Source organism: Lathyrus oleraceus, chromosome 2, assembly GCF_024323335.1.
Source record: "Lathyrus oleraceus cultivar Zhongwan6 chromosome 2, CAAS_Psat_ZW6_1.0, whole genome shotgun sequence".
NCBI classification, from domain to species: domain Eukaryota; kingdom Viridiplantae; phylum Streptophyta; class Magnoliopsida; order Fabales; family Fabaceae; genus Lathyrus; species Lathyrus oleraceus.
Window position 1 is genome coordinate 232,205,453 of NC_066580.1, and position 72,089 is coordinate 232,277,541.

General features: G+C 36.0%; 4 protein-coding genes across 4 annotated transcripts; all 4 read left to right on the forward strand.

Annotated features, from left to right (window-relative positions):
* Positions 1-25,923: 25,923 nt before the first annotated feature.
* LOC127122708 (uncharacterized) lies at positions 25,924-26,502 on the forward strand. Its single transcript, XM_051053004.1, has one exon. It carries the CDS (start codon positions 25,924-25,926, stop codon positions 26,500-26,502), a length of 579 nt encoding a protein of 192 aa, XP_050908961.1.
* Positions 26,503-26,730: 228 nt separating this feature from the next.
* Positions 26,731-28,257, forward strand: LOC127122710 (uncharacterized). The gene has a single exon (XM_051053005.1). The coding sequence runs from the start codon at positions 26,731-26,733 to the stop codon at positions 28,255-28,257; it is 1,527 nt and encodes a 508-aa protein (XP_050908962.1).
* A 6,964-nt stretch (positions 28,258-35,221) lies between these two features.
* Positions 35,222-36,603, forward strand: LOC127118982 (protein BIG GRAIN 1-like E). Its single transcript, XM_051049202.1, has one exon. The coding sequence runs from the start codon at positions 35,399-35,401 to the stop codon at positions 36,290-36,292; it is 894 nt and encodes a 297-aa protein (XP_050905159.1). The 5' UTR covers positions 35,222-35,398; the 3' UTR covers positions 36,293-36,603.
* A 4,574-nt stretch (positions 36,604-41,177) lies between these two features.
* LOC127122711 (uncharacterized) lies at positions 41,178-42,599 on the forward strand. Its single transcript, XM_051053006.1, has 4 exons — positions 41,178-41,402; positions 41,505-41,795; positions 41,872-41,973; positions 42,141-42,599. Exons 1-4 carry the CDS (start codon positions 41,328-41,330, stop codon positions 42,597-42,599), a joined length of 927 nt encoding a protein of 308 aa, XP_050908963.1. The 5' UTR covers positions 41,178-41,327.
* The last annotated feature ends 29,490 nt before the right edge of the window (positions 42,600-72,089 follow it).

Sequence of the window (72,089 nt, forward strand, 5' to 3'; positions counted from 1 at the left end):
TGATATGGCTGACATATCTGACCTTGTACTTGCCAGGGCAACCCTGAACCATATTAACAGCAGATTTCTCATGCTCGGGCAATGGGTTCTTCTTCACATTAGGACCTACGTCCTCGAAAAACAAGATACCACTTCTAACAAGGTCTTGAACCTTGTTCTTGATAGGGTAACAGTTCTCCATATCATATCCGGGCGCACCAGAATGATAAACACAGTGAAGCTCGGGCTTGTACCACCACTGAGGGTTGGTCGGTACATCAGGTGGGTCACGTGGAGTGATCAACTTCCTTTCAATCAGTGAAGGATATAATTCAGCGTAGGTCATTGAAATAGGATCAAAAGTGACCCTCTTCCTATCATAGCTAATGTTGGTTTGATTGTTGTTTCGAGGCTGGTAGGCCTGCTGTTGCGGACGATGTTGTTGTTGCTGATACTGTTGATGTTGTTGTTACTAGTTCTGATGCTGATAATGTTGATTCTCTCTGAAAGCAGGTGCTATATGAGCCACCTGGTGCTGGTTACTGGTCGGGCGCACAGTCTTCCTCTTCGTAGAGGGTCTTCTTTGTTTGACATGGGAAGACACATCATGTGCCTCTCCATCTTTCTTCTTGGAAAACGCCCCATAACGTTTGGCAGAAGAGCCTTCTTCTCTGGTCGGGCGTCCTTCCCTGACTCCCTCCTCTAGTCGCATCCCCATGTTCACCATCTCGGTGAAGTCAGAGGGAGCGCTAGCGATCATCCGCTCGTAGTAGAAAGAGCTTAAGGTCTTGAGAAAGATCTTCGTCATTTCTTTCTCTTCGAGTGGGGGCACAATCTGTGCAGCCAATTCACGCCACCTCTGGGCGTACTCCTTAAATGTTTCTTTCTCCTTCTGGGACATAGCCCTCAGTTGGTCCCTATCGGGAGCCATATCAACGTTGTACTTGTACTGCTTGACGAAATCTTCGCCAAGGTCGTTGAAGGAGTGAATATTCACACTATCTAAGCCCATATACCATCTCAATGCGGCACCAGACAGGCTGTCCTGGAAGTAGTGGATGAGGAGTTGATCATTGCCGGTCTGAGTTGACATCTTATGTGCGTACATCACAAGATGGTTGAGCGGGCAAGTGTTTCCATTGTACTTTTCAAAGTCAGGCACTTTGAACTTGATAGGAATCTTAACATTTGGCATGAGGCATAGCTCAGCAGCAGATTTGCTGAAGAGGTCCTTTCCTCTTAGAGTTTTAAGTTCCTTGCGCAGCTCAAGGAATTGATCATTCATATCATCCATTTTCTCGTACACATCTGGGCCCTCAGATAGCTCAGAGTGATAAATGGTATCATCAACTCTCGGTAAAGTATGCACAACTGGAGATGGCACAGCAAGGACCGGGCTAGATGCCGGCAAAGAAGCAAATGTAGGGGCGAGACCCTCGGGAACAAAATTAGCGGGCATCCCCCAGGGAAACCCGGCTGGCATAGCAGATGGAGCAAAGTGAGCACTGGCAGCAGGCACGGTGGAGGAAGCAACCTCTGAATGACCGTCCTCTAGGGAGGAGTTGAAGGCGTCGGAGAAGAATGGCTTTGGGCGGCCAAGAATGACTCCATCAGGGCAGTCAATCTTGCCACTTCCTCCTTGAGTTCTCTGTTTTCTTGCTCGAGGTGATCCATTAGTTTTGATGAGTTGGCTCTGGTGTAGTACCGCTGCGTCAGCTTATCTTCAAAATAAATGAAGAACACAGAGTTAGACCACTGAACTAGAAGCCCTGAACAAAACTTGCTTATGCATATGATGCATGCAATGCTTGTGCATATGATTTATTTTTAATCAGAGGAACTTTAGAGATCTATTTGTAAATATTTGGAAAATATTAATCATTTAGACATATAATGGAATATTCATATCAATAATATCTGGAAAAAAATTTATACCAAAGAAGTACAGTCTTGGTAACCAAAATACAATACATGAGAGAAGGAAAATGAACATCCTATAGAACCCTAGAAACAATCGTCCAAAGCTCTCGAGACCGGAAGATAAGTTGCACGAAGCCTCTTCACCTCTCTCTCATAGGCTGCCTCTATATATGCCTTCTCCTTGGCGAGTCGGTCATACTTCCTCTTCCAAAACCTGGATGACTGAGGAAGAAGAGAAGTAACCACATCATCAGGCTCGTCGATAACCTGATGCTCCAGAAATTCGATCAACGCATCCTTATCTCTAAGTTGCTGAAGTAGCTCCTCTCGCTCACGGACCCAAGCACGCGAACGGTCTTCGTCTCTCAACTCCTCTACTCCTTGGTTAGTGAGGGTTGAAGGCCCAGCCACAACCATATGTGTAGGTCTCGGGTAATCATAGGGCATGCGGTACTCAAAAGCTCTCTTCCTAACCCACGAGGTATAGGGTTCCGAAGCAACACAATTCTTTAGACCAAGCTCTTTCCTTCCCCTCTTATGAATCTTGCGCCAAGCGTGGACCATCCTGCCCTTCAAGTTTTGGGGATCTTTACCCTCTTGAAAGAACACACCCTCTAACAACATGTTATTAGGTTTATCCTTTAAGGGGAACCCAAGCTGACGACGTTCCAAAATAGGGTTGTAGTTAATCCCACCACATGTACCAAGAAGAGGCACATTGGAGAATTCACCATAAGAGTCAATAATCTGCACACCATCATATACACGGTTGTACCAAAAGATATCATCATTAGTGAGAGACATAAGTCTCGTAGACCACCGTAGACATCCTTTGTTCTCCTTGAAGGCGAGCGTCTGTGGCAAGTGCGAAATAAACCACTTGTACAACAAAGGCAAACAACACACAATGATACCACCATCCTTTGCATTCCTCATATGCAAAGAGAAATAAGTGTCGCCCAACAGAGTAGGAACGAGATTAAGAGTAGAGAAAATCCTAATGCCGTTCACATCCACAAAATTGTCGATGTTGGGGAATAACACTAGCCCATAGATGAGAAGTACAAATATGGCCTCAAAGGTGTCCTCACTCATGGCCTTCCCAAATATAGTAGCTTGAGCAATGAGGAAATCAGACGGGAGACCTTGAATTCCATCTTTGGTAGTCATATGAGCACCAATAATAGATTCATCTATATGCAACAGATCAACAATCTCCTGGGAAGAAGGAACTCTCTCCAAGCCACTGAACGACAACTGATCTAGAATAGGTATACCCAAAAGATAGGCATTCTCCTCAAGCGTAGACAAAAGCTGGAAATCCGGAAAAGTGAAGCAACGGTACAAGGGATCATAGAACTGCTCCAACACACTCATCAGACCTTCATCCACCTGAGTAGCAAGAATAGACAGAAGCTTCCCATGGCGAGCTTTGAACTCCAAGGGATCTAATACATAGGATGTCAAACTCCTTAACTCTTTCAAGTCGGATTGTCTGAAATTGTACTTCTTCGTATTCCTTCTTTTGTTATCCATGTCTGAAAATTTACAAATAGACCTCTTAAGTTCCTTGAAAATTTTCTCATTGATGATATGGATGTGTATGAATGCATGAATGCATGGATGCACAATCACACTCAAGGATCAAGCAAATCACACCACACAAAGGTCACGGGATGGATCAAGTCATCCTTAATATCAATCATCCGTTTTGGTGGATTATGGTTTACACCTTATCAACACCCAAGTTCCATTGATATTAAGGATATACGAGAATGGATCAACCACGAATCAAGGGTTTGTTGCAAGTCACGAGCATGGAGTCTCAGTTAAGAACCACCCAAAGGGAGTGTACTATGGTTAAACCTGACGATCATGTTCTAAAAGAGGTTCCCATAGTCATCATCCCATCTTTCGGATATTATCGGATAAACGACTACTCGTATTCCAAAAATATTCTCAAGAGAGACTCTTATGAGTGTAGTATCGCGTAACAATCGTATCAAATCTTACACTTGAACGACCTTCGCACTACGCCCTAGAATAGGCCAAGATGGGCTAGGTAATCTAAGGTCCTTGGTTTCTAAGGCATATATTGGAAAGAGTAATGCCTAACCACGACTACTCGTGTGACATTATTGATCCCAACATAACCTCCACCAAGTGAATGGGCTTGCAAGTTAACTTGCTAAGGAATAACTCCACACAAGTCAACAAGACTATGTCATTCTCCTATCATAGGTGCACTCGAGTTCGGGTATAGAACTCATCTCCCAAGAGACCACCAAGCACACAAGCAATTGATATATCAAGCAATTCATACATTACAAACAATACAATTATCCCAAATTTGCACAAAAATATGTCACAAAGAAATATAAACATACAATACAACAAAAGTAAAAAGTAGGCTAAACCCACTAGGAAACATAATTCCCCAGCAGAGTCGCCACTTTTCTGTAGCGGGGTATTCGTTACCTTTAGATTTATTGACTAAATAAAAAGTAAATCATACAATTCGAGTCGTCACCGCACTTTTATTTGTCCAAAGGAAAGGTTAGAAAGCGAACAAAAACCGAGAAGTTTTATCAAATCAAAAACTAATAAAAATGTCAGAGATCTGGGTAAGGGGGTTGGTTATACAATGGGAAGGTTTTAAGCACCCAAAACATCCTTAGTACTCTAAGGGAGCCCTTTTTACAAATGTTGCATGGTAGGTTGGTATTTGTGAAAATATATTTGTGCAAACATGATTGGGGGAAATGAGAAAAGAATATACAATTTATTTACAATTTTTGTGTTTGAATGGATAAACCCATTGCCTACGTACCATCTTAAAAAGGTAGGATCAAAACCTCGTAGTTCGGGGTAAAAATCTCAAAAGAAGTTGGTGAATTGATTGGTCAAAATCCTTAAGGTCTTTTGTTATCAAAGGGAGAAAACTCAACCCAAAACCACAAATCCACCATGTGAGGAGAGATTCAACATGCTAGTGAGGGGTTAACCCTATAATACGCATGGAAGGCTTATAATCCAACACTAAGGATACAGGTGAGTATTATATCAACCTCTAGGATAACTCAACCCTAATAGCTAATGTTTATGAAAAGCTTTAACACAAATGGTCATTGGAACCATAAAAGAAAATTTGGGTGAGTTGTATTTACAAATCAAAAGTATTCACAAAATAAAGTCAAAGTTGACTTAAGATTCAATTCAAAATAAGTGTTATGAAAAGAGTTTGAAAAATCAAAGGCATAGTGCCTAGGTTTCTAATTTTGAAAGCAATGTCAATGTTTGCATAAAAGTTTGGCTTGGGTTAGAGTGAAGAGAAGAAGAGAAGGGCTAGGTCCTAAACATGCAAAGATGAGGGAAGAGAAATAAAACCACTTGGAGTTCCCTTCTTGAGATCATAAAGATGATCGAAGTTGCTCCATTCCTTTGGACTTAGCAAGCAATAAGCAATTAACTCAAGCAATCAAGCAAGTATTCAATCAAGCTCCTAGGAATCTTTCAATTGGACTTGTCTCTCTTATCTTGGATGCTCATGACAATGGTGTTTCTAAGTATCTCAAGTTTGGGATCCCTATCACAAGAACACACAAACCAAAAAGTTCCACAATGCAATAAAAAAGAATGGACAAGAGTGAGTTTAGAATTAGGGGTCTTTTCAATGTCATTCTTCAAGATTACGCATTCTAAAGGCATGAGGCCTAGTTTCTCTTCAACATATTTAGCATTCTAAAGGCATGAGGCCTAGTTGCTCTTGAAACTCCATTTAGCATAAGTAAGGTCCTAAATCTAAGTCCTTTCTCCATATGCATTGGGTTCACACAAACAAAACAAAACAAGCACAAGGCAATAGTATATACACAATAATATGCTCAAGTGAGCAAAAGGAAAATGGCATAAACATAATCATGAGCTCAAGTGAGCAAAGGGCAAAGGCAAATGAATTAATGAGCAAGAAATTAAATTGCATTAAAGTAAATTGCAAGAATTAAATGCTTGAATTAAAAGTTAGTAATTAGTAGTTAGTGTGAGTGTGCCATAAGGTAATTAGCGCTATGTTAAGCAATCGTAAGTGGACTAATGTAGTAGTCACACCTATCTGAGGTTGGCCAATAAAACTATAGCTTAATTGTGAGGTCGGCCAATGAAACGACAAGTTTCAACTAAGCTTGAGCCCAAATCTGACAAATGCTTATTTGTGGGGTATCCTAAAGAAACAAGAGGGTATTACTTCTACAATCCTTCTAGGGGCAAAGTGTTTATCGCTCGAACTGGAGTTTTCCTAGAAAAGGATTTTATTTCCAAAGGAATCAGTGGGAGGAAAGTAGAGCTTGAAGAAATTCAAGAATCACAAAGCATTGATACACCTATGGAGGAATTAGAGCAGGAAACACAAGTAGTTGTGGAAGAGCAACCTGCTCAAGTAGAACAAGACCAGCGTAGGTCAAGCAGGATATGTCACCTACCTGAGAGATATGGATATCTCATAACTAATCAAGGTGATGTATTACTCATGGATCAAGATGAGCCTGTGGCCTACCAAGAGGCCATAACTGGTCTCGAGTCTAAGAAGTGGCTAGAAGCCATGAAATCTGAAATGGATTCCATGTACACAAACCAAGTTTGGACCTTGGTAGAGCCTCCTGTAGGAGTTAACCCTATAGGATGCAAGTGGGTCTTCAAAAAGAAGACTGACATGGATGGTAAGGTACATACCTATAAGGCAAGACTGGTTGCAAAAGGATATAAACAAATTCATGGGGTTGACTATGATGAAACCTTTTCACCAGTTGCAATGCTTAAATCTGTTCGGATTTTACTTGTTATCGCTGCATATCATGATTATGAAATATGGAAAATGAATGTCAAAACTGCTTTCCTTAATGGGAATATTCTTGAGGATGTGTACATGACACAACCTGAAGGATTTGACATACTAGAAGAAGCCCAAAAGATATGTAAGTTACAAAGATCAATCTATGGATTGAAGCAAGCTTCCAGAAGCTGGAATCTTCATTTTGATGAAACAGTAAAACAATATGGATTCATCAAGAAAGAAGATGAGCCTTGTGTCTACAAGAAGCTTAGTGGGAGCATGATCGTTTTCCTGGTATTATATGTAGATGACATATTACTCATTGGAAACGATGTCCCTACCCTACAACAAGTAAAGTCTTGGTTGGGGAAATGCTTTTCTATGAAGGACCTAGGTGAAGCAGCCTATATATTAGGAATCAGAATCTATAGAGATAGATCACAAAAACTGCTTGGCCCAAGTCAGAGTACGTACATAGACAAAGTGCTGAGATGCTTTAATATGAATGATTCCAAGAAAGGATTTATACCTATGCAACATGGTTTGTGTCTATCAAAAACACAATCCCCTTCAACTAAGGAAGAAAGGGATCGCATGAATAAGATTCCATATGCATCTGCAATAGGATCTATCATGTATGCCATGTTATGCACTCGACCAAATGTCTCGTATGCTTTGAGTGCAACGAGTAGGTACCAATCTGATCCTGGTGATGCTCATTGGGTAGCTATCAAGAATATCCTTAAGTATTTGAGAAGGACTAAGGACTCATTCTTGATATATGGAGGTCAGGAAGAGATGGCTGTAATTGGATAAACCTATGCTATCTTCCAGACAGATAAGGATGACTTTAGATCGCAATCTGGTTATGTGTTTTGCTTAAACGGTGGAGCTGTGAGTTGGAAAAGTTCAAAGCAAGATACCGTTGCTGATTCTACAACCGAGGCCGAGTATATTGTTGCCTCAAGTGCAGCAAAGGAAGCTGTTTGGATCAAAAAGTTCATTAGTGAACTTGGCATAGTTCCTAGCATTGTGGATCCCATTGGTCTCTGTTGTGATAACAATGGTGCTATCGCACAAGCTAAGGAACCTAGATCTCACCAACGATCCAAACGCATACTTAGGCGTTATCACCTCATTCGAGAGATAATAGATAGAGGAGATGTGAAAATATGCAGAGTACTTACACTTGATAATATTGTTGACCCACTGACAAAGCCTCTTGCGCAGCAGAAGCATGATGGCCATACTAGATCTATGGGCATTAGGGGTATGCCTGATTGGGTCTAGTGCTAGTGGGAGATTATTGGTGTAAGCCCTAGAGGCCAATAACTTTGGTACTTGTATTGAATTATTTATTAATAATAAAAGGCTTTTTCTTTATTATGTTTGTCTAGTAAAGTCCCTAGAATAGATAGTTCGTTTAATGTATCAAGTGTGACTTAATCATGAGATCACATTAAACATAAAGACACTATTCTTAAAGTATCCATAGTCGAGCTTTATTGTGAAGTGGGATAACATTAAAGCATTAAGACTATTATGTATATAGACTAATGACCACATCTCATGGATCATGGATAAGGAGTTATCAAGTCTTAAACATAGGTATGAATATTAAGAGTAATATTTATACTGGATTGACCCGCTATGAGAATACTATATAGAATGTTATGCAAAGTGTCATAAGTTATTCTCATGGTGATAATGGTGTATACCACCCTTTGACCTGAAACCACTATGGACCCTAGATGTAGAATCGAGTGCCTTCTTGCTGATCAAACATTATCCGTAACTGGATGACCATAAAGACAATTGATGGTTACTCCACGAAGCATGCTAAGGTACATGAGTGACCTAGATGGAATTTTCCCATCCTGCATAACAGGATAAATGTCTATGGGCCCAATATTGAACTGGACAAGGATGAACAGTTTATGCCTTGTGTTCAATATAGACATAAAGACAAAAGGGTGATTGTACACATAAGTATTATCACAAAAGGATTTGTCAGATCACATGACAATTTTGTGTCTTGGGTAGCAGTGATGGGTTGCTAGATACCGTTCACTGTTTATCATGTTAAATACGTGATTTAATATAATTGCCAATGCCGCAAAAATCTACAGGGTCACACACAAAAGGACAGATTGATGAGAGATAGAGTAACTAAGGAACACCATAAGGTACGGTGCACTTAAGTGAATTGTAGAACATCGTAAGGTACGGTGTACTTAAGTAGAATACGAAATATGGTAAGGTACCACACGCTTAAGTGATTTTGGCATATTATAATATATGGGCCACATACACTTAAGTGGTCTTTTTAGCTTGCAGCCCACACAAGTGGTTCTATAAATAGAACCCTTGTGCAGAAGCATTTGTGTAGTTACAATTTCGTTTCTCTCTCTCTCTCTCTCTCTCACACACACACACACACACACACACACACAACACACTCAAAGCCTTCATTCGTAGCAGCTAGCACTGAGATTGAAGGAATCTGTTCGTGTGGACTGAGTAGAGGCGTTGTCATCGTTCAAAGTTCGTGATCGCTCCGTAGATCTGCATCAAAGGTTTCAATCTCCACAAGAGGTAATGATTCTATCACTGATCATGGCCATTCGTAAGGATCACTAAAAGAGAAAATTTTAAATTCCGCTGCATTATGGATCGCTCATCTCCTTCAGTCGCCGCTATGGAAAGGTGATTTATTCGAGAGACAAACCTCTGATGTTGATGCTTTTCTAGAACATCACTAGTTTTGATCAACTGAAGAGGGAGATGGTTCATTGGTTAGATGGAAAAATACCAGAAGGGGAAAAAATTAGAAGTATTGAGAGACTCAATAGTATATTTGGCTGGATGTGAGTCAAAATTGATAAGGATGCTAGGGAGATGATGTTTGGACGAGATGACATCAGTTTTATTGTTGTAATCAGTTAGAAATGTTCTGTTTTAAGTTTGGTTATGTTGTAGTGATGTTTGTTGTGAACCTTGTTGTAACAAAAAGATAATGATATATAAAAATCCAAGGTTACAAAAATTAAAAGGAGATACTATCTTATGATGCAGATGTTGCTCCTCGATTGGGACAATTGTTCTTATTGTGTCCTGGTTGACAACATATACTACATAGTCTTATCATTTTATCAGTCGTATCTATTTCTGTTCTAATACGTGTGCTATTTGGCCGTCTTTTTTTATTTCTTCGCATCTCGTCGTTGTGCCAAACTATGTTACCTTCATATGGAGGTAAGTATTTCTCCATTGGTAGCACTGAGAAGCTTTTTCTATACACATTCATGACAATAATGGCCTTATAAACATCAGATAGATGGTTGTAAGCATCCTGGCGAGTATGTGTGCATGCCGCAATGACATGGGAACAAGGAATACGGAAGGCCTGAAACTTTCCACAGTCGCACCAACTTCTGTTTAGTTTGACAACGTAGGATAAATTTGGTCTCGACTCATTGTGGTCCATTGTTTCCTATACGCTGAAATTTTCCCTATGACGATCAAAGACTGTTACCGCGTGTGTGCTAGATTTGATACTCTCCTCTTTCATCACTTTCATACAACATTCACTGAATATTTGACCCGACATTAGCATTGCACTCCATCTTTCACCTCTGGTTACGAAGGTAGAAGCCAACCTATAATAGGTTGTTATGACCAAAGCGGTTATTGGTAGATTTCTAATGCCTTTGAATACACCGTTCATGCATTCCACAAGGTTTCTTGTCATGTAGCATCATCGATAACCTCCGTCAAATGCCCTTGTCCACTGCTCTACTGGTATGTTATCCACCCATCTTCCTGCATCTGCATTAGACAGTCTAATTTCATCACGGTAATATTGAAATGACGGCTGAGTTAGAGCATATCCAACGTTCACCACTTTTTTACGAAGGTTCTTATCTTTGATTGCAAGTTTTATGCAATATGTCTAATGCAATAGACATAAGTAGAAGGAGGATCATGCCATCCGTTGTCATGGTTATTGTAAGCACTTTCAATGGCATCATGTCTATCAGAATTTAAACAGAGATTGGCTTGTGGAGTCACATGTGTTTTGAGATGTCAAAGAAAGAAACCCCAACCACTAGCGGTTTCACCTTTAACCAGAGCAAAGGCAATGCGAAAGACATTGTTGTTGCCGTCTTGTGCAACCGCCATAAGCAAAGTACCCTTGTATTTGCCGTATAACCATGTTCCATCAATTTGAATAATAGGTTTGAAGAATGCAAAACCTTTTATGCACGGATCAAACGCCCAAAAGAGGCGGTGAAAGATTTTATTTCCAGCAACACAGGTTTCGTCTGGCATAAATGCTAGCAATGTCTCCATCATTGCAACAGTTCCTGGTACGTATGTTTTTAGGACCCATAAAAACCGTGGCAATTCTTTGTATGAATCCTCCCAGTTGTTGAATACCTGTTCAACAGCCTTTGTCCTTGCAATCCACACTTTATTGTAAGATGAAGTATAATGATATCTTGTTCTGATATGAGATATTATTATACTCACCTTCACTGATGGGTCTTTGTTAACAAGCGGCAAAATGTCTTGACATATCAATGCAACGCTTAATTTACGGTGATCTTGTTCAATGTTAGTTGCAATGCAACTGTGAGGTGGGTCTATTGAAGCTATCTCCCAAGAGTCATTTTTCTTTTTATGAGACGCAGCCAACCAAAACTTACAAAGGATGTTACGACATTCGATGACATACCTTCTCGAATCAGTGCGTTTCACTATGAAATCATCAGAGTTATTCATGTGAAATTTTTTGATAGCTCGCACACATTCTTCTTTAGTGCAGAACATGTGTCCCACCTTTAACCCGCCTTCTGATCATGGATACGGGTTATAAAAAACATTGTTGGATGCTTCATCATCATGCAAATCCATGTTTGTCATATGTTGAGGCGGATTATATACATGACTTGGAGGTAATGGTGTTGGTTGATCATCATCTTCAATGTTGTTGTTTAGCATATGATTGACCCGTGTCTCGGTCTCTTCTTCTTCTTCATCAACGACGTTGACTTCTGCTTCTGCTTCTAGGTCGGCGTCATCTGAGTTTTCTGAATCAAATTCATCAGATTCAACTTGATTAGTTATTTGAGATTGTTGAGATAGTATACTTGGTTGAAGAGTAATATACAACTCAATACAGTTGCAACCAGAATGTTCGTGACTAACAAACATATATTCAACATCTTCATCATCCCGTGCCTTCAGCGGGAAAAATTTGCATTGACTGTTCTAAAAAAAATTGGATTTTGATACGTGATCTTTGACACAATATCGGATCCTATGCAGGATTAAATTTGTTTTTTCAAATGCAAGAAATTTTAATTTCTCTTGATCGTAAGTCGGATGGTATCGGTGTTTCGAAAACAAAACCCGTATAACTCAGACTCATATGTCTCACCATTGCAGTAAACATTGATACTATATTTTGGTGAATATGACATTGTAATATTTCTTGTGCAGATGAAAATTAATTTCTTGGTGCAGATGAATTTGTGTTGGTTGTTGGATGTAGATAGTAAGACACTTAAATAGGTAAGTGATATGTCAAAGATGCAAAGCTAGACGAAAGTGATATGTCAAACATGCAAGCAAGTCAAAAGTGATGTGTCAAACATGCAAGCAAGACAAAAGTGATGTGTCGAGCATGCAAGTCAGAGGGAAGCCACGTGTCAAACATGCAAGCCCTAGCGCCAGTTCAATTAGCGCTAGCTTGTAATGCTTGTACATGGCCACCAGTCCAATTGGCGACACTATGTCTTGCTTGCACAGCAACCTCTTTCATCTCGACAAGATGTCTCTCCTCACAATGGGCGAATCGCACAGAGGAACAGTTGCAAACATAGCAACTTATGTAAGCGTTTAATTCTTCTGTTATTTGTCTATAATACCTTTTAATAACGATTCTTAATTTGTTTTTTATCTTTTATAAAGTAACATGTTTTGTTGTTTCTTTTATAGGATGTTTCAATGTTTCGAATTCGGGTCCACGAATATGTACACATGGACCCGATGATTCAATAGTATGTCGAACTCGCCGGTTTTGGATATATAAGCAAAATAATGTCTTGGTTGGTGGCTAATAAATTCATTCTTGCGTTATGTGAAAGATGGCGTCCCGAGACACACACATTCTGGTTTCCAACCGATGAGTGTACTATGACGTTAGAATACGTCTACATGCTATTGGGACCGCCTACCGAAGGTAAAACGGTAAATGGTAAAACCATGCATGCGAATTCAATTTTCATGGACCTCTTGGATTATGATTTGTTAGATGATAATTCGAGAGATCAAGGTATACTCCTTTCACACCTTAAGGCATACTATAACAACTTACAGTTAGATGAGCATTCTACCGAAGAGGCTCGAATAATAAAAACTAGGTGTTACATTATGCTTTTAATTGGTTCTTTTTTATTTCCCGAAGGTAGTGATTCTAGTATGCATGTTATGTATTTACCTTTACTAAGACATGTAGATAGAATAGGAAGTTACAGTTGGGGATCCAGTTGTCTGGCTTATCTTTATAGCTCTTTGTGTAAAAATTCACACAAAGACACATCTACCTTTTCTGAATGTGTTGTTTTGCTCCAAGCATGGGGTTGGTCCAGACTACCGTCCCTAGAGCCCGTAAACAACAACCCTTTCACATTCCCGTATGCACAAAAGTAAGTTCTTTAAAATAGACTATATTTACTTACTTTACCGATTATTATCTCTAAATAATATTTTTACCTTTATGGTGCAGATGGTCGACACGTGGTATGAGTTATAACAGATATCCTAGACACTGTCTTACCCAGTATCGCAATCTCTTGGATCACCTTCGACCGACAGATGTATGAATAATAACCTAATCATTTCGTAATAATTTATTAATTTCTTCTACCAAATTTATAATCTAACATATGTTCACATTTTAGTCCATTTGGCGTCCATACCTAAATTTGGATCATGACCATGAAATCAACGAAGAAGACGCAACCATTTGAATTGCATGCACATCGATCATAAGATTCACCACTGTGGAGATGCACAACAGTGATCGTGTTAAATGACAGCTCGGTATGCTTCAACACGTCCTAAATCCCCCAGCAAACCTAGGAGAATGGCATCTACGCAAAGTTAACGACCAATGGAACTTTAACCCATGGCAAAGCTTCGCTAGATCTGAGTGTCGCAAACGGAAGCACCTCCATGACCATATCTTAATTGACGTTGTGATGCCAACTGAAGAAAAACCAAGTCGTAATTATGTGGCTTGGTACAGATCGGTTGGTTTTGAGTTCATCGTCGAGGATATGTACCTATACGACCCACGCCAGGCAACTTACACACCAGAAGGCTCAACATCTAACCCCTAACAACATTGTTAGACCGGCTACTCACAACCCCTTATCCGTCAAACTTTCTGTTTTGTAAACATACAAACATACAATCCTAACATGTCATACACTCAACCACAATACCAAGAGCATACCTCGTACCACCACCAACAACTAGATTATCAACTAGAGACCCAACATCGCTTCACACCCAACATACCACCCTACCAAATCCGCCTTAGCCAAAACACTCAACGATCATTTAACACGAACTGTCCCTCCTCCTACCATAGCCAAGAAGCCCAAACATCTCAAAACTGAAACCTTCAACAACTATATGTCTACTAAACACCACAACAATCTTTCCAACATTTCCTCGACGAATCATTCACACTAATGTCTCCCTTCAATCGTCCTGGTCTCCTTCCAACAATTCAAACACAACCCAACTACTCTGGCATGGATCATGAACTCAGCTATGGTGGTACACCTTCGATGCATACACAAGACTATGCTGATTTGTCTGACTATCTCAACAAGCAATCTCCTGCAGTTGGTAGTGATGTTCCAGGGTCCTCAGATACTCAAACACATTGGGTGAATCATCAACATGGGTTAGGGCCACGTGTTCGGGTAGCTATGGGATGTGGGACCGGAGGTCGGTTTGGTAATCCCTATAATGCCTCGACTTAGAAATTTTACTATTTTTAATTATTTTTGTATTTGGTGTGTGATTTGATTGATGTTGTCAACTATTTATGATGATTGGGGTATTTTGATAATTTTATAATTACTAGGATTGATTAGTTTTGAGAACGGGGAGTGTAAAAATATTTATTTAATTAATTTAATATTTTAAATAATTATTTAGATATGTATTTAATTGATTTAAATATTTATTTAAATAATTATTTAAGGTGTGACATTATTTTATTATTAAAGTAAAATGATTATTTAGTTAGGATAATTAATTGAAATATTTAATTTTGGGAATTTGTTTAGTTGATATGAAATCAAAAGAGAAACAGAAAGTAAAAAGTCAGAAATTATTATGCTTTATTATTATTATTACCGTTATTATTACTATAATTATTATGGTCATTATTATTATTATTATTATTATTATTATTATATTATGGGAAGGAAAAGAAGAAAGAGGCTATGCTGTATCGTAAAATAAAATAAAGAGATACAGAGAAAAGAAAACAAACAGAAAGAAAAAAACATTATCGTGAACATTGAAGAAACATGAAGAATTGGGATACATAGATGATTTTGGAAGAAGATCTATTTCGAGGTAAGGGGAGAGAACTTATTTACTAATGGGTGTTTAAGGATAGTAGGATAGTGAGGGATCCTTACCCTCCTATCTATGTATTTTTATTTTTACTATACATGGTTTTTTACCTTGTTTATAAACATAGGGGTTTTGGCTCAAACCCCTGAGGTCATTGATAATACAAATATGTTTTTATACATGAATTATGTCATTTTGGGATTTGGAATAAATTGCTATGGTCATTGTGATTGTAAATCCAATTTTTAATTTTATCACATACAAGTACAGTCAATTATGCAATCAAAGAAAGAGATTTTCTTTTAATCCTCAATTCGGTAATGCATGACACTTGCGTTATGTTTTAAAAGCACTATGTGTTTTGCTAACTATGTTTGAAATGTTTATGAGATAATATTATATTCTTTACACTATTTTGGTTTTACTCATTGTTGTCGTATTCATGTGTATGCTTGGAATATGTTCCTTTTATTGTTATAGTAAATTATAATGGATTAAATTAATTAATATATAATAATAATAATAATAATAATAATAATAATAATAATAACAATTTTAATGTTATTAATTATAATGTTTTAGAATTTAGTTAAAAATATTTAATTATTTAGAATTTCGTAGAGTTATCACTCGTAAGTTACTGATATAACACTTTTGAGCATTTTTGAGTATTTTTCGATAGTCTAGAGTTATTTTTGAGATATAAGGGTTATTACAGAGTTGTTTAGAGTTCCATTGATAACTCTATTGAATTAATGTAAAAGTGATAATTATTTTGAGAAATTATATAATTATTGAATTTAATTATATAAATAATTTTTAGGTTGGTTCGAGGGTGAAACTTATATTTTGGAGTGTTGTGGCGTGATTATGCATAATAATTATTTTGATGTGTGTATGATGTTTGAGTTATGTTGATGAGTTTTCATGTTCATGCATTATACTTGTATGGAGATTAGGTAGTACTTAGGTCCAGTGACGTAGGACCTCAACCCAGTGATGTGGGCGTTTTGTCTCGAAGTGACGTAGGACTTCAGTCCAGTGGTGTTAGGGTTGTTGTCCAGTAACGTGAGATACTATCAGTAACACACCTCTGATACCCAAAAACCTAGTACCACATGCATTGTGATGAGGTGTTGGTGCATTAACATTGCATTATAATTTCTATTACTGATGTTATTGTGTGATAATAATTTAAATTTTTATTTTTTTCTATCATGTTGTTTATTTTCACCATTAATATTTGTAAGGATTATTCTCACCCCTTTCTGGTTTATTTTGTATGTTTCAATATTTGTTGTACAGATAATCAACAACAGTGATTGCTTGTGAGTGGGAGATGACTATGCATCTTACTTTTTCATATTATATTTATTTTTCGTTGTATTAGAGGGATATTTCTCTGATTACGTAACATCATGGGACGGGAATTTGATTTCTAATGTTTATTGAACTTTATTTGCATTTTCCTCATCTTTGGATAATATGGTGATGTAATAATTTTAATTTCCACTGCGAGTATGACTTTTTATATATATGAGAAATATCTAATGTGTTGAAGTAACATCATATAGTGTATTTTATCCTTTATAATTGTGATTTGGGGAATAAGGTGTTACATAGTGGTATCAGAGCAGGTCGGTCCATCCGGCCAGGTTTTTATAATGTTGTTTGTTTCCTAGTATGAGACATGTGTTTGAAACACAGTCGATACTTGCATGTTTCCTTTATCACTTTTTAGAAGGAGTAGGATTGAAACAAATGGGGGAGAAACTTATGTTTATCTTCTTTGCTGCAAGCATGAAGAGTTGCTTTAGTAAGCTGTCAATTGCAAGAGTTCAGGTGATATTGAAGTTGTGTGGTTTTTCCAAAACCGAAGTGGATGTGTATTCGAGATTTCTGCCTATCGGTCAAGTTGAGATATCCTTGAGGGAGAACGATCAGGTATTGTAGATGTTTGCTTCTCGGAGAATGGAGAACAAATGTGACGGCTAGTGAAGTACGAGTGGTGTGTGATTTCTGATATTTTTCTTGAAGATATTTGTGACTTGCCTCTAGAGCATGAACCTGAGTTCGTCAGAGGTGAAAGGTTGTCTGTTATACTAAGCAATTGGATGAGTCTGTGAAAGAGGGTGCGCAAGTGTTTATGATGTTGGTTTCTTTGGAGGCAGAGGGGAATAATGTAATTAGTGATCTACCTATAGTGTCTCACTTAAATTTCAATGGTGGTAGAATCTTTTAAAGTAGATGAAATGCTACAGTGGGAAGCTCTTAAGTCAGTTACTAATGATCAGAAGTTTCCTTGGACTGGCTGGTTATTACTGAAGATTCATCAAGGGTTTTTTGAAGTTATCTCTATCTTTGACTCATTCAACTCGAAAGGGTCAAGCTTTGGTTTGGGAAATCCAGTGCAATGAGAGTTTTTGAGAACTGAAGAAAAGGTATACGATGGTGCTAGTTCTAATTTTACCAGATGCAAAAGAACCTTTTGTGGTGTATTGTGATGCATCCAAGATGGGTCTAGGTGGTGTACTTATGCAGAATGGCAAGGTAGTAACTTATATTTCGTGAGAACAGAAGGTCATGAGAAGAATTATCCTACCCATGAGTTAGAGTTGGCAGTAGTGGTGTTATGCTAAAGGGTGGTGACACTATTTATATGGCTCCCGATTTGAGGTATTGAATGATCATAAGAGATTGAGATATTTGTTTGATCATAAGGAATTGAATATGCGTCAGAGGAGGTGGTTAGAATTCTTGAAAGACTATGACTTTGGTTTGAATTACCATTTCGGTAAAGCCAATGTTGTAGCAGATGCTTTGAGTTGGAAATTTTTACTCATTTTAGCTTTGATGGTCAGGGAGTAGTAATTGATCTATAGTTCAGAGACTTTAGTTTAGTATGCAAAGTGACAACTACTAGTGTGAGATTGGGTATGCTGAAGTTGATCAGTTGATTTCTTGATGAGATTAGAGAGGGTCAGACGAAGGATGTAACTTTAGTTGATCGATTGTCTTCAGATAACCAAATTGTGGATCCATATTTCAGATGTGATGATAATGGTGTCTTGAGATTTTAGAATACGGTTTGTGTACCTGATGTGCCGGAGCTCAAGCGGGTGATTTTGGAGGAGAGCCATAGAAGCATTTTGAGTATTCATCCAGGTGTTACTAAGATGTACCAAGATCTGAAAAAGTTGTTTTAGTGGCCGGGAATGAAGAGAGACATTGCTCAGTTTGTGTACTCTTGCTTGACTTGTCAAAAGTCAAAGGTGGAGCACCAAAACCATGTGGACTAATGCAACCGTTGGATGTCTCTGAGTGGAAGTGGAACAATATATCGATGGACTTTGTGACAGGTTTACCAAACACTGCAAAAGGAAATGATGTTATATGGGTCGTTGTGGATAGATTGTCTAAATCAAGTCATTTCATTCCGATTAGATAAGTTTGTCATTGCAGAAGCTAGCAGATATTTATATTAGCATAATTGTGAGGCTTCATGGTATTCCATCTAGTATTGTTTCTGATAGAGACCCGAGGTTCACGTCTAGATTTTGGGGGATCTTACATGATGCTTTGGGTTCTAAGTTGAGGTTGAGTTCTATGTATCATCCACAAACTGATGGCTAGACTGAGAGGACGATTCAGTCTCTAGAGGATTTGTTGCGAGCTTGTGTCCTAGAGCAGGGAGGTGCTTGGGATGACCACCTTCCATTGATAGAGTTCACATATAATAATAGTTACCATTCCAGTATTGGGATGACACCTTTTAAGGATTTCTATGGTAGGAGGTGTAGAACTCCTCTATGTTGGTATGATGTTTGGAGAGAATGTTGTGATTGGTCCTGAGATTGTTCAGCAGACCGCCGAGAAGGTGAAGATGATCTAAGAGAAGATGGAGGCATCTTAAAGCAGGCAGAAAAGTTACCATGACAAGAGGAGGAAGGCTATTGATTTTAGTGAGGGTGATCATGTTTTTCTGAGAGTCACTCCGGTGACCGGTGTTGGGTGTGCGCTGAAGTCAAAGAAGCTTACACCTTGTTTCATTGGTTCATACCAGATCACTCAGCGGGTTGGAGTTGTTGCTTATAGAATAACTTTACCTCCGCCGCTGGAAAATTTCCATGATGTATTCCATGTGTCCCAGCTCTGGAAGTATATATCTGATCCTTCTCATGTGATTCAGATGTATGATGTGCAAGTGAGGGATAATCTGACTGTGGAGGCTTTACCTTTGAGGATTGCGGATTGAAAAGTGAAGAAACTCAGAGATAAGGAGATTGCTCTTGTGAAGGTCGTCTAGGGAGGACCTGCTGGAGGCAACATGACTTGGGAGTCAAAAAGTCGGATAAATGAGTCTCATCTGGATCTATTTTTATCTGGTAATTTTCGAGGGAAAATCTTCTAAGTGGGGGAGAGTTATAACGCCTCGACTTAGAAATTTTGCTATTTTAAATTATTTTTGTATTTGGTGTGTGATTTGATTGATGTTATCAACTATTTATGATGATTTGGGGTATTTTGGTAATTTTATAATTACTAGGGTTGATTGGTTTTGAGAACGGGGAGTGTAAAAATATTTATTTAATTAATTTAGTATTTTAAATAATTATTTAGATATGTATTTAATTGATTTAAATATTTATTTAAATAATTATTTAAGGTGTGATTATTTTATTATTAAAGTAAAATGATTATTTAGTTGGGATGATTAATTGGAATATTTAATTTTGGGAATTTGTTTAATTCTTATGAAATCAAAAGAGAAACAAAAAGTGAAAAGCCAGAAATTATTATGGTTTATTATTATTATTATTACCGTTATTATCTATACCTATAGATAAAGGGGATACATGAAAATGGTATGGCCTTTTTTTCTTCCAATTTTATCCTTTATCAATTGTTATAATTACTATCAATTATTAAATTAAAAAAAAAATACAAAATAAAAACGCATTTATTAAATATGTAACCTCCATGAACACATCAAATAACTTCCTCCAACACATCAAATATACTAAATAACTTCCTCTAACACCACTATATATGATAACTGCATATTTCAAAAATAAAAACATTTCTTTCTTTCTCTCTTTTTTTTTTCTCTCTCCACGCGAAAGTTAGGAGAAAAATTCATAATCATACCAACCCCACATTTGTCTCCTTCCTCTTTTACTATATCTCTCTCTTCCATAACCAAATCAATTTCTCAAATTCATTTTGAGATAAGAGGTACGAGTGTGTTTGAAATGAATTGATCTTAATTTCAGTGGATCGCTTCGAAGAAAATTGTTCACTGATTTAACTTTTTGATATATGGAGGATTATGTGGTTTAGGTTTTGATTTCTACTACTCTTTTTCTGTGTTTTATCACTTACTTAATTTGGCCTAAAACTGATTGCAGTGTCTGTTTGAATGGATGGATTGAGTGATGGGTGTTATAGTGAGATGTGTGAGGTTAGAGATAGTTGTTCTTATTGTCTAAGGTGAAACGCGGTGATGTATTTCTAAATATGAAGGATATGTCATCAGATCAACTTCCATCATTGAATTTTTGACTTAATTAATGGTACTTGTGAAAGACGCAGAAATCAATTGAATATTCATGTAGCTTTTTGTAAGGACTGAAGCTATACTATGGATATTTTGTTGCAAAAAAATGTCATGGATTGTGTAAAATGTGATATATCTTTTTGTCATAATCTTGATTTGATTATAATTATAAGGATTCATCGTAGGTCTATTTCTTATGTCCTTAACTGACTTGCTCAATATTTATCTGTTGCAGGGAGAAGTTTTGAAAGTGAAAGTAAACAAATTAACATCAATAAAGACCCAACTCCCATACTCATATTATTCACTTCCTTATCCTGCACCCAAAAAAATACAAGATAGTGCAGAAAATCTTGGGGAAGTGCTTCGCGGTGACCGCATTGAAAATTCACTCTATGTGGTCAGTTTCACATGTTAATTCTTGAATCTTTATCAATTTATAAGAAAGGAATTCTTAATGAAATATATAGCTTTGGAAACATTTAACCTCTGAATTGGTTAGCCACCATGTTGGAAGGGTAGTTAGTTAATGGGTAATCACTCTTTAGTTAGTTTAATTAATTACATTTAATTGATTTAGTGGATTGTCATGTCCACAACTTCTAGAATCATATTGGTTGTTATATTTTGTGAGATATAAATATAATTAAAGAAAATTATTTCTTTATAAAAATCATAATGGTATACCTTTTCATCGAGGAGAAGCAACTAAATACTAAAAGTTTGTCATGGATTAATTGATTTAGTGGATTGTCATGGCCACAACTTTAATTAATTTAATTAATTATATTTAATTAACTTAAAAATAAAATAAAAAGATCACCTATATATTTAGGTAACGGCCTAAACAAAATGCAACGGACAGAATCCACAACTGATTTAGTGGGGGTGTGATGTTCATAACTTAAATTGATTTAATGGACTAACATACTATAATAATTTAATTATTAATTACTTATTAAAATAATTAGTTGAACGAAATTTAACTATTAATTAATAATAAATAAATTGGTGGAAATTTTAGGTAACATAATATTTTATTACTTAAAAGAAAACAATATTAACGTATTTTGGGTAACATACAAAGTGTAATGCTTATTTTAATATGTTTTCATAATTTGAATAATAAACTCATCTTATTCACTGCAACACTTATTTTAACGTATTTTAAATAAAGTGTAATACAATAATATATTATATAATTATTACATAAGTGATATATTTAATGTATTTTAACTGTGTTAGATTAAATAGAAATAATTTAATTATTAAAATTATTTTGAATGCGCAAATTCAATATTATGTGAAAAAAAATGAAAATGAAATCTCACTAAAAAATATCACTTATACCTATTTATAATTATTTCACTTTTAATAATTAAATTCTTATATTGTGACTCCATCTGCTGTAGTGTTAACGTTAACATCAATTTATCAACATTTATGTACGTCATGCAACATATTATGACTAAAAAGCACAAAATAGGTTATTTGCGAAAATCAACAACATATTTAAATTTATAGTATACTTGAAACTTTGTGGTGTTCTTATAAAAACCCTCAAAGTTTAATGCAGAAACATGAAAAAGATGCATGACTCAATTGAAGTTATTGAAATAATTTAAAGTTTCTGGAAAAGTAACCAAAAGAGATAAAAAATATTTTAAAAATGTAAGGGAATAGAAAGTGTAAGAGAGAAGAAAAGTATCACTACAGTGAGCTGGATTAGAAAGGAAAAGGAAAGCACATAGAGATGCAAGAAGTGGGAGATTAGGATTGAAGCAAGTCATGGTGAGTAGTTGTGTTCTAAAGGATAAAGATGTTTTGAAGAATTGATAAACTAAACTTGAGAAAAGTGTAAACTTTGAAGAGATGAAGTAAAAATGGAGCCTAGATAGTAACAGGTATAAATGTTTCTTTCGCACGTGGCTGACATGCAAGTAATAACTTAAACTCATTTACAAGTATAAGTGCATATTTTGTAGACACGTGAACAATATAATGTGACTAGAATTTGTTGCATCCATTGATCATTTAAGATATATATAGAAACACCCCACACCACTAACAAAAATAAGAAAGGATAAGTAACAAAATACAAACGGATATAACTTCAAAATATTTGTATAATCAACTTTGTGATATGCTCTTTCATATTTATTTTGCATTGCATTTTGACTTTGTTCTCTCTTATAGAATACAATTTTTTTTAATTTTAATTTTACGGTAAAGATGAAGATGAAATAAATATTTTTGATACTGTGTAATATTTATGCATCTAAATATGAAAATAATTACCAAGTACATAATATGAAAATAATTACCAAGTACATAATTTTTTTAATTATATTGTGTTATTTATTTTAAAAGAACTAAAGATAAATTATGCCATCTATATATAGGTATAGGTAACTTATAACATGCATAATTAATTTTATTTAGTCTATAATATGTAGTGATTGAAGAAGAAAATTTATATCAAATCATCTTCTGATGATATATCAGTTTTCGATCAATTGTTTTTATAGAGGATTCGGTATAGTTTCCAGCTGACAATTACATTAATAAAATGGAAAATAATACCCGTCAAATATCAAGTCAACAACAGAGGTCAAGAAGGGCCGAAAATGAAAGGAAGAGGAGACAAAATATGAGCAACGAGCAGAGAGAAAACAATTTGTCGAGACGACGTGAAAATTATAGGTGGCGAAAAGAGCAAGAGAAACAAGCTCTAACATCTCGCCCTATAAACAGTCAGTCGAGAGTTCCATTTCAAAATTTTACAAATATGACTTTTCCAAGATCACACTTTCAAGGAACTCATGACAGTGAAGCCGACCCAAGTAGAATTACACATGTTAATGATGTTGCACTTGGTTGGTGATGATCAATATATATATATATATATATATATATATATATATATATATATATATATATATATATATATATATATATATATATATTACATTTCATAATTTTGTTCGCTTTCGTCATATCTTATTTTATGTATTTAAACCCGCAAATCGTAATTGCACATCACCTAATCAACGAAACAACACAAGTCAATCCGATACAGGTATAAGTGATATAATTCTAAGTATGCGAGTATTAATTTTTACAAATGTATATATATTAATTATTATTTTTGTATCAGATGATATGGATGTTGATGAAGCTTTGGAGGATGCAGTAATATCATATGTTAACATGGACGCCAGAGAAAATGGTGCATTATCACGTCGTCCTCAAGGTATGTTCGTAAAAATTTTGCTTCAAATAAATGTAGTCTTTGCTCATGTGACGTAAAATTTAAAATCATGCAATATTAAAATATAATAATTGAGGCATCTTGCATATATTTTTTATTTGTATTTTAGATTTTAGATAATATTTAGTAATCGATATCAAACTCCTGCCTGTAGAACCAGGACATGCTTTTCGAGCAAAGCACAATATTGCTCGAAATTTCAAAAATAATATGATGATGGAAAAATCCCGGTTGCCTCATCCATTTACCTGTAGACACTGCAATGCAAGATTGTTTCATCATGAATCACGTGACACATGTTGTAATGGTGGAAAGGTATCATTCTCACGAGTTGATGCTCCTATAGAATTGCAACAATTATTTTTGGATGGTTCGGCTGAAGGAAAACATTTTAGGCAACATATTCGAAGTTATAACCATGTGCTTTCGTTCACTTCAATTGGTCTTCATGTTGATGAGAATATTCTTGCATCTGGTCGTGATATATACACATTTCGTGCTCAAGGTGATTTTTACCATAACATAGGAGGTTTCTATCCAAATGAGGGTGTCAGACCGCATTTCTTACAACTATACATCTACGACACCGATAATGAGCTACATAATAGAATGCAGGAAAATCCACAGCTGCACCAAAATGTAGTTCACAAATTACAGAAAATGCTCCATCAGTTTAATCCTTTTGTAATTAGGTTCAAGCAACTTTCAATACTTCCAAATATCAGTGAATGTAGCCTCATACTTAAAGAGCGTCCAAGTAATCACCATCAATACAATCTTCCAACTGCTGAACAAGTTGCGGCAATTATTTTTGGATGTAATGCAGATTCTATGGATTATGGAAGGGATATTAATTTCATTCGTTGTGGTGGAAATCTCAAGAAAGTTCAAGAGACAAAGGGATATTATGATCCTTTGCAATACCCTGTATTGTTTCCATTTGGGACGCATGGTTGGGACATCAAGACAACAAATTGCAATGGACGAAGAGTGTCATGTCGAGCATATTACAGTTACATGCTTTAGGTAAATTTGGATTAATTTTAGTAGATAATCTACTTAGCTAAGTGTTGTTTAAAAAACTTTACATTTAACACCGACATTTTTTTCAATCAACTGTAGATTCGCCCAAATGATCAATCAATGTTGTTAAATGCGGGTCGACTGTTGCAACAATATGTTGTAGACAATTATGTCAAAATTGAATCAGGGACATTAAGGTGGATTAAAGAGCACCAAAGTGATATACGTTCTGAATTGTACCAAGGTTTACATGATGCTTTGCATGTTGGTGAAACTAATGCAGGTACAAATTCATATAGCATAAATATACAATTTTAGATTAATAATTAGTTGTACTTCTAATGCTAATAATTCATATTTCTAATACTAATGCATTTCATGAATCATCATAGAGAACATTGGAAAAAGAATAATATTGCCATCATCATTTATTGGCAGTCGTCGAGACATGACACAACGTTATGAAGATGGCATGGCTATTGTTCTTAATGGCGGTAAACCAGATATTTTTCTAACAATGACATGCAATCCTTCTTGGAGTGAGATAACATCAGAACTTTTGCCTTTTCAAACACCACAAGATCGTCCAGATTTGCTAACAAGAATATTTGTTCGAAATTTGAGAAATTGAAGGATGATATTATTAATAAAGGAGTCTTGGGTAAAGTTAAAAGCTACATGTATGTCACTGAATTTCAAAAGCGAGGACTGCCGCATGTGCATATGTTATTGGTCTTAGAAAGTAAGGATAAGTTGCGTGACCCAAAAGATTATGATAGTATGGTAAGAGAAGATATACCTAAATTAGAATGTGAACCACAGTTGCATGAAGCTGTTGTAAGACATATGATCCACGGACCTTGCGGCATAATCAACCGAAAGTCTCCATGTATGAAAGACGGACATTGTAAAAAAAGGTATCCCAAAGAATTCTTGGATGAAACACGTCAAGGCACTGACTCATATCCCGAGTATAGGAGAAGGTTTGATGAGTTTGTATCGTTAGGTAAAGATAGGTCTGTCGATAATAGATGGGTGGTTCCTTATAACCCTTGGTTACTGTTAAAGTATGACTGTCACATCAATGTAGAGATTTGCAGTAGCATTAAAAGTATCAAGTATCTATACAAATATGTGTACAGGGGCCCTGATCGTGTGGCTATGGAGGTTCATAAAGGATCATACATGGATGAAGTTCAACAATATGTTGATGCAAGATGGATTTGTGCTCCCGAGGCATTATGGAAAATATTTTGATTCACTCTTTACCGATTATATCCTTCGGTTAAAAGATTGCAGATCCACTTGCCGAACCGCCATCAAGTGCGCTTTTATGATCATCAGTAAATTGCAGATGTGTTAAATAATGAACGCAACTCCAAAATAATGCTCACACAATTCTTTGCATTGAATCTATGAGATCCACAAGCAATAAAGTATCTGTATAGAGAGATTCCAGAGCATTATTGTTGGAACAAGCGGGATATGGAATGGCATCGTAGGCGATCAACAAGAAAAGTTATCGGGAGAATCTATACGGTATCACCTTCGGAGATAGATAAGTTTTACTTGCGACTGTTGTTATCGCATGTCACAGGTCCAACCAGTTGGGAATATCTTCTTACAAATAATGGCATGACTTTCAGTACATTCAAAAAATCAGCCGAGGATAGGGGATTTCTAGAGACTGATCATAGTATTCGTGATTGTTTCGTTGAGGCTACGAGTCTCCGAATGCCATATGCTTTACGAAGGTTATTCGTGACGATTTTAATATTTTGTGAACCTACTGATGTTAGAGACCTTTGGAATGAGTTTTTTACACATATGGTAGAGGATTATCAAACAGCTAACAATGCTGTGGAATTAGACTTAACTAATATGTTGTTGAAGGACTTGAATGAACTCTTAAACCTGCACGGTAAAAATATTGATGATTATGATCTCCCATCATTACCCCCTAATACAATAGACAGAGGTGCAGTTCCAAGTATCATACAAGAGGAGTTAGCGATCGATATCCCCAATGAAGATATTGAATCTATTGCTAAATTAAATAATGATCAAATGATTGCATTCAATACCATTATGAATGTAATTATTCAAAAACACAGTGGGGTATTTTTTGTTGATGATCCAGGAGGAACAGGTAAAACATTCCTTTATAGAACATTAATGGCAAGTTTAAGAAGTAGAGGAGAAATTGTCTTAGCAACTGCATCATCTGGTATAGCTGCAACATTGTTACCTAGTGGTAGGACTGCACAGTCTCGATTTAAGATACCTATTGATATTCAACCGAGTTCCATTTGTGGTATTGAAAAGCAAAAGTATCTTGCAAATCTCATTAGAGTTGCTGCCGCAATAATTTGGGATGAAACACCAATGACAAACAAAAATTGTTTGGAAGCCTTAGATCGATCATTACAAGACATTTGTAGCAACAATGCTCCATTTGGTGGAAAAGTTCTGATTAGGGGGGGGGATTTTCGTCAAGTTCTTCCTGTTATAAGAAAAGGTACTAAGGCGCAAATGATTTTAGCGTGTATTGTTCAGTCTAATTTATGGAATCATACCAAGATTTTGCATTTGCGTCAAAATATGCGATCATTGCATGATCAAGAGTTTGCAGAATTTCTTATTCGCATTGGTGATGGTGTTGAACCTACCAAACCAGATGACATGGTGAGGTTACCTTTACATATTGCAATCCCATGGGAAGGTGAACATTCCATACAAGTACTTATCCAACACATTTTTCCTAATTTAGAATTGCATGGTTGGGATGCCCCATATATGGTACAAAGAGTTATTTTGACACCAACAAATGATGATGTCCAGAAATTGAATGATATGATTATCGATCAATTTCCAGGAGAAGAACATAATTTGTTCTCGTTTGACGAGGTTGAAGGAGATAATCATAATTTATACCAACAAGAATTCTTAAACTCAATTGCACAAGGTAGTTTGCCACCATATATTCTAAAGATAAAAAGGGTGCACCATTGACGTTGTTACGAAATCTAGATCCTAGATATGGATTGTGTAATGGGACCCGGTTATTATGTCGTGGTTTATTTATGAATATGTTGGATGTGGAAATCTTGATAGGAAGCAACACAGGAAAACGTGCTTTTTTGCCTAGAATTAAAATAAAAACATTTGCAAGTGATGGACTGCCTTTTGTCCTTAGTAGAAAGCAGTTTCCTGTGCGACTAAGTTTTTCAATTACAATAAATAAATCATAAGGACAAACCATTCCAAATGTTGGAATATATCTTCCACGACATGTTTTTAGTCATGGACAGTTATATGTGGCTTTATCCAGGGGTGTTTCACAGACTACAACAAGAGTTTTAACCAGGGAAGGAAAATTGAAAGGAGAAGATGGTGACTACACAAAAAATGTAGTCTACAAACAAATTCTTTTATCGCACCCACAGGTATTTATTAAGTACATTGAAAAAATTGCTCACATGTTGATTCCCATTTTGGTTACACGACATACCAAGCTTATATTGTATTATTTATATCATAGATAGATAATAACTAAATATAATTTTCTTTTGCTTTAATATACAGCCAAACTAGAACACGGTGAAATCTTTCAATTATGTAAGGAGTTGAGACGAAAGAATGTTGAAACTTGCTTCGACATGAAAGTAAGTTATACTTAATCATTTATTTTATGCTTTTATGTTAGATATAAATGGGGTGATAGTTATTCTCACTATTCTTATGCAATAAATTTTAGATAACAGACTTTGAAGATAAATGGAACACATGGAAGGATGAACAAAGTATTTCATCAATCGGCAAACTCGACAATAAGGTGTATTTATCTTTTCCATAATACGTATAAAAAAATTCTTGCACTTTCATCACTCTTTCAGTAACATTTTTATCATCCTCATTGAAACAGGTCAAACGTTTGAAAATTTACTCCATCGGTTGGAGCTCCACAGTGATAACAGATAAAACACAACTTTGGAAAATAGTGAAAAGAGAAATAATATCTCAAAGGATAGAGATGTTTTTATTTAATTCATTTAAGAATATATTTACTCTAGATTATTTTTGAATGCATGAATTTAACTGCTATTTGTGGTTTATGTAAATAAAACCATATATATTTACTAAGTCCATTGTTTTCCTTATTTACCAGAAATCCAGGTAATTCAGAAACAAGTCATAATTGTTGTTCTACCAAATCTAGAATAAAACAAAGTATCTCCATTCTCCAGGTATTATTTGTGTCGCAATAAACCATATTATATTCAAACGAGTCAAGTGTTCTAAATGTATTTCTTTTATAATATGACATTTCGTCATGTATTTGTAGTTTTTAAAATCTCAAGAGCACATTAATAAAGGGATGTACGAAGAATTGATTCGAATCTTTATAAGGTAAGCAAAAGCTATATTACACAACTTACTATTAATTTTACTATCTTTTTCTCTAAAAAAAATTTAATTTAAGAGTCTTACATTTTTCTTTACTACGGAAAACAATTGCAGGAAAAAAGAAAATACTTCGAATAAAGATTTCGTGTTCGGCATTCCTCTTAAAGAACGTCATTAATTACACAGTATCAATATTACTCTGCATGCTTCGATATAATTTTGAATATCTTTATTTAACATTTTCAAAATGTAATAATATTATTTTTAATGCGACCTACAGTAGAAACCTCATAAAAAGAAAAACAAATATTTATTTTTCTCTGCTGTGAGCATTAAAAAAAGCGGACAGACGGGCACGGGAGTGCTCGTCTGAACGCTAGTTACTATAATTATTATGGTTATTATTATTATTATTATTATTATTATTATTATTATTATTATTATTATTATTATATTATGGGAAGCGAAAGAAAAAAGAGGGTATGTTGTATCGGAAAATAAAATAAAAATATAAAGAGAAAAGAAAACTGAAAAAAAAAACATTGTAGTGAACATTGAAGAAACGTGAAGAATTGGGATACACTGAGGATTTTGGAAGAAGATCTATTTCGAGATAAGGGGAGATAACTTCTTTACTAATTGGTGCTTATGGATAGTCAGGATAATGAGGGGTCCTTACCCTCCTATCTCTATATTTTTATTTATACTATACATGATTTTTGACCTTGTTTATAACCAAAGGGGTTTTGACCCAAACCCCTGAGGTCACTAATCATACAAATATGTTTACACATGAATTATGTCATTTTGTGATTTGGAATAAATTGCTATGGTCATTGTGATTGTAAATCCAATTTTTAATTTTATCACATACAAGTATAATAAATTATGCAATCAAAGAAAAAGATTTTTTTTGAATCCTCAATTCGGTAATGCATGACACTTGCGTTATGTTTTAAAAGCACTATGTGTTTTGCTAACTATGTTTGAAATGTTTGTGAGATAATATTATATTCTTTACACTATTTTGGTTTTACCGGTTGTTATAAGGAATTTGATTTTCCATTGTTACAATTCGATTCTGATAACTCATTGTTGCCGTATTCATGTGTATGTTTGGAATATGTTCCTTTTATTGTTATTGTAAATTATAATGGATTAAATTAGTTAATATATTATAATAATAATAATAATAATAATAATAATAATAATAATAATAATAATAATTTTAATATTATTAATTATAATATTTTAGAATTTAGTTAAAAATATTTAATTATTTAGAGTTTCATATAATTATCACTCGTAAGTTATTGATATAACACTTTTGAGCATTTTTGAGTATTTTTGGATACTATAGAGTTATTTTTGAGATATAAGGGTTATTAGAGAGTTGTTTAGAGTTCTATTGATAACTCTGTTGAATTAATGTAAAAGTGATAATTCTTTTGAGAAATTATATAATTATTGAATTTGATTATATAAATAATTTTTGGGTTGGTTCAAGGGTGGAACCTATATTTTGGAGTGTTGTGGCGTGATTACGCATAATAATTATTTTGATATGTGTATGATATTTGAGTTATGTTGATGAGTTTTCATGTTCATGCATCATACTTGTATGGAGATTAGGTAGGACTTCGGTCCAGTGACATAGGACCTCAACCCAGTGATGCGGGCGTTTTGTCTCGAAGTGACGTAGGACTTCGGTCCAGTGGTGTTAGGGTTGTTGTCCAGTAACGTGAGATACTATCAGTAACACACCTCTGATTCCCAAAAACTTGGTACCACATGCATTTTGATGAGGTGTTGGTGCATTAACATTGCATTATAATTTCTATTACTGATGTTGTTGTGTGATAATAATTTAAATTTTTATTTTTAACTATCCTACTGTTTATTTTCACCATTAACATTTGTAAGGATTATTCTCACCCATTTCTAGTTTACTTTGTATGTTTCGATATTTATTGTACAGATAATCAGCAACAGTGATTGCTTGTGAGTGAGAGATGACTTTGCATCTTACGTTTTCATATTATATTTATTTTTCGATGTATTAGAGGGATATTGCTCTGATTACAGAACATCATGGGACGAGAATTTGATTTCTAATGTTTATTGAAGTTTATTTGCATTTTTCTTATCTTTGGATAATATGGTGATGTAATAATTTAATTTCCACTACGAGTATGACTTTATATATATATATATATATATATATATATATATATATATATATATATATATATATATATATATATATATATATTAACATCATATAGTGTATTTTATCATTTATAATTGCGATTTGGGGAATAAGGTGCTATAATTCCAGTCATCAACATTAGTCTTTTTTATGTAAACGGGAATTAATATTAATATGAATTGGTCCGATTTCGACTTTATCTATCATGTAGATTTTTTCAAAAAAAATTACAAAACACACAGAGATGTCAATCCAATTGTCGCCTCCCTTTAAGCTTGACACATGAACGCCAATTGGATTGACAACACAAGGAGCCCTAGCCAATCCAATTGTCGCCTCCTCTCTAAGTTTAAGAGGAGGCGCCAACTGGTCTGACGCCTCCTCTTAAAAGTGGGATAGATTAATTTTTTTTTGAAATCAGAATTATTTTGAGATATTTTTTTGAAAATCATGGATATTTGGATAAGATATTCTAAATCATTTGTTAAGGATAGAATTTGAATATTAGTGAAGGTATAATAAAAATTAAAAGCTTTTTGATTGTATTAATTTTTTTTATCTGTAGATAAAAAAAATAGATAATTATTAAAAATCTACACAACTATGAAATTTAGAATTTAAATTTTAATATTCGCCCTTAACTTAGGAATATTGAATTTTATTAATTGATATGTAATATTTTTTAATCCCGAGCATATTTAAAGTGAGCATGATTAAAATATTGTTGAAAATAATTTAATCAATTTAATTATAAAATGTTTGAACTAATTTTTAAAATTCTAAGTGTTTAATTATAAAATGCGAACAAATTTTTAAAATTCTAATCGTTTAAAAATAATTGAAGAGTGAGAGTGGAACTTAACTGTAAGAGTTGAAAGTTGAGTAATTAAGTTCCCTAAAAAGTTATTAAAGTTAGGGTAAGGCTAACTTATGCCTCAAGGGCACAAGTTAAGAGATAAATATAGTAAAAATTTATTGGAAATTGTGTCTTAAATTTAATATAACTTTATAATTAATATTTTTATTGTTTTTTCAATACGAATTTTCTATTTGTGGATATTTTAACATGTGGCCTTGGGGCACAAGTTAGCCTTACCCTTAAAATTATTTGTAGTGCCGAAAGGAAATTATACACTACAATAAGTCAAAAAGAAAATTAAAACCGATTATACAATGTTGATTAAAGCTGATTATACTACTAAGCATCCATGTGTAGTTCTTAAAGTCCTTTCCACCGGAAAAGGCTACTCCAACACTATCCTTTGTTTCTTTCTTAGGTTTCATGACATATTACCTTCCATATGATGATACTTAGGAAAATTTTGAAATTTTAATGATTTATATGACAGACTCACATTTTCTATCTTGTATTCTATCTATATTTATACTCCCTCCAACTTTATTTATAAACAAAAATCTTTTAACTTTTTGGGCTTATATTTATTATAGTCCCTCCGACTTTATTTACAAGCAAAATTCTTTTAATTTTTTGGGCCTTAAATATAAATAAATTTAATACTTTTATTCCAAAAATATCTCTGCATTAATTATTTAATAATGTTAATAGTAGACAATTTAATTGAGGGTATATTAGTAATTGTGTTATCTCTTTCACATAAAATCAAAAAACTTAAATGTATTTAACTATATTTTTTAATAAACGTGAAACTTGTCTTTTTTATTTATTTATAAATTAGGCCGAAATAATACTATTATTATAGGTCTCTATTTGAACCTGCCACTGGTTGGAAATTGAAGTATTAACCACTTATGGTGATTCAATATGATGAAAATTAAAAGTCCTTTGTTATGAAATGAAGTTAAAGAGGAAGCATTGAGATATTAATGGGCCATAGTAAATCAATACTAGTCAAAAGAAATTTTACGCTTCAAGCAATTACTTTAAATTTGTTATAGAGTGATTTTGAAGCTCTCAAAATTATGGTGGGATCATTGTAATAATTGGTGTTCATCTCTATGATGATATATGATGATATAAATAGAGTGAGGTGGTTAGATTGTATTATGTATGTAGATACATACATGCTCATCATCATGGACATTATCATGATATGACCATTGGATGGATATATCCATAGCGAACAACCACTCATAGTTCCATCTCAAACCGATTGAAACCTATAGAATCCAATGAAACATATCTCTTTGCTCCCCACAATCTCTAACACAAACTTCTGGTTTTAACAGTGTGAGAAGGATTAAAGCTCTCTTTCCCACTTATATATACCCCACACTTTCTCATAGTGATTATTGACACTGACACAACATTAATACTTCATTAATATCTATAATTTTAGTCGAATATGTGATAGATGTTTGTGTCAGTCTTTTATTTTGTTTTAGTATTTGTGATTAGGGATGAGAATAGATCAAATCCGCATACATAGATCTATAGTCTAACCTATTTAAAACCAGACTAGATCATACGTATTTAATAAAAAAATCAGGTTTAGAGTTTTTTAAAATTCTATGTAATTAAAAAGACCAGATTTAAACTCTTAAAAAAGCATATGAAATCTTTATAGACCTGATCTATATTTTCATATATATTAAAAATAGTCTAAATAGACTAATCTATATATACATATATATTTTTAAAAAATGTTAAATAGGTTGACCTACGTATACATATATATTAGAAAAAATGATAAATATGAAGACCTATATATGCATATATAGACCGATGCATAAGATTCCTTAAATAATATGGATTAATTGAAAATCTTAATAAGAAATAGGTTTTTAAAATAGACTTTCAGGTTAGGTCGGACTTTTAAAATTGTCACATCAGAAGAAAAAAAAAAGAGCCTATAATATCATAGACTAGACTCAACCTTCTAAAACCTAACCTAGCCTATTTTCATCCCTATCTATGATAAATATTCAAAAATAGTGATATTTGACAATGCTCTGGACATGACATGTAAACATTCATTTGTCTATATTATTAGTCAAATGCATGATAAGTATTTGTATTAATGTTTTATTTCATATCAGTGTATGTGAAATATATTCAAAAATAGTGACACGTGACCCAACTGGATACGGCATATAGACCTTAATAGCATTTTAATACCTATACTTTTAGTCGAATGTGTAATAGATATTTGTGTCGGTCTTTGTATCCTTATTTTGTGTCAATGTCAATGTAAGAGTTTTATAAATCATTAACTTTTAAAATTAAAAATAATTAGATATAATTACATGTATAATACCAAACTAATTTGAGATTTGAAATGTCTATACTTAATGCACATATTCAAATTATGTTGGTCCCACACATAAACTCCTCTTCATCATATAAAATCATGGCTAGAGTTCACGTTGATCATTATAAACTGACCCTCCCACAACACTCTCCATCATTTCAAACTCTTTCATATCATCTTACCATTCTTGAAACAGCCTCATCCTCTACTTGCATATTCCAACCATATTTCACCCTTCCTTGTTAACACTTTAGCATAACTTCATTCAAAATTGAAAACTTTTTCAAACATCAAGGATTATTACACCATGTCCCTAGCAGGACTTATTATAGACCAAGAATCTATGAATCACAACAAGAAATCATTCCACAGAAGAAATGATTCCGGTGAGCTCGACGTGTTCGAAGCGTCAAGATACTTTTCAGGGTACAATGAAGTTATTGGATACACTAATAACTCTACTTGCACACAGAAAGTGATAAGAGAAGAAAGGAATGGACACAGAGGAAGAATAAGCTTGGACATGCCAATGAGAACCTTACTTCCGCAACAATTCAAGGGAGTCGATCAGAAACAAATAAAAGACGAGAAACATAGCAAACAACCTAGCTCACCGGGCGGTAGACTCGCGAGTTTCTTGAATTCTCTCTTCAATCAATCAACATCAAAGAAGAAGAAATCAAAATCAAGTTCGCAATCCATGAAAGACGAAGACGAGAGTCCTGGTGGAAGAAGAATGCGAAGAAGCAGCATTAGCCATTTCAGAAGCTCGAGTACCGCAGATTCAAAATCCATGTACTCTTCTTTGAGTTCAGGTTTTAGAACTCCTCCTTATGTAAACACTCCAACAAAGGGATGCAAGGAATTCAAAACGTTATCGGAACAAAACCATTCGGTGAAAACGAACTTGAACGTTCATGTAAAACCATCATCAACCACTTTGCAAAATGAGTTGGGTTGGGATGATAAGAAAAGGAGAAACTCAAGTTTGTTGGGTGATAACTACAAACAGTTGGTGGACAAAAGAGAAATAAGGAAATTCAATGAGGTTGATGATGGTGCAGAAAGTGATTCAAGTTCTGATCTGTTTGAATTGCAAAACTATGATTTGTGTCACAATTCAAGTGGTTTACCTGTCTATGAAACTACCAACATGGATAATATCAAGAGAGGATCAACCATTTCCAATGTCTCTCATTGATTTTTTGCCCTTAGAAACCGGGAATCAAACAGCTGCATAGACTAATTCTTCAAGACAGGGCGGACCACAGGAGACGATAAAGATCTCCTTCAAGAAATTTAACACTGCGTACACAGGATTGAACTCGAACCAGGACAATGTTTTTCATTGATGATGATATTATAAATAATTAATTTATAGTTTTTTAATTTGTTCATGTTGAATTGGTAAGTTAATTAGAAACTATGAAAAGGAAAATCTCATAGATTTTACTTGTTTTGATTTGTTTTGTTTCTTTCGATACCTTTTTTTCTTCTATGCTTGTACAGTTTGGAATGTTTGCTTGTCTTACTCTTATTTACTCTTCTTTGCTTTTAGAGTGCAAAAGGATAAATAAAATGTTTACCATAAGTGGTTTGATCAAATTCTTAGTGTTTAAGTCAAATAAATGACTTGATTTTCCTATAGTGATTTTCTGGTAGGTTTCTTTCTAGTTTGGTCACTACAAGAATAACTTTGTGCAGCCACGTGATTTAGTGACGTGAAATGGACGTGGCAAAAAATGCCAATTACGACGTGAATTTCACGTGGCTAAAGGTAAAATATAATAAAAAAATGGAATGACAACTTTTCAGGTTGGGGGGAAATGAAAATAATTAAAATTTGGTAGTGACATGCAGATCACGTCGCTATTTTAAATTTAAAATTCAAATAATGTTTTGTGAAATGTAATTCACGTCGCAACTAGTGACGTGCTGATCACGTGGGTACATGTGGTGTAATTTAATTTCCGAAATGACAATCACGTCGCAAATAGCGACGTGACAAGCATGTGGGTACTGGGTTCAGAGAGACGTTATAGATGACCGTTGAATGTTTTGTGGCGTGTAAATCACGTCGCAAATAGCGACGTGTTTACCACGTGGGAACCTTTCCTTTAACTTCCCTCTTCTCTCCCTCTTCCCTTCACCGTTTCATTCTTCTTCGTTTCCTCTTCAAGCTTCCACCAGACCCATTTTCCCTTCAAGTTCCTTCAACCCATTTCTCTCCTTCAAGCTTCAGATCCATTTTGAAATTGGAAATTTAAAGGTAAATACTTTTATTATTTCAACTTAAACCCATTTCTGTTTAATATATATGAATTTTATTTTAATTATTGTATTTTTTTTTTTAAGAAATAGCTAAGAGTGAATTATTCATTCAAGAATTTGGAGCAAACAGATTCAAAGTCTTCATCCAGGTATATTCAAAATTGTGAAATTTAATTTTTTTTTAAATTATTTTCAGATTAGTTAAATGTATTGAGTTTGGACTGGATTATGTGTTGTGCTTATTATGTATTAAAACCGAATTTGTTTGGACTGGATTTTGTTTTTGTGCACATTATGTATTAAAATAGAATTTGTTTAGAAATTTAATGTATTATATATTTAGAATTTGTTTAGAATTTGTTTATAAAACATATACCCTAATGTATTATTAAAACAGAATTTGTTTAGAATTTGTTTAGAAATATAATATATAATAGTTTTAAAAAAACAGAATATTTAATGTATTATATATTTAATGTATTATACAAAAAAAACAGAATATTTTATGTATTAAATTTTTATAGTTTAGAAATAGATTTTATATAATATACTATTAATACCAATACTATCCTCTCTATTAATACCCTATTTATAAAATCATTTTTAATTATTTCTAGAGAAATTATAAATTTCAAAAGAAAATCATGTCAAGCTTGGAAATATTAAAACTTTGATATTACTTTGTTTAGAAATTATTTAATGCCTTTATATATGTGCACATTATATTTTTTAGAAATATAATATATAATTTTTTTTAAACAAAATATTAAAACAGAATAATATTTATAAAAAAAAACGAAATATTTTGTTTATTAGAAAAAGTAATATGAATCATGTCTAAAAATAGAAGTTGTATTATTATTTAGATAATATGGTTAGTTTAAAAATATAATAGATTAGTGTTTTGAGTAAAAATTGATAAGTGTGTATATATATTATTTAGATAACTAAATAAATAGAAGTTGTATTATTAATATTATGTTTAAAATAATGTATAAAAAAACAAAACATTAATTTCATATATATTTTTATATTAAAAATATGTTTATAAAAAAAATTAGTATGAATAATATGTATGTCTAAAATGTTTTTTTTTAAATAACACATATTAGGGTATATGTTTCATAAATATATGTTTAGTTTAAACAATAAAGTATATAATAGTTATATTATATATTTATTAATAGTATAATATATTTTTTTTAAATTGTACGTAATAATTAGTTGGATGTACGATAGAACGATTTTTAAATTGGACGAGAGAGGAATATCACTTTTGAAATTAAAATAGTAACGATTTTGTAAATGTGCAGTATGGAATATTTTCATTACTATCGTAGTTGGATGTACGATAGAACGTATCCAGGAAGACGTGGACTTAAACCGAACTTTGAGGAAGGAGTTAAAGGGTTTATCACATGGGCTTTCGCTCAAGAATGTTGTCTAAGCGAAGGAGGAGTAAGATGTCCTTGTCTAAAATGTGAATGTAGACCTATAATTAGTGACCCGGAGGAAGTAGAACGTCATTTGAAGAGAAGGGGTTTCATTAAAAATTATTGGGTTTGGACATATAATGGAGAACAGTTGCCGACATAATCTTGATGTTATGCATATTGAGAAGAATTTTTTTGATAACGTGTTTAACACAGTGATGGATGTTCAAGGTAAAACAAAGGATAATGAGAAGGCTAGAAAGGACATGGAGATTTTGTGTAATCGAAAGGAGTTGGAGTTGAAGGTTAAACCGAATGGGAAGTTACTAAAACCCAAGGCTAATTACAGTCTAACTTCCGAAGAAGCTAAAGCGATTTGTCGATGGTTAAACGAATTGAGAATGCCTGATGGTTATGCGTCAAATTTAGCAAGGTGTGCTGACTCTAGCACCGGAAAGTTGCATGGAATGAAAAGCCATGATTGCCATGTTTTCATGGAACGATTGCTTCCAATTGCGTTCTCTTCACTACCTAAACATGTGCTTAATCCACTCACTGAAATTAGTCAATTTTTTAGAGATATCTGTGCATCAAAATTAAGAGTGGATGACATCGTTAAGTTGGACAAAAATATTCCAGTCATTCTCTGTAAGTTGGAACAAGTGTTTCCGCCTGGTTTTTTTGACTCTATGGAACATCTACCTGTGCATCTTGCATATGAAGCTTATCTTGGAGGCCCTGTTCAATATAGGTGGATGTATCCGTTTGAAAGATTCATGGGTGATTCGAAGAGATCCGTGAAAAATAAAGCTAAAGTTGAAGGATCTATATGTGCACATTATTTGCATCGGGAAACATCACATTTTTGCAGTCATTATTTCAATCACTTGATGTTAACTCCAAGAATCATAAGGAATGAATTTAACATTAATGAAAAAAGTAAATTTACCTTATCAGTCTTCGGTATTCCCGGTCGTCCATCTGGTAAGAAGAATGTACATTGGCTGACTCAAAAAGAATTGCAAGCAGCACATGTTCATGTCTTGATTAACTGCGTTGAAGTTAAACCATATCTTGAGTAAGTATACCCACCTATTTAACTTTATTGTTTAAATATGTCAAACTTTTTACTCAAACTTATATTGATATTCTTTGTAGGGCATTCAATACCTCCTACTTTCAAAGCACCGGTGAACATCCGAATACTAGTGACACACATGCTTATTTTCCAGCATGGTTCAAAGAGCAGTTGTCATGCGCTGTTGCACCTACTCAAGAAATAATCCATTTGAGAAACTTGTCTAGAGGCCCTGTTCAAAGTGCAAATGAATGGCACACTTACTTTGTGAACGGATATAAATTTCACACTCAAACATGGACAGAAGGGAAAAAAACCATAAACAGTGGTGTGTTCGTGAAAGGAGTTACAGATGGTGGTGAAGACGACTTCTATGGCACAATAACACATATTTACGAGTTGGTATACAATTACTTGGACTGCGAAAATAAAGTTGTCTTGTTCTATTGTGATTGGTATGATATATCTGCTAGAGGCACAAAAATAGATAAGAAATATAACACAGTTGAATAGATAGTATGATGTATTGTTACTTAGTGTACTGTGTAATGTTACTTAATGTAGGATGTATTACATGTGTTTATTGATTGTAGATAAAATGCCGCCCCGAACCGATAAGGGTAAGGGTCAGCAGCGCCCGAGGATAAGGGTATGTGAGGCTCCTCAGTCGGCCGTATGTCCTCCCCCACAGAGTCAGGTAGAGCCCATGTCTATGACCTCTCAACATTTTATGCCACTGCAGTCATCTATGGGGTATCCTCCCCCACAGACTCAGGTAGATCCCATGACCATGGGTTCACAGCCTTTTCTCTCGCTACTATCATCCCATGGTTATCCTATGGCCCAATTTGGGAACCCATCCTTTATTAGCCCATCTGGGAACCCATCATTTATTAGCCCATCTGGGAACCCATCCTTTATTAGCCCATCTGGGACTTCACCATACCATCAGACTGGGGGATCTAGTTTTCCTCATCCCTCACAGGTACCCCCACCCTTCATGCAGTCTGGGATCTTTCCAGATCCCACATAGGTACCTCTGTCGTCCCAGCATCCCACAAACACACCATCATCATCCACGCTTTCGAGGTCCCACACCCCACCTACCACACACATGCCCTCATCATCCACGCATCATGGGGGATCTCGCACCCCACACCCACCACGTGCCACAGATATACCCGTGCCTGAGGAGCAGGAGGAGCAGGATGACCAGGAGCAGCAGGATGACCATGTTTTAGAGCAACCAACTGCAAATCCCACAGAGTATGAGATGATTGATGGCAGATATTTTATTGAGCCATGTGGAAAATCGTAAGTATCTAATTTATAAATTTTATTTAGTATACATGTTTCCATGTTTCCATGTTTATAATTAACACTTATTCAAATTGTTGTTTAGTTTCTCTCCGAGTAGGCCAGCTGCACAGTGTGTAAAACATGTGATTCAACAAATGTATAAAAAAGCTTGGAAGTCATTCAAAGAACTTTCCAAGGATGAGAAAGATGAATGGTTTGATAAATTTAAGGTAAAATAAATTTTATTGTTGTTATTTTAATTAGTTATTTTATTGTAATATATTATCTAACACTTATCTAACAATTTTTTTGAATGTCATACAACATTGTAGGAAAAGTGTACGTGGAATGTAATGGATGAATATATGATTAGAAAAAATTATCGGGGAAGAACATCTGTCCGACTTTCTGACATGCTTAGGCGTGTCAGACTTGATTGGGAAGAACGAAATATTCGTCCCAACTGGATAGGCAAGGAAGTATTTGACGAACTTCTTGCCTATTGGGCTACCGATAATTTTAAAGCTAAATCTCAAAAAGCAAAAGACATGAGAGCATCCGAAAGGGGGGGTTGCCTTAATGCTACAGGAAGTATAAGCATTGGAGAACATGCAAAACGGATGGTAAAAATTATAACTACGGTTTAAAATTATATTTTGATTTATTATGTGTTTAATTAAATTTATTTATATTAATCAGACTAAGGCACAAGGAAGACCCCCCCGACTTAATGAGTTGTTTGTGAAGACCCGTACAAAAAAATCGGGGGATTTGGTTGATGATCGGTCGAGAAGAACTATAGTAAGTTGTTTCTATTTTATTTTTTTTTGTTAAAATTCTATCAATTTTGTGGCGTGAATTTCACGTGGTAATAATGTTTGTGGCATGAATTTCATGTGGCAACAATATATGTGGGATTCTTTTCATGTCACAACTGTATCTAATTATTTTATTTGTTGTATGTGTAGGAGGAGTATCAAAGATTGCTCACACAATTTCTAGTTGAAAATCCTCAATATACACCTGTTGGTTCTAATCCGCTTGATCCACGCGTGGATATGTATATTTGGAGCTTAGTCACTGGAGGGAAGGGACGTAATGGGTGTTTTTTTGGTGTTGGTCCTTTGGCTGGCAGCTACAGAACCGGAGATAGAACTTTATTTGATAGAGTTGCAAGTGGGGAAGGAATGTCCCGTCCAACACAATTGACACCTGAAATGATGGAAACGGTGAGGCAACTGGCTCTAACAGAGGCTAGACGAGAGACGGCGGAGCGTGAGGCGGCGTTAAAGGCCGAATTAGAGGAAATGAAAAAAAGACAACACGATATGGAGGAGCAAATGAGACAATTTATGCAGTCCATGAGTAGAAATCAAAATCAAAGAACAAGTGAAGACGATGAAGATGACGACGAATTTGATGTGTAATATTTATTTAGTTTTAAATATTAATTTTTGTATAAATAATTACTTTGCTATTTTTATAATACATTTTCATATGTGTAATTTTAATTTAAAAATATTTCACTTAATTATTAATTATTCTATATTTTATTATTTATTAATTATTTTATCTTTTATTAATAATATAATTTAATAATAACAATATATTTTATCTTTTATTTTAATTTTGTTTTTAAGTTGTGAAGTGTAAATCACGTGGGTAATTTGCCACGTGATTTTCATGTGGCAACATACCATCCATTTTCAAATGTTGTGACGTGATATTCATGTGGCAAAGTTGTGTCATGAATATCACGTGGCAAAGTTTAAGCGCAGAAGCAAGTTAATTCACAATGTTGCGACGTGATTTGCCTTTGGCAAATTAGCGACGTGTTTATCACGTCACAAAAAGTTGCCACACGCGTTCCAGCGACGTGAATCAACACGTCGCTATTTTTGACTAGTGAAGTGATTTTCACCTTTGCCACGTGATAATCATGTGGCAGGGGGGAGTTTTTCTTGTAGTGGGTGGAATTTTTGCTCATGGGTTATTTGGCTAAGAATGTGATCTTAAAAATCTTTTATTCCAATATTTAGTTTCATTTGTTAACCAATATTTGGCTAAGAATGTTCCCTCACTGATAGATATAGAAGATGGGGTATGCAAGCGGGTTGTTCACAATTTGGATTGAATCGAATTTGGTATAATTTGTTATTTAATATTCATATTTTTATATGTAGTTTTATTGTCAAAGTAGAACTAAACAAACCGATCATGTAGGAATTGGATTGAATTGAATTTCTGACGCATAAAATTAAATTATTATATATATATATATATATATATATATATATATATATATATATATATATATATATATATATATATATATATATTAATTTTAAAAAATTATAACGCAATTCAATATAATTGTGTATTTTTCCAACACTTAAATAGAAGGAAACATGACACTTAATGTTTTATAAAATTCTTTCATCTATCGTAACACTTAATAATATTAGTAAATTTCATAAAACATATAATTTTCATAAAATCTATATCATGAAAATGATACAAAAATAAATAAGAAATAACATTTAGTCATAAATTAATTGGTCCAATGTTGGTGTAATAGTATTATTGGTGACAAATAAAAATATTAGGGAAAACTCGTGGTTTATAGTCATATACTGATTTTATTTTTTTCATTTGAAATAATAATAAAAAATAAGAAATCAATATTTCCACGTTAACGGGTTGGATTGACGGGTCTACATGTTCATGAGTCTTGATATTACCACTCTAACATATGTAACGGTCACAACACAAAAGAGTGCATACATTTAAAAGATGTCGTAAAGACTTAATCAAGGAGTGAAGGTTATCAAGATTTGTCCACTAAGACAAGAGAAAACCTAAAGTGAGGCCAAATAACGAAATTCCTCAAAGGAGAAGGAGTGAAGTGACTTGATTGACTAAAAATATAAACAATTCAACTATAAAGAAGAGAATGAGTTGTTGGTCGTATACATCATCGTGAGAGGAATATTTAGTGAATGACAAAGACTACTCCTTCTACTAAACATCGAGGAAGAACCAATGCAGTAGTTATAAGAGAGTGAAAACACTCTCTATTGACACCGGGTGGGATCCATGGTGTCACAGGAGAAACACATGATAGGATAGGCCAATTAAGGGAAATTTCCCTATAGAACAAACTATATTAACTACCACCTGAGTTATTTTTGGAAGATTCCTTCATTTTGAGAGAGCTTTCTATAACAAGATTAAAAGAAAGTTGAGGGAAATGATGTTGCAAAAGAAAAGTCAAGGGAAATAATAATTTAGGAAAAAACTACCATCCATTTCTTTTTGTGACAAAATCGAAGCAACGAAATACATATCTCTCATGTCCTACTGCTAATAAGGGCCTTTGTGGACATTTATGACGTTCAATGGGTCTTGGTAGACCAAGAAAGTTCATGCGCCATAATTAAGTCAATCTCTTTTAGAAAATTTACACTTGATTAGAGAAGTCTCATTCCATACAAAGATAGCGAACTGTAGCGGTAAATTCATGGTCATTAAGCTATGGATAAATTTAACGTCAATAAAACCATAGTCGCCACCGCGCTTTTATTGTTTCCAAGGGAAAAGTACGAACAAAACCCAAAGATAAGAAGTTTTCAAATAAAAACTAATAAAATGCCAGAGATTACAAGTAAGAGGGTTGGTTACACAGAGGGAAGGTATTAATACCCAAAGTGTCATAGGTACTCCTAGGGAGCCCTTTTTTTTGTGTACATGTGTTTTGGTATAAAAGATTTTTGCAATAAAATAAAGTGTGAGGATGAGAAAAGAATTCATTAATTATATTTTTTGTGTTTGACAAGACCTTCGGACTTGTGCCTACGTACCAACATAAAATGATGGATCAAAACCTCGTAGTTCGTGGTAACAATTTCAAAGTGAATGAGTTGCTTTTAACAAAAGTTTAAGTTTAACAAAGGCACAAAATGCCTAAAAAGGTTTGGATGAGTGTTATTTATTTTTGTCTTTTGAAATTTTAAGTCAAGTATAGTTAAGTTCATTTACAAATTGGATTAAGAAAAGAGTTTGAAAATACAATGGCATAAGGCCAAAGTTTCTAATTTGCAATAAAGTTTAAGTTTAGAAATCACAAGAAAAGAAGATTTTAAAAAAGGGGGAGAGATTTGAAATTAAAGAAGTGGGAGGAGATGAAGAGACTAATCCTAAGCAAAAATTAAAAGTTAAGAGTTGAAAAGATCTGACCAATGGGATGCAATCCAATAGACAAGAATGTCATGTAGAAACCCAATTTCCCTTGTACTTTAGAATCAAACAATATCAATACACAAATGGAAAGGTGAAGAGCAAGGCATCAAATAAAGATAGCCACATCCAAGCTTAGCAACTTCATGATTTTCTTCATAATCTCCCATGTATCAGATGACATACTTCTTGAATGGCTCAAAGATAGGCATTAGGCACAGGTTCAAAGTAACGATTTCATCAAGACCATGTAGCAAATGAAATCAAAAGGGGCCCTCAATACTTGCATCAGATGAAAGTTCAATTCACAAGCACTTGGTTTCAGAAAAGTTGGCATTGGCCAAGTCCTTTTGCATAGGGAATGTTGCCTAATTCTAAGTCCAATGTCTCAGATCAAATCCAACAGTCCACATAAATCTTTTTTAGAATTTTTTGTTGTTATTATGTACATTAAGGTCAAAAGATCACAAACACAAACAAGTATATACAATCACAAGATATGGCTCAAGTGAGCAAAGTGAAAATGACATTAAAGTAAACAAGTTAAATGGTATGCATAATGGAAAATGAATAAAGACTTGAATTTAAAGTGCATAACAGTAAAGAGCTTGAAATTAAATGTTAGTTAAATATTAGTTGATTAGAAGTTAGTATTGCTTTTGCTTTTTGTTGTTTAAGTCATTCTTTGGAGAACACTCAATCCTCTATTCACAAGCATGGATCCTTGAACCAGGACATCTTCCAAAGGAAGGAAAAAAGGCAAAGTTTCCATACAATACCATGAAAGGGGCGGGACTTACAATCTCACTTACTAGAATGCTATGCCTTTTGTATCAAAATTTAGCGCTATGTTAACAATCGTAATTGGACTTATGTAGAAGTGACAACTATTTGAGGCCGGGAAATAGAAATTTTAGTGTTAATGCATGTTAGAGATATGGTATTGTGAACCATACTCCTAAAACATACCACACTTCAAAGAAAATGGCAAAAGGGTGGACCTAATCTCATTCATATTTATGTTGATTTTGCAATCAACTAGCCTTAGGATATAAAGATATCATAGGTCAATAAAATGGATAGGGATAGAATGGAATTAAGATGAAGAGGGAGGGGGAATGAGATCAACACAAATTGGTCAAAGGAGGACTTTTATTAAATTAAAATCATTCATTCATTTTGGGAGATGAAATGTATATTTCATCAATCCCCTAAATCCAATGATTTTAATCCAACAAAGTCAAATCAACCTTTACCAAGGCCCAACAACAAAAGTCAAACTCAGCAAGTCAATAAAAATAGCTCAACACAATTTATTTGCAATTAAACAATTAAAAATCAATTAAAAAATGCATTAAATTAAATTATGGTTGGTCAAAATCCTAAAACCTCATCAAAACACCAAATAAATGGCCATGAGATTTATCATAGGTCAAACAAGGTCAAAGGACATTGGATAAATTATTTTTGGAAACTTACAAGTATTTTTAAATAATTAAAAATATGCACAAAAATAAATAAATCATGAAGAGTATTAATATTGATCAAAAAAATAAATTTAATTCAGAAAATGAAAGAGAAAAATATTTGAGAATTTTTGGTGGAAGTCCCATATTTTTTGGATCAATATTAAAATTAATATGAATTAATGAAAATAACTCAAATAAAATGAAAATCAGAAAATGCTAAAAAATGTGGACCACTTGATCTCCCTCATTAATTGAGGTGGCAGATCAAGTGGATCAGAGCGCGCGTTTCGTGATGTTCCCTAGTCAATGTGCCACACGCGTGGTAATCAATTTGGACGCTCAAGATTAAAACAAAATAGAAGGATCCTGTGGTCTAGAGACATGCCAACGCATCTCCGGAGCCAGAGCTCCGGTCTTCTTCTTCGGTGGACCTCACCGGACTCGTCCACCCTCAACCATCACCAAAATGAAAAGGGAGGACAAGCATTTTAAGTAAAAATGCTCAGGAGTTCGAATCTGGCCTCAATTTTACCTAACTCCAAGTATATTGAAAGATACAGGGAGTTGAATTTTAAGGATCGTGACCTGAGTTGCTTCGATTTGACCTAAAAGCAACTCAATCTTGTTGCCTACATTGGTAGGACTTCATACAACAACAAAATTCAGAAATTCAGAAATTCACCTTCACTGCAGGTTCAAATGGACACGATCTTGCTCTCAATTGTGCTTGGCCTTGCTCTGGATGCTTAATGGAGTGGAAATGGATCAAGAAAGAAGCAGGACACTAGGAGATTTGAATCTCAAAACAGTGGAGATTCAAACTCAATTTTCAATGAAAATCCTCAAGGTTATCCTTTGAATGTGAGGGTTTAGGGTTGGAGATTCAAAGCTGGCACGTAAGGGTCCTCAATTCTGAGCATAGACACTTCTATTTATAGCCAAAGCCTTTGATATTTGCACACTTCTTTCAAACTTTCAAAAATAGAAAAATGCCTTGCATGGATGCATGTGCGTGTGATAGGCTCGTGTAATGATGCATTCAGGTTCAAAACCATGTGCAAGCAATGCTGAAGTCATGTTAGCAAGCCATGCATTTGTGTATGGAAAGTGGAAGTTCAAATATGCCAAATGGTTATCCAACTTTAAGCCATGCGCAAGTCACTCATACTTTGTCCAAATGGGATGAATTTGGACTTTTTGGAAAGGTTAGATCAAGAGGAACAACTTTAATGTTAAACAATTTTTTATTTTAAGCTTGGATTATGATGAATTTTGAGGTGGAAGTTTGGAAAATCAAACATATCAAAAAAAAATCTAAGTGCCAAGCCATATGTTCACTTCTTCCATCTTGAGTAACTTTTTCTATGGGCTTCAAATGAGAAACGTTTCTTCATCAAAGTTGTAGATATCTCAAATTCCTTCAATTTGGTCACAAATTTGACCTCATTTGGATTTAGCATGAAGGAGTTATGAATTTTAGAAGTTGAGGAAAATCACTTGTTCAATGGTATTGGCCCAAAATGACCTATAATGTCTCCTCATATCACATGCATTTAAAAGTTGAATTTTCACTTCCTCCAAACATAAAAGTTTAAGTAGACATATTGAATTTGATTGTGCAACTTGAATAGCTTTCATATCATAAAAAATGAGCGAGTTATGCTCTTTGGAAATTGATCTCCAAACTAGGGTTTAGACAAAATGACCTATAATCTTTCACCATAAAAAATGACTTTCCAAGCAAAACTAGATCTTGACCTCAACATGAAAGTTGTTTGAAATGTCATTTAGAGTAACGTTTCTCTTGGAATTATTTTCATATGATAAAAATTGTAGGAGATAGGGTCTAGGGAACCCCAGTTTTGGTTAGTTGAATTCCTCTGGTCAACCACCATGAACCAACTTGCTAGCTTGATATTCTCTTAACTTTTAGGACTCATGGAGGATCATATATGAATAAGATGATAAAATGTGAAGTATCCCTTGAAATATTTGATCAATTGGTGAATAAACTTGTTGAAGAAGTTACACAAGATACCTAGATGAATTAGGGTTTCCAAGGCAAACCAACTCCAAACTCTTGATGACTTCTTGATCAAAATAACATGTGAAGATCATGGGGATTCATATATGATACTTAGAGCCATAGTAAACCACTTCTTAATTGAGCTCCTTTCAATGAGGGTCTTAAACCCTAGATATAAACTTGATAGAGCATAAGTGAGCATGTCCACTACCTACAAAAGAGTTAAACTATACAATGACATATTTTTGGTATTTGGGTTAGTGAAATAAAGATAAATAAAGTATAATACAATCAAATGTGCTTGGTGATCTCTCCCAATGCAAACCCAATGAATAAGGGGTAAGGAGGATGGCAAGGTGTGATCCCAATGCTAATGCATATGATGAGAATAACATGAGGGATCTTAGGGTCAAAATTGGGGTCTTACAGCTGCCCCTATTTAAGGATGTTTTAGTTGAGGAGATAAAGGTTAAAATCTTCGTATCGACTCAGTAAAATGGACTTAAATAACAACATATATAAACAAATTTTGATCCCTAAGAGACCTCATGATGCATATGATATGAATGTTAAAATAATCTTTATGGAGAAAATGTTGCCACAAAGGAAAAGAATCCGAAGAGGCTGAAAGTCCGCAGGAGCATAATGCATTCCATAAGGAAAACTCACTAGGGAGACATAGACTCTAGGGAAAAAAGTTGTGCATAGGCCAGGCTACGACTTAAAATTGTTTGGGGACTCGAGGGATTCCATGAAAATAAATCAAAGGAAGGACTCATCCGGGGAAAGAAAAAAACATTTGTCGGGGAAATGGGTAGATCAGAACAAAGCTGAAATACTCGACCTGAGCAGGAAAAGGCGATTCCCCGAGGGAAATGCACTCAAACTCAACTGGGGAAGAAATGATCTTCAACACAGGAGGAACTGAAGTATATTATCCGTTACCGGTTACCGGGTAAGGGTATAATAAATTCTGACAGGGTGGACATCCTTTACCGGTTAGGGTAAACATATCAAGGATGACTCGCTAAGGGTAACCAGGAGGTGCATTCGTTACTAGTTACTGGGTAAGAATGAACTGCTGGAGAAAAGCCAAATAGGATTTACAACTACCGGTTACTAGGCAGAAGACCACAAATAAAGAGAATACCCGTCACTGATTAAAGTGAACATATCAAGGATAGACTCAAAGGGGAAGAATATCCTTCATCGATTAGGATGAACATATCAAGGATAGACTCACCTGGGGACATTAGGAAGGATATCCGTCATCGGTTAAGATGAACATATTAAGGATAAACTTCCTGAAAAAGTGGGAATTACATCTATGGGATACTGGATAGAACACCAAAAAGAGGATATCCGTCATTGGTTAGGATGAACATATCAAGGATATACTCCAAGGGGAGAAATAGGAATTATATCTATCAGTTACTGGATAGAATACCGAAAAGAGAATATCCGTCACCGGTTAGGGTGAACATATCAAGGATAAACTCTACAAAGGGAAAGCAGGATTTACAACTACCGGTTACTGGGCAGAAGACCGCAAAGAGAAGGAAACCGGTCATCGGTTAGGATGAACATATCAAGGATTAACTCTCTAGAGAACAAAATATGGATTACAACTACCTTTTTACTGGGTAGAATACCAAAAAGAGAATATCCATCATCAGTTAGGATGAACATATCAAGGATAAACTCGAAGTAGGGGAAGAAAATATCCGTCATCGGTTAGGATGAACATATCAAGGATAAACTTCCTGGGGAAACGTGAAAAACGAATCCGCTGGGGAGAAAAGGGTTACTTTTCCTGGGTATTGGGAAAAAAGTAAAAATCTGCAACAATTGAGAATAATATTATCAATTACTGGGTAATAGACTCTCAAGGGGACCAAAAGCATCCATCTAGGTAAGATCTAGAAAGGAACGGTCAATCAAAGATTCAACCCAATGAGGATATAGCTCAAGGGGAGTGGTTCCATCTAGATAATCAACTGGGGAGGAAACTAAAATAACAACCATCCACGAGGAAGTAACTCAGTGGGGAATGACAAAGGTTAAATTCTTTCTGCTTAGGGGGCTGACACTTTACAATTGAAAGAGGACAGACAAACCAAAGTTGCGTGGAGAAAAGTATACCACTGTAGCAGAGGATCACTAAGTGTATTAGTAATGCAATAATGAAATGAATATATATGTATATGTATATGTATATATGATGATTATGCTGACAAAATGATCACATAGGATACAAATGTCACTGGTTTAAATCATCGATACAATTCTCCACCAATCCACAAAGGGAGGAAACAACCGCTGGAGAGATCAAGGTGAAAAAGGATGCACAAGAATCATCCACCTCAAAGGTTCAACCTAGGATGGGGAGAGAGAGGAGAGGATATGCTGAGGAAACTGCAACATCAACTCTACGGGGAATTTTAGGTCAACATAATATCAAATGGGAGACAACCCTGCATGGGACAACTACAACAGTGCTCAGAATCGGGGCTAATAGAGGTTATGGACAACTCTGATGGCGACTTTCGGGGAAGCGAAATTCTGCCGAACTGTGCGAATTACTGCTAGGACGCGCCTATAACTCAAGGGAGGCAAATACAAACCTAGCTGGGGAAATTATCCAAACTCGACTGTTGAAATACTGCGGGAATGCTATTGGGGATGAAATAAGGATCATACCAACCGCTTGGGGAAAAACCAACAATGCTTCGCATTTAGGGCTTACCGCTTTTCAAACCGCTGTTGATATTCCTTTAATTGCTTTTTAAAAGTAACTGCTTTTATTATTTAAGAAAATATGCTTTTTATTTTAAAACTTTAATTTCAAAATGATTACAATAAAATTTAATTCTATTTAGTTGAATAAATAAGAGTAAAAACAATTGGATAAAAAGCTCAAATTTATTTAATTGAATGGTAGTCTGTAAATGACAAGACTCCATAGATCTTTACAAAAGTTGAAAAATGGTAATTTACATGGAAATGAGCTACATTGAATACAATGATCACTAATCCTTCTACCGACTTTGATATCCACTATGCTCTTGGCTTCGGCTGAAGATGAATTAGAACCAAACATTATGCTCAAGAAAGTCTTCAAGACTGGAGATCAACATGATGCAGTTACTTGCCATAATCCCTAATTTTTGCATAAATTTCCCCAAGGTGGGGTAGTCAATTTATCGGGATAACTCTTTCTGTGTTATGTCTCTAACTTTTGCCTGGATTGCCCTTTCGGGTTTCAATCCATCGAGACACTCATTTTTTCTTAAGCCGCCCTTTCAGGTTTTCAACTTAACGAGATGTTATTTTCTTTTTAGGCGAAGTATTTCTTGACTGCACCTACGTTCATAGGACGCATGAACTCTTCACCATCCATAGTTGTAAGAATCAAAGCACCACCTGAAAAGGATCTCTTAACAACATATGGGCCTTCATAATTAGGAGTCCACTTGCCCCTAGAATCTGGTTTGAAAGATAGAATCTTCTTGAGTACAAGGTCACCTTCTCTGAACACACGAGGCCTGACCTTCTTGTCAAAAGCTTTCCTCATTCTCTGCTGGTATAAATGACTATGACACATGGCAGTTAACCTCTTCTCTTCAATCAAATTCAGTCGGTCATACCTGGTCTGACACCATTCAGCTTCAGTCAACTTAGCTTCCATCAAGACACGCAATGATGGGATCTCAACTTCTATGGGGAGCATAGCTTTCGTGCCATAAACAAGTGTGAAAGGGGTTGCCCCAGTTGAAGTGCGGATCGATGTACGATACCCATGCAAAGAAAATGGGAGCATCTCATGCCAATCCTTCTACGTCATAACCATTTTCTGAATGATTTTCTTGATATTCTTATTTGCAGCTTCAACAACCCCATTCATCTTAGGTCTATAGGGAGAAGAATTATGATGTGCAATCTTGAAGTCTTTGCAAAGAGCTTCCACCATATTGTTATTCAAGTTAGATCCATTATCAGTAATGATCTTACTTGGCACACCATAGCGGCATATAATCTGATTCTTGATAAACCTTACAACAACTTGCTTGGTTACATTCACATACGATGCCACTTCAACCCACTCTATGAAGTAGTCAATATCCACCAGAATGAAACGATGTCCGTTCGAGGCTTTAGGCTCAATCATGCCAATCATATCAATTCCCCACATGGAGAAGGGCCATGGAGAGGAAATGACATTCAACAGTGTCAGAGGACATGAATCTTATCTGCATAAATTTGACACTTGTGGCATTTCTTCTCAAACTCACAACAGTTAGATTCCATTGTCATCCAATAGTAACCTGCTCGCAACATCTTCTTTGCCATAGCATGTCCATTGGAGTGAGTACCAAAGGAACCTTCATGGACTTCAGTCATCAATAAATCTGCTTCGTGTCTATCCACGCATCTGAGTAGAACTATATCGAAGTTTCTTTTGTAAATCACATCACCATTCAGGTAGAAGTTACCGGCTAATCTCCTCAAAGTCTTCTTATCTTTCAAAGATGCCCAGGCGCGTAAATATGACTTTGGAGAAAACACTTAATATCAAAATACCACGGCTTCTCATCTTTGATTTCTTCAACAGGAAACACATGAGTTGACCTATCAAGACGCATCACGGTCAAATTAGGAACTTCATTCAAATACTTCACCATAATCATTGAAGCCAACGTTGCAAGAGCATCTGCCTTCCAGTTTTCATCTTGAGGGATATGATGAAACTCAACCTTTGTAAAGAAAGTTGAAATCCTCCTCGCATAATCTCTATATGGTACCAAATCGGGTTGATTCGTCTCCTATTCACCTTTGATTTGATTCACCACCAAAGTTGAATCTCCATAGATGTCCAAATACTTGATTCTGAGATCAATGGCCTCTTCAAGCCCCATAATGCAAGCTTCCTACTAAGCCATATTGTTTGTACACTTGAAAGTCAATCTAGTTGTAAACGAAAAATGCGTACCTTGAGGAGTAATAACCACTGCCCCAATGCCATTACCATATTGATTAACAACTCCATCAAATACCATGCCCCAATGGGAACTAGGTTCTGGCCCTTCTTCAAGCAATGGTTCATCATAATCTTTCATTTTCAAGTATAAGATCTCTTCATCAAGAAAATCATACTGCACTGTCTGGTAATCTTCAATTGGTTGGTGAGCCAAGGCACTACCTTTAATCGCTTTCTGAGATCGGTATTCAATATCATACTTTGATAACAACATCTGCCAACGGGCAATTCTCCCAATTAAAGCAGGCTTCTCAAAAATATACTTGATTGGATCCATTTTGTATATCAACTAAGTGGTATGATTCAACATATACTGACACAGACGCTTGGCAACCCAAGCCAATGTGCAACAAGTTTTCTAGCATAAAATACTGAGTCTGACAGTCGGTGAACTTCTTACTGAGGTAGTAAATAGCATACTCTTTCTTTCCAGTATCATCTTGCTGACCTAGAACACAATCCATACTCTCTTCAAGCACAGCCAAATACATGATCAAAGGTCTTCCTTCGACAGGTGGAGACAAGATCGGAGCCTCAAGCAGATACTCTTTGATACTGTCAAAAGCTTTATGGCAGTCTTCGGTCCAATCACAAGACTGATCTTTCCGAAGAAGCTTGAATATAGGTGAACATGTGGAACTCATGTGCGAAATGAATCTTGAGATATAATTCAAGCGGCCGAGAAAACCTCTGTCTCGCTTCTCAGTTTTGGGCGCATGCATCTCTTGTATTGATTTGACCTTGGCAGGATCAACTTCAATACCCTTCTCGCTGACAATAAAGCCCAACAACTTACCAGAGCGAACACCAAATGTACACTTATTGGGATTCAAGCGGAGTTTGTACTTCCTCAAATGCTGGAATAGCTTCAAAAAATGCTCGACATGTTCTTCTTCATTACTGGATTTGGCAATCATATCATCAACCTAGACTTCGATCTCTTTTTGCATCATATCATGAAAAAGAATGGTCATTTCTCTCTGGTAAGTTGCACCAACATTCTTTAAACCGAAAGGCATCACTCTATAACAGAATGTTCTCATGGGCGTAATGAATGTGGTCTTCTCCATATCTTCGGGTGCCATCTTGATCTGATTATATCCGGAAAATACGTCCATAAACGAAAATACTTTGAATTTATCTGTATTATCTACCAACATATCAATGTGTGGCATAGGGAAATCATCTTTTGGACTAGCTTTGTTCAAATCTCTATAATCCACGCACATACGGACTTTTCCATCTTTCTTCAGAACAAGCACAATATTGGGCACCCACTGCGGATACTCAGTAGTAACAAGGAAACCAACATCAATCTACTTCTGCACTTCTTCTTTGATCTTTACTTCCATATCAGGATGGGTCCTCCTCAACTTCTGCATGACTGACGGGCATTCTGGTTTCAACGACAATATATGCTCCACGATCACAAAACCCAAACTAGGCATGTCTTGATAGGACCAAGCAAACACATCTGAATAATCTTGGAGAAGATCAATCAACCCCTTCTTAACCTCTGGACATAGTTGAGACCCAATCTTGACTTCCTTCACATCATCCTGGTAACCCAAGTTGACTAACTCAATTTGCTCTTCAAATGGATGAATGGCTTTTTCCTCGTGCTCAAGTAGACGAGACAATTCATCAGACACTTCTTTATCACTTTCTTCCTCAGCCTCAAACACAGGGAAATCAAAGTTTGGAGAAGGAGTATGATCATTGTATTCAATGGGTTTAGGAACCAACCTGCATAGCGATTTGATATTTTGATTTTAGAGGAGTGAATTGTGACCAAATATTATGCAGATGGACAATTATATTTATTTATTTATGTTTTTTGTGATTACCATTTTTTTCAGAAAAAGCAAAAAGTAAAAATAAAACATCATAAATGTGGATGCATAGAATTGCATTTTATTAATGATCAAATTTGAAGATGCCAAACAATGTTCACTTCTCCCTTAGGCATAGGAGAAGGATTTTCAAAAACAATAAAAGCAATTACTTAAGTGTTGTTCATTACCATGAATGAACCCTCCGCTACGGAAACTGGGTTACACATCTTCAGCCTTAATCACAGATCTCCCTTGTTGGAATCCCAAACCAGCTCTACTCTTGTTCTCGGCGACCTCTACCATCCGGCCCCACTAATAAGAATTACCATCTTCAACAACTTTTTGCGTGTCTTTAAAAGAGGACATGGGTGCCCCAACTCTCTTTTCTTCAGCAATAGATAGAGCCTGGAACGGAGTTTCAATCTCATCCTTAGCTTCAACGTATGAGAAAGACGACAGGTGACTCACCAACAGAGCCTTCTCTCCACCGATGATAACAAGCTTACCATTCTTTACAAACTTCAACTTCTGATGCAAAATTAACGTAACAGCTCCAGCTTCATGTATCTATGGCCTTCTCAACAAGCAGCTATAGGCCGGGTGGATGTCCATTACTTGAAAAGTAATTTGGAAATCACTCGGACCTATCTTCACTGGAAGGTCCACCTCACCAATAACAGTTTTGCGAGAACCATTAAAAGCTTTGATGATCACACCACTGTATCTTATCGGAGCTCCTTGATATGACAATTTGGAAAGAGTTGACTTGGGGAGTACATTAAAAGAAGAGTCGGTGTCAACCAATACATTTGACAACGCGTCCTCCTTACAATTCATTGATATATACAATGCTAAGTTGTGATTTCTTCCTTCCTCAGGAAGTTCCTCATCACAAAAACTCCAGTTATTGCAGGAAGTATGTTAGCCATAATATGATCGAACTGGTCTACTATTACATCATGCTCTACATATGCTTGTTCCAATACCTTTTGCAATGCTTCTCTGTGCGCTTCAGAATTCATAAGCAGGGACAACACTGAAATCTTGGAAGGAGTTTGGAGCAACTGCTCCACCACATTAAACTTACTCTTCTTGATTAAACGGAGTACCTCATCATCATCATTAGGCTTCAAATTGCTGGACTCACCAGATTGACGTCTTGGAGTGCTAACCGGATCTACTACAAGTACATCAACCTTCTTACTAACAGATACCTCTTCTACACTCCTCGGGAACACAGGCCCAAAAACACAACCACTACGGGTCACCTTCGTCACATCAACAATGCTCACAATAGAATTAGTCGTAGGCAACAGAACCTCTCGACCATTCTCTAACATAGTAGCATTATACTAATATGGAACAGCTCTATCGGATGCGTACGGGACTCGACCCGCTAACCGTATTACCAACTGCGATACCGATCTATTGCTGACACTGTTACTGCTGCTTCTATCAAACTGGATTACCACCCTCTCTGGTGTCTTGAACACTGGCACTATTACATTGTCATCATCTATATCCCTAGACTGTTGAATCTGGATTACATTCTCGTCCATCAACCTCTGGATATCTCTCTTGACAATTGAACACCCACGGGGGCTCACACTGCAGACTGCACAACTGGTGTCATCATGCTCATAATCACTAATAGTACACAGGGCCTTATGCATCTCAACCAAAGATCGACGAATTCGTCGCACATCAAACACTCGGAAACTCCCTGGACAACCATCTACCATATTGATAGAGGAATTACCATGAGCAGGTAATGGGTTTGCTTTCACATTAGGCGCACGGTCCTCAAAGGGCACCATCCCACTCTTTACCAACTTCTGGACTTCATACTTCAGTGGGTAGCAATTCTCGATATCATGCCCAGGAGCCCCTTGGTGAAAGACACAGTGAAGCTCTGGCTTATACCACCATGGAAGTGGTTCTGGGATTTGTGGAGGATTTCTTGGTTGAAGCAGGTTCTTGAGAACCAAAGATGGGTACAATTCAGCATAGGACATAGGAATGGGGTCGAAAGAGACCTTCTTCCTCTCAAAATTTTGTTGTTGTTGATTATTGTTGTTGTTGTTGTTGTTGTTGTTTGCTCTTTGTTGTGGTTGTTGTTGACGTGGTTGTTGAACTGGAACTGATTGATTGTTGGAAAATACTGGAATAATAGATGATACTTGATGATGGTGTTGACGGGGGTTGTGGACTTCTTCTTACATGAGGCCTCCTCTGCCTCCCAACTGATACTGCATTGGTTTCAGCTTCCTTCTTCTTAGAGAAATTGTTACCATACCTCTTGCTTGATGATGCCTCTTCTTTAGACAACCGTCCCTCACAGACACCTTCTTATAATCTCATCCCCATATTTACCATTTCGGTAAAGTCACTGGGGGCACTAGCAATAATTAACTCATAGTAAAACAAGCTCAGGGTCTTGAGAAAGATCTTTGTCATCTCCTTTTCTTCCAAAAGGAGGGGTAATCTGAGCAGCTAGCTCGCTCCATCTCTGGGCACATTCTTTGAACGTCTCCTTGTCCTTCTAAGACATCGACCGAAGCTGGTCCCTATCAGGCGCCATATCCATATTATACTTGTATTGTTTCATGAAGGCCTCACCTAAATCATTAAATGTGCGGACACTCTCACTATCCAAACCCATGTACCACCTCAGAGAGGCACCAGTCAGACTATCTTGGAAATAATGAATCAGTAACTGATCATTATCAGTTTGCGTCGACATCTTTCTAGCATTCATGACGAGATGACTGAGTGGATATGTATTCCCTTTATACTTTTCAAAGTCAAGGACTTTGAACTTCATCGGGATCTTGACATTGGGAACCAAGCACAGTTCTGCATCCCTCTTACCAAAAAAATCCTTTCCCCTAAAGGTCTTCAACTCCTTTCGCAGCTCAAGGAATTCGTCTTTCATTTCATCCATCTTCTCATAAACATCTGGACCCTCAGACAGCTCGGAATGGTAAATGGTGTTCTCAACACGAGGCAGCGTGTGAACAACCGGAGGAGGAACAAACATGACCGGGCTAGATGCCGACATGGAAGCAAAAGTAGGCGCAAAACCTTCTGGCACAAAGTTGGGCGGCATTCCCCACGAGAACCCGGCAGGCATGGGAGGAGCGAACTGAGTGGAAGGCACAGTTGAAGTAGCAACCTCTTATATGACAGTCCTCTGAGGAAGAGGAGTTGCAGGCGTTGGAGAAGATTGACTATGAGCAGCTAGAACTGACTCCATCATGGCAGTCAGGCGGGGGATCTCGTCCTTCAATTCTCGGTTCTCTTGTTCCAAGTGTTCCATGTTTCTGAGATGATTGACGCAGGTATTGTATCAATGAGTCAGCTTGGCTGGAGCAGAAAAGAATAACCAATAAGACATATGACAGAAGAAAACCCTACTATGAAAATGATGCATGAAATGCAATGCTTTGATTGTTTTTACTTTCAAGGAACATGCTATTTTATTTGCAAATAAATAATAACAATTGCAATAATTTGATTGACCATAAAAATCTCTGTTATTCATATAATTGGAAGGATTACACTGAGTACAATTTCAGAAACCAAAAATACAAGAGAAAGGGAAACTAGTCATCCTAAGGATCCCTTAGCAACAATATCAGACGATCTGGATGTAGGCGCGTACTTTATTCGGATGCGTTGAATCTCGGACTCAAAAGAAGTCTTCATCTGAGCCTTCTCGAGGACAAGCTGATCAACAATCTTCTTCCAAGCACCGGAAGTTTAAGGCATACTATAGGAATATGAAACCTCTGGATCTCTCTGTCTCTTCACTACTCGGTCTTCAAGAAGCTCAATAAGTGCATCTTTATCCTTAGACTCGAGCTGCAACTCCTCATGCTTTCTGCTCAAAGCATGGAATCGCTCTTCCCACATATCCTTCACTTACTTCATCTTGGCGAGTGCGTCTTCCAACTCCTCTACATCTTGGTTAGGGAGAGTTAATGGCTCAACCACAACCAAAGACATATGTATTTCACAAGCATATGGCATCTTCAACTCCAAAGCTCCCTTCTTCACCCAAGTAGTGTAAGCTTCCAAAGCTACATAGTTGCACAAACCAATCTAGGATCTTCCTTTCCTATGCATGTTATGCAAAGCATGAATCATCTTCTGCTTCAAAAGTTGGGGATCTTTACCCTCTTGATAGAAAAGACCTTCTAACCGAGTGTTATTAGGTTTGCCTCTCAAGGGGAACCCAAGTTAACGACGAGCCAAAACAGGGTTGTAGTTGATTCCTCCTTGTGTACCAATGAGAGGCACATTAGAGAGTTCACCACAACAATCAACAATCTCCAAGATACTAAATGAAGAATCATACTAAACTATATCATCATTAGTGAGAGACATAAGTCTCTGAGACCACCTTAGACATTGTTTGTTCTCCACAAAAGTAGGCGTCTGAGGCAAGTGCGAAATAAACCACTTGTACAGAAGAGGAACACAACACACAATAGTTCCACCACCTTTGGAATTCCTTAGATGCAAATAGAAATACATATCACCCAATAGAGTAGGCATAGGATTCCCAATCAAGAAAATTCTAATGGAGTTAACATCAACAAAACCGTCAATGTTAGGGAACAAAGCTAAACCATAGATGAGCAATACAAAGATAGCTTCCAAAGAATCCACACTACCGGCTTGAGCAAAGGCAATAACTTCCTTGAGGAGGAACTCAGAAGTCAACCCAAACATTCCTCCTTTCTTCACCCAATGAGCCTCAATCTCAGACTTCTTCAGATGAAGAGACTCAGCTATAATATGAGATCTGGGAATCTCTTCCAATCCACTAAAAGGCACTTTGTCAGAAACAGGTATTCCCAAGAGATGGGCATACTCCTCCAACATAGGCACAAGCTGATAATCAGGAAAAGTGAAGCAACAGTAGAGAGGGTTGTAGAACTGAACCAACACACTCAAGAGTCCTTCAACCATATCAGCAAATAACACAGATAGAAGCCTCCTATGATGTTGTTTAAAATCCAAGGGATCTAATACAAAAGATGATAGCTTCCTTAACTCTTTCAAATCTGGACATCCGAAATTGTACTTCTTAGTGTTCCTTCATCCATAATCCATGGTCTAAAAATATTTGCAAATAAAACCTCAGTTCCTTGAAGCTATTTTTTGGTGTGGTGAATGTTATGATGCACATGAATGCATGAATGCAACAATCATAAATAAGGGATCACACACAAGGCAAACAAAGGTCAAGGGATCAATCAAGTCTTTGTCAAGATCAATCATCCATTTTGGTGGATTATGGTTTACACCTTATCAACACCTAAGTTCCATTGATATTAAAAAGACTTGATTGTATCAACCAAGAATCAAGGGTTTGTTGTAAGTCACGAGCATGGAGTCTGGGTAAGAATCATCCCAAAGGAGTGAACTAAGGATAAAACTTGTAGATCATGTTCTAAAAAGTTCCCAGAGTCTTAATTCCATCTATCGGATATTATAGGTTATGATGACTGACTCATCAACCCATAATATTCTCAAGAGAAACTCGTCAGAGTGTAGTATCACGTAACAACTATTATGAAGTCTACACCTGAACAATCTCCGCACTACGTCCTAAATAGGCCAAGATGGGTTAAATGTTCTACGGTCCTCGGCTTCTCGGACCCCAAATAAGAGAAATTAATACCTAAACACAAATAACTTGTGTGACATCAATAGCTCTAAAAGGGTCTCCACTGAGTATATGGGTCTCAAGCCAACTTGTTAAGGACTACTCCACACAAGTCGAACATGACTATACCATCCTCCTATCTTAATTGCACTCAAGTTCGGGTTAGAACTTATCTCACCACTCAGAGATCACCAAGCACAACAAGCAGATTATATCATACAAACTGTAAGACCCCAATTTTGACCCTAAGATCCCTCATGCAATTCCATCCTAAGCATTAGCGTTGAGATCATACCTTGGCATCCTCCTTACCCGTTTTCATTGGGTTTGTTTTAGGAGAGATCACCAAGAACTTTGTGATTATATCATATAGGTATTTTATCATTTTACTAACCAAAATACCAAAAATATGTCTTTGCATTTGTCTAACTCTTTTGTAGGAAGGGCATGATTCCATTGATTCATCAAGTTCACATCTAGGGTTTGAGACCCTCATGACAAAGAGCATAACCAATAATTGATTCAAGAATGGTCATGAACATCATATATGAGTCCCAATGCTCTCTACATATTATATTGATCAAGTTTTCTTCAAGAGTTTGAGGGTGATTTGCCTTGGAAACCCTAGTTTGACTGGGTATCTTGAGTAACTTCTCCAACAAGCTATCTCACTAATTGATCAAATTTATAAAGGGAAACTTAAAAATTCATCATGTTATGCATATATGATCTACCTTGAGCCGAGAAAGTCAAGAGAATTGGAAGTTAGCAAGTTGGTTGATGGTGGTTGGCCAGATGGATTCATCTAATCAAAACTGGGTCTCCCTAGACCCTATCTCCTACAATTTTCACCATATGAAAATGATTCCAAGATAAAACTTACTATAAATGACATTACAAACAACTTTCATGTTGAGACCTAGAGCTAGTTTTGCTTGGAAAATCATTTTCTATGTTGAAACATTATAGGTCATTTTGTCTAAACCCTAATTTGAAAGTCAACTTCCTAATGCCATAACTTGCTCAATTTTTATGAGATGAAAGATTTTGAAGTTTCACAACCAAATTTGATGTGTCTACTTCAACGTTTATGTTTGGAGTGGAAGCTAATTCAACTTTTTTGAGCATGTGATATGAGGTTACATTATAGGTCACTTTTGACCTATACCATTGATCAAGTGATTTTTCCAAACTTCAAAAATGCATAACTCTATCATTTTAAATCCAAATGACATGAAATTTGTGACCATTTTGAAGGTATTTGAGAGAGATACAACTTTGACAAAGACACGTTTCTCATTTGATGCTCATATAAAAAGTTAAGCAAGGTGGAATATTGAGACATATGACTTGACACTTAGAAAAAATTTGATATGTCAAAAATTTCCAAACTTCCACCTCAAATTTCTCCAAGTTGCAAGATACAAATGAAAAAGTGTTGAACATGAACGTTGTTCCTCTTGATCTCACCTTTCCAGAGAGCTCAAATGCATTCATTTTGGACAAGGAATGCATAGGTTGTGCATGGCATGAACATGGTGACATCACTTGGCAAGGATCAAACTTCAAATCCAAATGCACACTTGCCTTGCAATTCAAGCTGAATTCAAACTATCTAACATTAATTTGTGGACTTATGGCAATGATTTTATGGGCCTATGCGCGCCCATGCACCCATGCATCATCAATGACCAAATTTGGAAAGTGATTTCAAGTGTGCAAATATCAATGGTTTCAGCTATAAATAGAGCCTCATATGCTCATCAATCAACAGATGTTCGCGCCAGCTTTGATCCCCCATCTCAAACCCTCACTTTGCAAAGGATAAACCTGAGAAATTCATTTGAATTTGAGGGTAAATTTCCACTGTTTTGAAATTCAAATCTCTAGGAATCCACAACCTTTTAAGCATCCAATCCTTCTTCTACAAGCAAGTGGAGTGAGATCAAGCACAAGCAAGATCAAGATCAGTTGAATCCAGACCTCCATTAAAGGTATTTTCCAGAAATTTTGATCTCTTTGATTCGCTCAAATTCTTGCTCAATTCTATTGATTCTTTGGTTGTCTGAAGTGCTACGAATGTAGGGAAGAAGATTGAGTTTCTTTTAGGCCAAATTGAAGCAACTCAGTTCATGTACCTCAAATTTAAACTTCATGTATCTCTCAATATACTTGGAGTTAGAGTGAATTGAGGCCAAATTCGAGCTCAGTGCCATTTTTACTTTGAAATCATGTCCTTGTTTTTAATTTTGGTGATGGTTGATGGTGGACCAGTCCGGTGAGGTCCACCGGAGAAGAAGACCGGAGCTACAGCTCCGGCCATGCGCTGGCATTTCTCACAGCCACAAGATCCTCTTGTTTTGTTTTAATCACGATCGTCCCTTTTAAATACCAATGTTGTGGCGCGCTGACTCATGTCCATCGTGGATAACGCGTTTCTGGCCACTTGATCTGCCACCTCAGTTAACGAGGGAGATCAAGTGGTCCACATTTTTTCTGATATTTTATTTTCCTTTTAATTGCTTTATTTTCAATAATTCATATTAAATTTAATATTGATCCAAAAAATATGGGACTTTCACCAAAAAATTTCAAATATTTTCCTCTTTCATATTCTAAATTAAAATTATTTTTTGGATTATTTTTAATATTTTTCATGATTTAATTGATTTTGCATTTGTTTTTAATTGTTTAAAAATATTTTTAAATGTCCAAAAATTATGAAATTTTTTCTCCAAGGTCCTTTGACCTTGTTTGACCTATGATAAATCTCATGGCCATTTCTTTGGTGTTTTTATGAGATTTTAGGAATTGGACAAACCATATTTAATTTAAATGCATTATTTTAGTATTTTTAATTTGAATAAATGCCAAATAAATTTGTTGACCAATTGTGATGACTTGTTTGTGTTTAACTCTTGTTGTTGGGCCTTGGTCAAGGTTGATTTGACTTTGTCAAATTAGTATCATTGGATTTAGGGGATTGATGGAATGTACATTCCATCTCTCAAAATGAATGGATGATATTAATTTGGTAAAAGTCCTCCTTTGACCAATTTGTGTTTTGATCCCTTCCCCTCCCACTTCATCTTATTCTCTTTCTTCATGCATTCATTCCATTTGGCCTATGACATCTCAAAGTCCTAATGCTAGTTGATTGAAAAATTGACATGAGTATGGATGAGATTAGGCCATACCTTTTGCATATTCTTTTTGTATGTGGTATCTTTCATGAGCATAGTTCATTATACTATGCCTCTAACATGCATTAACACAAAAATTTTATTGCCCGACCTCAAATAGTTATGACTTCTACATAAGTCCAATTACGATTGCTTAACATAACGCTAAATTTGTGACATAAAAGGCATAAGCATTCTAGTTAGTGAGATTGTAAGTCTCCCCTCTTTTATGGTATTGTGTGGAAACTTGCCCTTCTTTCCTTCCTTTGGAAGATGTTTTGGCTCAAGGATTCATGCTTGTGATAAGTGGGTTGAGTATTCTCCAAAGAATGTATTGAAATGAAAAGTAAAAGCAAAACAATACTAACTTCTAACCAATTAACTACTAACTTTTAATTTCAAGCTTTTACTTTATTGCAATTTACTTTTAGCACTCTATTTCATTTGTCATTGTTCATATCATTCTAATTGTTTATGTTAATGTAATTTTCACTTTGTCCATTTGGACCATATTGTGTGATATATTTTGTTTGTGTATACTTTGCTTGTTTGTGTGGTCTTTGACCATTAATGTACATAATAATAACAAAAACCCTAAAAAACTTTTGAGTGGACTGTTGGCTTGATCTTAGACAAATGGACTTAGAATCTAGGAAACCTTCCTAAGCTAAAGGACTTGGCCAATACCAACTTGCTGAGAAATCAAGTGCTTGCAATTTGAACTTCATCTAACACATCTTTGAAGACCTCTCTAAGTTCATCTATAACATGATCATTGTGAAGTTGTTATTTTGAACATGTGACTTGTGGAATTCATTTGTTACATGGGTTATTTTTAAGAAGATCATGGAATGGATAAGCTTGGATGTGGCCATCTTTATTTGATGCCTTGCTCTTCAAGATAATATAATTGTGCATTTGTATGTTGCTTGATTTTAAAAAGTCCAAGGGAATTCTGGGTTTCTATTGACATTCTTGTCTATTGGATTGCTACCCACTTGGTCAGATCTTTTCAACTCTAAACTTTTAATTTTATACATAGGATAGTCTCTTCATCTCCTCCCCATTTCTTTAATTTCAAAAATCTCTCCCTCCATTTTTCAAAATCTTCTTTGTGTGAACTACTTTTGTTCTAAACTTTGACCACTTTTACGAAAAGATAGAAACCTTTGGCCTTATGCCATTGCATTTTCAAACTTCTTTTCTTAAATCGAACTTGTAAATAGAATTAACTATACTTGACTTAAATTTTCAAAAAGCCAAAAAGAACTAACTCATTCAAACCATTTTTAGGACTTTGTGCCTTTCAAACTTAATTTTTGTTAAAAACAATGCATCCATTTTGAAATTTGTATCATAAACTACGAGGTTTTGATCCCTCATATTTATGTTGGTACGTAGGCACAAGACCGAAGGTCTTGTCAAACACAAAAATATAATTAATGAATTCTTTTCTCATCCCCCCGATCTATTTGTTTGTAAACATCACTTTGTACAAAATACATATGCACACAAAAAGGGCTCCCTAGGAGTACCTATGACACTTTGGGTGCTAACACCTTCCCTCTGTGTAATCAACCCCCTTACCTGTGATCTCTGACTTTTTATTAGTTTTGATTTGAAAACTTCTTACTTTTGGGTTTTGGTCGTACTTTCCCCCTTTTCCCTTGGAAATAATAAAAGCGCGGTGGTGACTCTTGCTCTTTTATCTCTAGCTTGTCAATAGCTTGATGATCATGAATTTCCCGCTACAGAAATTAAGTGGCGACTCTGTTGGGGAGTAGTCTCCAGTGGGTTTAGCCTACTTTTTGTGTGAATATATTTGTATATATGTGATGTTTGTATATATGTATGTGTGATATAATCTTCCTGCTGTGCTTGGTGATCTCTGAGTGGTGAGATGAGTTCTAACCCGAACTTGAGTGCAATTAAGATATGAGGATGATATAGTCATGTTCGACTTGTGTGAAGTAGTCCTTAACAAGTTGGCTTGAGATCCATCTGCTCAGTGGAGACTCCTTTGGATTTGGAAATGTCACACAAGTATTTATGGTTAGGCATTACTATTTTTAATTGGGTCTGAGAAGCTGAGGACCTTAGAACATTTAACCCTTCTTGGCCTAATTAGGACGTAGTGCGGAAACTGTTCAGGTGTAGACTTGATAATAATTGTTACGTGATACTACACTCAGACGAGTTTCTCTTGAGAATATTATGGGTCGATGAGTCAGTCATCTTAACCTGTAATATCCGATAGATGGAATTAAGACTCTGGGAACTTTTTAGAACATGATCTGGATGTTTTATCCTTAGTTAACTCCTTTGGGATGGTTCTTACCCAGACTCCATGCTCGTGGCTTACAACAAACCCTTGATTCTTGGTTGATCCAATCAAGTCTTGTCAATATCAATGGAACTTGGGTGTTGATAAGGTGTAAACCATAATCCACCAAAATGGATGATTGATCTTGACAAAGACTTGATTCATCCCCTGACCTTTGTTTTCCTTGTGTGTGATCCCTTATTTGTGATTGTTGCATTCATGCATTCATGCACATCATAACATTCATCACACGAAAATTTAAAGGAACTAAGGTGTCATTTGCAAATATTTTCAGACCATGGGCTGTAGACGAAGGAACACTAAGAAGTACAGTTTCAGATGTCCCAACTTGAAAGAGTTAAGGAAGCTAGCATCTTTTGTATTAGATCCCTTGGACTTCAAACAACGTCATGGGAAACTTCTGTCTATCTTGTCTGCTGATGTGGTTGGAGGACTTTTGACTGTGCTAGTGCAGTTCTATGATCCTCTCTACCATTGTTTCACTTTCCCAGATTTTCAGCTTATGCCTACATTGGAGGAGTATTCTCATCTTTTGGGGATACCTGTTTCTAGTAGAGTGCCTTTTAGTGGATTGGAGGAGATTTCCCAATCTAGTATTATTGCTGAAGCTCTTCACTTGAAGAAGTCTGAGAGAGAGACTCATTGGGTGAAGAAATGAGGGTTATTTGGGTTGCCATTTGTTTTCCTCATCAAGGAAGCTACTACTTTTGCTCAAGCTGGTAGTATGGACGCTTTTGAAGCTATCTTTGTGTTGCTCATCTATGGATTAACTTTGTTCCCTAACATTGACAGTTTTGTTGATGTTAACGCCATTATACTTTTCTTGATTGGGAATCTTGTGCCTACTTTGATGGGTGATATGCATTTCTATTTGCATCTAAGGAATCCTAAAGGTTGTGGAACGATTGTCAGTTGTATTCCTCTTCTGTACAAGTGGTTTATTTTGCACTTGCCTCAGACACCTGCTTTTATGGAGAACAAACAATGTCTAAGGTGGTTTCAGAGACTTATGTCTCTCACTAATGATGATATAGTTTGGTATGATCCTTCTTTGAGCAGTTTGGAGATTATTGATAGTTGTGGTGAATTCTCTAATGTGCCTCTGGAGGAATTAACTACAACCATGCTTTGGCTCGTCATCAACTTGGGTTCCCCTTGAGAGACAAACCTAATAACATGTTGCTAGAAGGTATTTTCTATCTAGAGGGTAAAGATTCCCAACATTTGAAGCAGAAGTTTGTGCATGCTTGGCATAATATGCATAGGAAAGGAAGATCCGAGCTTGGTCCATGCAATTGTGTAGCTTTGGAAGTTTACACTCTTTGGGTGAAGAAGATAACTATGGAGTTGAAGATGCCTTATCCTTGCGAAAGACCTATGTCTATGGTTGTGGTTGAGCCATTAACTCTCCCTAACCAAGATGTAGAGGAGTTGGAAGACGCGCTCGCCAAGATGAAGCAAGAGAAGGATATATGGGAAGAGTGTTTCCATGCTTTGAGCAAGAAGCATGAAAAGTGGCAATTGGAGTCTAAGGACAAATATGCACTTATCGAGCTTCTTGAAGATCGAGTGACGAAGAGACAGAGAGAGCCAGAGGTTTTATCTTCTAGCATGCCTCAACCTTCCGTTGCTTGGAAGAAGATTGTTGATCAGCTTGTCCTCGAGAAGACTCAGATGAAGGCTTCTTTTGAGACCGAGATCCGTCACACTCGAAGGAAGTACGCGCCTTCAGCCAGATCTTCTGACATTGTTGTTAGGGATCCTTAGGATGACTAGTCTCCTTTTCTCTTGTATTTTTCATTTGGTTTCTGAAATTGCACTCAGTGTAATCCTTCCAATTTACATAAATAAAAAGAGATTTTTGGTCATATCAAATTGTTTCAATTGCCATTTAAATGTTGTATATTTGCAAATGATATAGTAAGTTCCTTGAAAATAAAAATAATCAAGCATTGCATTTCATGCATCATTTGCATAAGCAGGTTTTCGCCAGATGTCTGATTGGTGTTTCTTCTGTGCTTTAGCCAAGCTGACTCACCGGTACAATACCCAAGCCAATCATTAGAAAATCATGGAACATTTGGAGCAAGAGAACAGAGAGCTGAAGGACGAGATCGCCCGCCTGACTTCCATGATGGAGTTAGTTCTTGCTGCTCAAAACCAAGCTTCTCCAACACCTGCAACTCCTCCCGTGAGGACTGTTACTTCAGAGGTGACTACCTCTACCATGCCTGCTGCTACCGCCCACTTCGCGCCGAATATGCCTGTCGGATTCCCGTGGGGAATGCCGCCCAACTTTGTTCCAGAAGGCTTTGCGCCTACATTTGCTTCCATGTCGACATCTAGCCTGGTCATGTCCGTGCCACCTCCCGTTGTGCACACTTTGCCTCGCGTAGAGGATACCATTTATCATTCTGAGCCATCTGAGGGTCCGGATGTGTATGAGAAGATGGACAAAATGAAAGATCAGTTTCTTGAGTTACGCAAGGAATTGAAGACGCTGAGAGGTAAATATCCCAGTAAATTTCAAAGTGTCTGACTTTGAAAAGTATAAGGGGAACTCTTGTCCGCTCAGTCATCTTGTGATGTATGCTTGCAAGATGTCTACTCATACCGACAATGATCAATTGCTTATTCACTACTTCCAAGATAGTCTAACTGGTGCTGCACTCCGTTGGTACATGGGGCTGGATAGTGCAAGCATTCTCACTTTCAACGACTTAGGAGAGGCTTTTGTGAAGCAATAGAAGTATAATATGGACATGGCGCCGGATAGAGACCAGTTGAGGTCTATGTCTCAGAAGGACAAAGATACATTTAAAGAGTACGCGCAAAGATGAAGGGAGTTGGCAGCCTAGATCACTCCTCCTTTGGAGGAGAAAGAGATGACAAAGATCTTCTTGAAAACCCTGAGTTCATTTTATTATGAACGCATGATCGCTAGTGCCCCCAGTGATTTTACCGAAATGGTAAATATGGGGATGAGATTTGAGGAAGGAGTCCGTGAAGGACGGTTGTCAAGAGATGAGGCGTCAACAAGCAAGAGATATGGTGGCAACTTTGGTAAGAAGAAAGACAATGAGACCAACATAGTAATCAGTGGGAGGCAGATGAGGCCTCAGATCCTAAGAAATCTGCCACCCCGTCAACATCATCATCATCAAGTGTCGTTAGTAATTCCGGTATTTTCTAATCAACAAGCAACACCAATTCAATAACAACAACAACATCAACGTCAACAACAACAACCGCAACAAAGAACGAACACCTACAACAACAACAATACCAATAACAATCATCATCAGGAGAACTTTGATAGGAAGGTCTCTTTTGACCCGATTCCTATGTCGTATGCAAAGTTGTATCCCTCGCTAGTTCTCAAGAACTTAATTCAACCGAGGAACCCATCGCAGATCCCAGAACCACTTCCCTGGTGGTATAAACCTGAACTCTGTTGTGCTTTTCACCAAGGAGCACCCGGACACGTTATTGAAAACTGTTATCCATTGAAGTATGAGGTTCAAAAGCTTATGAAGAGTGGTATGATGTCCTTTGAGGACCGCGCGCCAAATGTGAAAGAAAACCCTTTTCCCGCTCATGGGAACTCTTTAGTGAATATGATGGACGGTTGTCCTAGAGAATTCAACGTTTTTGACGTCCGGTTTATCCAAAGATCTTTGGTGCAGATGCATAAGGATATCAGTTTGGTGAATGACTGTGAACATGACCATGATGGTTGTGTTGTTTGTAGTGTGAACCCAAGAGGGTGTAATGTAGTGAAAAGGGACATTCAATGTTTGATGGATGAAGGCATAATTCAAATTGTCCAATCTCGTCATGTAGATGACGACGTCAATGTCATAGTGCCCGTTTTCAAACAACAAGAGCGGTTGGTAATCCAATATGATAGCAACAATAATAATAATGTCAGTCAAAGGTCAGTATCGCCATTGGTAATACGGTTAGCGGGCCCAGTCCCGTATTCATCTAATAAGGTTGTACCGTACCAATACAATGCTACAATGATAAAGAATGGTCAAGAGGTCCCGTTACCTACGACTAGTTTAGTAGTGAGGATTGCCGATGTAACGAAGGTGACCCGCAGTGGTCGAGTGTTTGGGTCGGTGTTCCCAGAAAACAAAGAGGAAATGATTGTTTCTAAGAAGGTGGAGGTGCCTAATGTAGATCCAGTTGGTTGTTCAAAAGATAAGTCTGGTGAGTCCAGCAACTTGAAAGCCAATGATGATGATGACGTACTCCGATTGATAAAAAGGAGCGAGTTTAATGTGGTTGAGAAACTGCTCCAGACCCCCTCAAAAATCTCAGTGTTGTCTCTGCTTTTGAATTCCGAAGCACACAGAGAAGCACTACAAAGAGTTCTTGAACAAGCATATGTAGAGCATGATGTTACTGTGGATCAGTTTGATCACATCGTGGCTAACACCACTTCATGCAATAATTTGAGCTTCTGCGATGAAGAACTCCCTAAAGAGGGAAGAAATCATAATTTGGCTTTGCATATTTCAATGAACTGCAAGGAAGATGCTTTGTCAAATGTGCTTGTTGACACCGGTTCGTCACTCAATGTGCTTCCAAAGTCAACTTTGTCAAAACTATCTTACCAAGGAACACCCATGAGGTATAACGGTGTAATCGTCAAAGCATTTGATGGTTCGCGCAAGACAGTAATTGGTGAAGTGGACCTTCCAGTCAAGATAGGTCAGAGTGGTTTTCATATTACTTTTCACGTAATGGATATCCACCCGGCCTACAACTGTTTATTGGGAAGGCCATGGATTCATGAGGCAGGGGTTGTTACCTCCACTCTGCATCAGAAATTAAAATTTGTCAAGAATGGCAAGCTTGTGATTGTTGGAGGAGAGAAGGCGTTGTTGGTTAGCCATCTGTCATCTTTCTCGTATGTTGAATCTGAGGATGAGGTTGAAACTCCGTTCCAAGCCTTGTCTATTGCTACTGAGAAGAGAGTTGGGGCACCTATGTCCTCGTTGAAAGATGTCAAGAAAATTGTTGAAGAAGGCAGTGTTGATCAGTGGGGGCGCATGGTAGAGTTCTCCGACAACAAACGCAGAACCGGTTTGGGGTTCCAGAA

What these genes read in the sequence shown, in the direction of transcription:
- LOC127122711 (XM_051053006.1), top strand. Translation starts at nt 41,328, where the DNA reads ATGTATAAAAAAGCTTGGAAGTCATTCAAAGAACTTTCCAAGGATGAG. An exon ending in AATGGTTTGATAAATTTAAG is followed by an intron (nt 41,403 to 41,504) that starts GTAAAATAAATT and finishes ACAACATTGTAG; the next exon opens with GAAAAGTGTACGTGGAATGT. An exon ending in GAGAACATGCAAAACGGATG is followed by an intron (nt 41,796 to 41,871) that starts GTAAAAATTATA and finishes TATATTAATCAG; the next exon opens with ACTAAGGCACAAGGAAGACC.
- LOC127122708 (XM_051053004.1), top strand. Translation starts at nt 25,924, where the DNA reads ATGTATGTCACTGAATTTCAAAAGCGAGGACTGCCGCATGTGCATATG.
- LOC127122710 (XM_051053005.1), top strand. Translation starts at nt 26,731, where the DNA reads ATGGAATGGCATCGTAGGCGATCAACAAGAAAAGTTATCGGGAGAATC.
- LOC127118982 (XM_051049202.1), top strand. Translation starts at nt 35,399, where the DNA reads ATGTCCCTAGCAGGACTTATTATAGACCAAGAATCTATGAATCACAAC.